The sequence below is a fragment of the Asparagus officinalis genome, chromosome 10 (genome assembly GCF_001876935.1).
Source record: "Asparagus officinalis chromosome 10, Aspof.V1, whole genome shotgun sequence".
Lineage (NCBI taxonomy): Eukaryota > Viridiplantae > Streptophyta > Magnoliopsida > Asparagales > Asparagaceae > Asparagus > Asparagus officinalis.
In genome coordinates, this window is record NC_033803.1 from 12,128,076 (window position 1) to 12,191,774 (window position 63,699).

Consider the following 63,699-nt stretch of genomic DNA (forward strand, 5'->3'; position numbering starts at 1 on the left):
TCTGATTTGTTGATCTGAATCCTGATTTGGCAGTAAACCCGCTTCGTTGTTGATCCCGACTCTGATTTGACAGTCTGAATCCCAATATGGCAGTAAATCTGCCTCGGTGTTTGAGTTCAAATCCGTTCTATGGTTGGATGACTCGTTGAGTCATCGAACTGTTAGCTTGGTTCGTTAGCCTCGTCGCCTCGTTAATCCGCTTCGTTGCGTGTCACTTGGCTTTGGCGTTGTGGACTGACGCTCGTGTTTGGATACGTCGCCCGATAGTTCGTCGGTTTGTGCCGAGCTGTGCTAAGGGACCTATAAGCAATTTTATACGCCTACAATACCTACGGGGTACTCCATTGCACTGAGACAATTACTTGATGATATGATTGTCCCAACCTTCAGTCGGTGTAACGGGACCTTGGAATGGCTTCTGTTCTTGATTCCTTCAATCCTTCAGGCTATTTGGTGCTTTGTCGAATATCTGTAAGGGTTTCGGTGCTGCATTTATTGTTTGACCGTTGTCGGATTTTTGAACTTGAAGTCGATTCTTGATTTTCTGATCTTTAGCTCGTGTTTGTTGGTTCAACATAGAACTGACCATCGATTGTTGGCGCTGAGTCTTTATTTGCGACGCGTTGTCCGGCATTAAGTTATCCTTATTGGAGTAATGTTCATGTCCGAATGAGCTGAACCGGCCTGGTCTGGTCTGATTCAGCTTGGTCTGATCCGGTTCAGTCTGGTCTGGTCTGGTGTCATTGAGTTGACTGACTATCTCCATCACATCGTGCTGACTCAGGGTTCCAGATCACTGTTCATTAACTTTTGGTTGCAACGCGTTGACTGGCGTTGACCTAGGGGTACGCGTTAACCGGCGTTGACCCTAGGGTTTCGAATGTCGTACGTTGACTGTTTGATCGCAACGCGTTGACTGGCGTTGACCTAGGGTTACACATTGACCGGTGTTGACCCTAGGGTTTTGAACGTCGTACGTTGACTTTTATTGCCACGCGTTAACCTTGGGTCTACACAGTTTAAGCTCTTAAGGTGTTGGAGCGTGGCGGTCCCAAATGCTGGGGGTGCAGGACCAACTATAAAAGCTGATTCATGTGCAGATACAGATCTTATCCCGAAGTCGTTGGATGCTCAAATCACGAGACCAACTAATGAAGCTGATGCGTCAGTGACTCTCGTATTTATAGGATTTTTGGCAAATCCCCAGCCATCAACGGGTTTGATGCGCCTTTACCGACTACCGTTTGAGTCGTGCGTCAGTGACCCTCGCATTTATAGGATTTTTAGCAAACCCTCATCCATCAACAGGTTTGATGAGCCTTTACCGACTACCGTTTGAGTCGGGCTAGCATGCGGATTATCTAAATCCGTTCCGCATGTGACGTTGTGCTAAGAGAGTTAACGCTCTTAGTGCTACGATATTGAATACGTAGACTTCGTCTTTCTCACGGGAATAGACTACCCGGCAACGTGTGTTAGACGCTGACTCATCCCTACTTAGGCTTCGGGATAAAATACCCCAGAATCGAACTCTGGTGTCTTTTTCTACGGAGAAAGACTAAACCGGCGACGCGTGTTAGGCGTCGGCATATCCTTTCTTAGGATTCGGGATGAAATTCCCCATGCATGTAAGGCATGGATTTTGGTGTTATTAATAACAACCTGTCACAATGTCGAATATGTGAACGGGTGTTCTTTTTAACGGTTAAGAACTAACCGGCAGCGCAGGTTAAGCGCAGACTTATCCCTACTTAGGTTTCAGGATAGAATACCCCAGAATCGAACTCTGGTGTCTTTTTCAATCGGTAAAAGACTAAACCGGCGACACGTGTTAGGTGTCGACATATCCTTTCTTAGGATTCAGGATGAAATTCCCCATGCGTGTAAGGCATGGATTCTGGTGTTATTAATAACAACCTGTCACAATGTTGAATATATGAACGGGTGTTCTTTTTAAACGGTTAAGAACTGACCGGCAGCGCGTGTCAGGCGCAGACTTATCCTTGCTTAGGTTTCAGGATAGAATACCCCAGAATCGAACTCTGGTGTCTTTTTGTGCAGAAAAAAGACTAAACCGGCAGCGCGTGTTAGGCGAATCGAAAAAATTCGGATAACCCTAACTGTCGGAAGGTTTGATTACTGAACTAAAGATGGATTTCTCGTTTATCGAGAGTGAATTTTGGTTGTGGTCCTAACTGTAGGAAGGTTTGACCAAGTAGGAGGTTTGAGGTGACCCTAACTGTAGGAAGGTTTGATCACTCGATTTGAAAGTGGACCTCTCGTTCATTGGAGGAATCGAGAGGGGATTTTGACTGTGGTCCTAACTGTAAGAAGGTTTGACCAATCGGGAACTTTACGTCCAGACTCTAACAGAGAGAGTGTTGAGTGCACAGACACAGTGAGAACTTGAATGGGAGTCCTTATTCATTACATTGCTGTGGTTTTGGGAACTTCCCGTTACATAAATCGTCCACCCCCAGTTTCCTCTGCGGAACTGGTTCGGACATTATTATCAGTTAACTAACCGGGTTATCCTTAAGAATATTAGCTTAATATTCTCCAGGAACTTCCCGTCAAAAGTGGGGAAACAGTTTAGACTCATATACCTATTGGAGTATTAAGAAGCAGTTTATACTCGTATACTTTTCGGAGTGTTGAGAAACAGTTTATACTCGTATACTCTTTGGAGTGTCAGGAAGCAGTTTATACTCTTATACCGGTCGGAGTTTTGCCGTTTTTATTTGGCTTACCTTAGCGTTATAACGCCGGCTTCGACCAAGGTCTGAATGCTATTCCTGAGAGCAAAGCAATCCTTGGTGGGATGAACAACCCTTCTGTGGTATGCACAGTACTTTGGGTCCGTAGTGTTATCAGCTTCCTCCTGATTCGTGATAGGTGGTAGCTTGATCTTGTTGCCTTCGAGGAGCGATTCGAAGATGGTTGGAACGTCTTCGTCCTTGAAGGAATACTCTCTCTGGAGTCTCGGACCCGAAGTCTTCTGCTGCCTTCGGGATTGCTGTTGTGACGCTTGATTAGCACCACCAGCAGCTGCAGGTGCTTTGCCCTTACCACGGGAAGCGAAGTTTGAGTCCAGCAGATTAACCGTCGGTTGGTTCCTTTCGGCCTTCTTCCTTTTAAGGAAGCGTTCGGCTTGTTCACCGCGCACCTTCAGATCCTTCCAAGTGTCAGACGGTGCTGTCCCCATTGCCTCCAATACGTCCAATGCGAGGTTGTTGTGGCAAGTCTGGAGAATGAATTCCTCGGTGATCGGGTCCCGGCAATTCATCGCCTTGTTCCGGAACCTTTTGACGAAGGTGTCGACTAACTCCCCGTCTTTTTGTTTCTCGTCGAGCAACGATCCGATAGAGATCTCGGTGTCGTCGTCGAAGAAATTTGCAAGGAACTTCGTCTCCATGTCATCCCAGCTGTTCACGCTTCCTGGCTTGAGGCGACGATACCAATCGAAGGCAGCTCCGCGAAGAGTGCCGACGAATGACCGCACCATCAGAGGCTCGTTCCCAGAGATAGCACCCAGGTGCGATTTGAAATAAATCAAATGCTGGGTGGGGGAACCCCTTCCATCGAACGGCGTGAAGTTGATTAGACTAAACTTCGCCGGATAGGGGATTGATTCCCATTCCCTCGGGTATGGACAAGGAATGCCCGTTTTCTTTACCTCTTGAGCAGACAGCAACGTATTGATTTTACTCTCGAGGCTTTTGATCTTCAAGTCTTCACTTGTATCCCCGTTGGCATCCTCACTACCACCCCCTGCATTGATGGGAGGGTTATTGGCATTGTGAGCTTCATCCCCATCCGCGTGCTCCTTTTCCTGAGCAACCTGGTTACGGTGGCTTGGTTCACCTTGTTGGTTCCTGAATGCTTGGATTTGCTGTTCATGCATCTCTCTCATCTGCTGCATGGCCGTCTCCATCTCGAATTTAAAACTTTCTTTCTGCTTAGCCAAAGCGGTATGGACAAGGAATGCCCGTCTTCTTCATCTCTTGAGCGGAAATCAACGTATTGATTTTGCTCTCGAGATTTTTAATCTTCAGGTTTTCACCTGAGTCTTCATCAGCATTCTCGTTACCACCCCCTGCATTGACGGGAGGATTATTGGCATTATGAGCTTCCTCATCTTCCAGATCAATCTGGTTACGACGATTTGGCTCACCTTGCTATGCATTTCTCTCATACTCTGTATGGCCATCTGCATTTCGAGCTTGAAGCTCTCTTGCTGTTTAGCCATGGCTTCTTCGAGCATCTTGGCCACCTGTTCCGCGCTTATCATAAACGCCTCGCGGGGTTGTCCCTCGCTGGATACTGTATTATCCGATGCGACCGCAGAGCAGGCATCCGATTCTTCATCTTCTGACAGTAATCTTGTCCGAACCCTCCCATAAGTTCCTCGTATGATGGCTCCACTCGCGGGGTTGTCCCTCGCTGGATACTGTATTATCCGATGCGACCGCAGAGCAGGCATCCGATTCTTCATCTTCTGACAGTAATCTTGTCCGAACCCTACCATAAGTTCCTCGTATGATGGCTCCGGATTGCAGACGGGTCATCCGCCGGGGTCCTTCCGGAATCGACTCGGGATTCTCCGGAATCGACTCGGGATTCTCATGTGTTGACGTCCATTTGCTGGTCATATTCGTGGTGACCCTCGGAAATTCTCCATCTTCGACTACTCTTCTTCTTCGTCGGAAATGCCTAGGCCTTGGTTTTGGCGTTTCGGCACTGAGCCTTTCGAAAACCGAAACTCTTTCGGGGACCGTCTTGATGCAGTTGCACTCAGACAATACTGTCCGAATGAGTTTGGAACAGGAGCATTGAGTTTCTAGTCCTCGAGGACTCCTCTTCCTGTTTTTTCTCGTACTCCTATCACGATAGTATAACTCGTCGGCTTGACGGTCGGAGGAACCTATCGTGTGTTGGCACGACTTCTCAGGTATAACGTCATCATTATCAGACGACAATGTTTCCTTCTGAGGGCGAACTGCCTTCCTTGGGCTTCTTTTTGGGCGTGAATTCTCAGCGGGCTCCTGGACTTCAATGCGTAAATTGGCGCGCGCAGCTGCCTTGAACTCGTTGTCATGTTGGAGGTGACGGCGACCCCCAGCATGTTGAGTCGTTCGGGGCTTCTTCATCAGGCCCAAATGTTCTTGAACTAGAGCTTTGCTTCTTCCATCGGGAATTGGACTGAGGCGCTCTAAAACTGACCTTCTTTTTCGGGATGATTCCGCGGGATCTCCCGGAGAAGCTATTGGAATTACCGGCGACTTTGGTCGGCTCGCCGGAGGTTGAACCTGCTTCGAAGGCTGCAATGATTGTGCCTTAGCCTGAATCACCGCTTCAGACTTCGGCTTCCATACTTGGCACGGAGGAATTGGTTGGAACCAGCTTGATCTGGTTGGAGGTTGGTGGAGCCTCACCCGACGCAGCTTTGACGTCAATAGGGGTGAGATCATCGTTGGTAGCTTCAACTTCTTCGTACCAACGTACCTTTCTCCTGGAGGAGAACTTCTTGGACTTGCGAGGGGAGGTCGATCCGGACGAGGATGACAGATACTCCTCGAACTTCTGTTGATCGAATTCATATTCGACCTCCTCTTCGACCGGGATTGAGATTCGCGGCTGCGACGCGACGATCTCGGCAGCGCTGTTCGCGGGAAAAATTGTGTTCTTCATTGATGTCATTGCACACTCTCTTGTAATAGTTTATCGATTACAAAGATCCGGTCTTTTTATAAGATCCGGTTACAACGAGATCAAAAAATAAATAAAAAAAGATTACAACTTTCCTTGTTTGTCGAACGAATCGCGAGCTCCTGTTTTGCGGTCACTCGTTTTTGTGGGTTCTTCGCCTGCACCGGGGTTAATCCGTGGACCACCGCGCGATCTAGATCCGGTCGGATCTACACGGTATGACGGGTGCTATTTCACGAAGGAAATAACAGCCGATGGGTACTATTTCACCAAGGAAATAATAGCCTTTAGTTCGAGACTCTTCTCGGGATCAAAAACCAAGTTTTGATCCAGAGGATAACCGTGTAGATCTCAGATCTGATCTCTCTCGAACTCCTACCTTATTTGGCGTGGATGATCGCCAAGAACCAGATCTGATATGTCCAAGTCTTCAAAGTTCCAAAGCTTCAATCTTTTTAAGTTCTGAGCCTTGAATCCAGCAGAACTTCGCCTCCAATTTTTCCAACCTCTAACAAATGAGCAAAGGGGGTCTATTTATAGGCTCTCAGATCTGTGCCTTGGCACAGATCTGGGCTGGCCACCTATAGGTGGCTCGGCCACCGAGCCACCTATAGGTGGCTCGGTTTTGGCCGAGTCCTCTTGGTGTTTGGGTTTTGCCGTTTTTTTTGCTCTCGTGGTTGATTTGGACTCTGATTTGTTGATCTGAATCCTGATTTGGCAGTAAACCCGCTTCGTTGTTGATCCGGACTCTGATTTGACAGTCTGAATCCCAATATGGCAGTAAATCCGCCTCGGTGTTTGAGTTCAAATCCGTTCTATGGTTGGATGACTCGTTGACTCACCGAACTGTTAGCTTGGTTCGTTAGCCTCGTCGCATCGTTAATCTGCTTCGTTGCGTGTCACTTGGCTTTGGCGTTGTGGACTGACGCTCGTGTTTGGATACGTCGCCCGATGGTTCGTCGGTTTGTGCCGAACTGTGCTAAGGGACCTATAAGCAATTTTATACGTCTACAATCACATTTATACAATAACATGTTAAGTCTTATTATGGATAGGATAAATCCTTAATTATAAATTCAAAGAATATAGAAAAATTAGAATAAAGTAAGATAACAATATAATATTTTAAAAAAATTTAAGAGTAATATTAACCATGAAAAGATTTTCCCCAACTCGTATATTTAAATAGAGTATGATTATTTTTTGGTTCACTTCCATCCTAGTGCAAGTCGATTCTACGTGGGTTTTGATAATTTAGGCTCTTAAAAGCAATTATTCTTTTTGCTAGATTATTTTTTCTCTTATACTAACAAGATCGTTTATTCTTATGTTCCCATAAGAGCAAATATACGAGTAAAATCACTAATGTTACTTCAAACTTATTTCTCTTCGATGATATCACCCTCCATGGTTCCATAACGGGAGCATCTAAAACGTTATTACAATATTAGATTAGTATGTAGCAATGTAGCATGGGAAAATATCACATGCTTGTGAAACTAAGGCTTTTAATCTAAGACATCGATATTTGACCACATCACAGCGCGTTATTAATAATCACTCAACCGTGTGGGTCCGGCCTGCTAGCAAAGAATGTAGCCCATTTGTACTTACCTAGTGCCTTAGGCGCTCGACCATTATTTTCTTTCTTTCTTTTTTTTTTTGTTTTATTATTCTTTAATTGTTTGGGTCAGATCCAAGCGGTAGCAAGTGTGAGTGTGCCTACTAATTGAGAAAATGCGGGAGGGATCTTGTCGGCGCCCGCTACTCCAAAAAGACCGCACCGACGCTCCCACTCCCTAATCTACCCTTGACAACTTCACTGATATTACGGATTTACCCTTCTCATTTGGGAGAGAAAAAAAGGATCAGTTTCAACATCTCCCGGTGTTTGGTGGGTTTCGGACATAATCCTTTGGATATTTTTTTTATCTCATGTAAACTTTCCTAAGCTTTGAGGTATCTTACAAGAGCCCATTGAACTTTTAAAATTTTTTTAGCGGATCCGTACCCGTAATTTTTACAAAACTAAAATATCATTGAGGGGGGAAAAAATCCTCATATCTAATGATTTGTCAATTTCTGAAAACATAACTCTTTTCCCTCAATTGAAGATTTTTTCTCTCTCAATGTAATTATAGTTATTCGCAAATGACATGTAAAAATTTTTAGGTTATAAAAATGTAAATTCGTGCGTGTGTGTGTTAGGGGGTGGTTCACGGGACACGTCAAAGCTCAAGGAGTTCTGTGAGATTTAAAAAGTTTTGCAAGGTTATGTGCAAAAACATCTAAGGAGATTTTGTGAGATTGACCTGAAATTTTCCCCCAACGATATTGGTCCATTCAAACGAAAACCTTACAAAACAAATATTTTGAGAGGATAATTAGGTTAGAAGGATCCTCAAATTAAAGCGATGGTTAACTATAGAGGGGATAGTTTCTAATAAAAATAGGCTTTGAGGGATTAAATAGCAATTCTAATGGTTTGAGTGAGTTGTTTCACAATACTAAAAACTAATAAGTGGCTAAAATTGAAAATTCCCAAATAAAAGTTCCGGATACGATGTCATAAATGTAATTTGGCGTGGTCGGCCCATCATGCCGACCTGTAATTATGTCTGCTTCACGCAAAAACCTATTGTCAACCGTGTCAACCGCCGTAAACGGAAACTTTAAATATGCCTTCAACGCTTATTAATTTAACCGATGCCCGTCATAAATAGAAACAAATTACTTCATCCAGTCGCTGACGTCAGCGGAAAGTTTAGTCTATTAAACTACTCCGACGGGACAACAGAAGCGAACACCGTCACTTAACCCCGTTTCCCGTTCCCGCCCCTTTATAAAAACAAGTAATTCATTCCATTGGGAAGAACCATTAAAAAAGGGAAAGTTTTTTATTTTTTATTTTAAGTTTTAGGTTTTAGATCGAGCTCAGTTTTCTTTATAAACTCCCCCTCTCTCGATACACTCTCCTCTCTCACTAGTGGGTTAGGAGAGCAAACCCTTATCGTCTCTGGATCTAATCTCGTTTTCAGCTCAAATAAGGTACAGATCTGATCCATTTCCTTCTAAATCTTTGATCTTTTCTAGCTTTTTTTAGTTAATTTTTTGGGATCTAATGCTGCTCTTAGTGATTTAGAGTTCTTAATACGTGTTCTTGATTTCGCTGGGGTTTCTGGATTAGCTATACATCTGATTGCTGCTCTTAGTAGGAATCTTATTATTAATTCTTTATTGATTGCAAAAGATGTGTGTTTTTTGGTTATTAGCAGAATGTATTGCATAGAATTCAGTAGTTCACTTGAGTTAGGATTTCAAGTGAAGTTGATTGATTAATGTTCACAGTAACTTTATTTCATTTATAGGATTTCAGTGAGATCTGTAGCATTCTAGTTTATAGCTATTTCTCGACAAATTAAAGAAGTGCGCTTCATGCTTTTTTTTTTTGGAAAATTTCACTCGAATACATTCCTTCAGCTTGAAAAAGTGCTTTTTTGGGGTCTGAGTGACAATTTAGTAGCGATGGAGATAGCACACTAGTTGAAGTTAGGGAGAATATTTGGTAATCTAGGCTCAAATTTCTTTTGGTGCATCTACATCCTTTCATAGTTCAATTAGATTGCAGATATAAGGTACATAGATCTAGGAAGTGTTGTCTTCAAGGGAGAAGAGTACCCGGGAGTAAACTATCTGTTTCTATTTTTAAAGGTACTAGTGGAGTTTTTTTGTGTACATGAGAGATGCCATTTAGCAAAGGCCCGAGGATGGACAAGAAGTCGTCATCCTACTGCTCGACGACGACCATTGTCGTACTTGTCGCTCTCTGCTTAGTGGGAGTATGGATGATGACGTCATCTACCGTAGCTCCTGTAGATATAACTCCGTCAGAAGATAATAAGTCGGAAACAACCGAACAAGTTACTGTTGATTTTTCTAGGACATCTGAGGATTCTGGAGATACTACTGTTGATAATACATCAGGAGATAGCAATAGCAATTCTGAAGAGACTGAAAAGTCTGAAGAGACGACCCAAGAGGAGAGTCCTGCTACAGACTCTAACGATAACAAAAATGATTCAGATGAATCGCAGACGAGTAATAATGAAGGTGGAGACACAAACACAGAGAGCGGTGAGACGAATGGACCAGACAATAATTCAGAACAGAATTCTGAAGGAAATGTGAATGGTGAAGAATCAGTGAAGACAGATGAGAATCAAGACAAGGGGGAGGAACAGAAGTCGGAAGAGAACCAAACTGGGAATCAAGCAAAGGAAGAGGTATTTCCTGACGGTGCCCAGTCAGAAATCTTGAAAGAGACCGATACCTCAAATGGAGCATGGAAAACTCAAGCTGCTGAGTCAAAAAACGAGAATGAAGTTCAGCAGTCTTCATCAAAAGTTCAAAATGCTGAATACAATTGGAAACTTTGTAACACAGAAGCTGGAGCAGATTATATTCCTTGTCTTGACAATGTAGAAGCTATTAAAAAACTTCATCTTACTGGGCATTATGAACACCGAGAAAGACATTGCCCTGAAGAGGGACCCACATGCCTTGTACCGCTTCCGGAGGGATATAAAAAGCCAATTCAGTGGCCCAATAGCAGGGACAAGGTAACATAGTTAGAACTTTGTGTGTCTGCGGGATGATCTAAGATTGTTCTTCTGAGCTCTAAATTTTCCGCTTGTGTTGATGACATATTTAATGCAGATCTGGTACCATAATGTGCCGCATACCAAGCTCGCTGAGGTAAAGGGGCACCAGAATTGGGTGAAAGTTACTGGAGAGTATCTAACATTTCCTGGAGGTGGAACTCAATTCATCAATGGTGCACTCCACTACATTGATAAAATTCAAGAGGTCTGTGAAATTATCCTTTTACGGATGTTTACTGTTCTTGTGTATTTATCTAGGATAGTTAGCACAATTCTGCATAAAGTGTTTATGTTGCTGATGATTATCTTATTTTTGCAGTCATTCCCTGATATAGCATGGGGAAAACGAACCCGAGTTGTCTTGGATGTTGGCTGTGGAGTTGCTAGTTTTGGTGGGTATCTCTTTGATAGGGATGTGTTAACCATGTCATTTGCTCCTAAAGATGAGCATGAAGCTCAAGTACAGTTTGCTCTTGAAAGAGGAATTCCAGCTATATCAGCAGTCATGGGAACCAAAAGGCTTCCTTTCCCTGGGAGGGTCTACGATGTTATTCATTGTGCCCGCTGTAGAGTCCCATGGCACATAGAAGGTACTTTGTGCTAGGAACAGGATTTGTTTCTTCTTTTAGACATTGTGTGCTGAGATGTTAACTTGCAGGTGGTATGCTTTTGTTGGAGCTTAACCGGTTATTACGTCCTGGTGGTTATTTTGTGTGGTCTGCAACACCAGTTTATAGGAGTGATCAAGAAAATGTCGAGATATGGAAAGGTAAGACTACCATGCTTAATGTTGTATGTATGTTTAACCTTTAGATAGATGCATACACTAACTTTGTTCATCTGTTGAAATAACCTGTATAGAGATAACATATATAGAGGAAATGATGACAAAGCAAGATAATAAAACTGAGAACTCAAGCCATATTTTTCATTCACACGATTTACTATCAAAATCAAAGATTAAACAAAGCTCACTTCCAAGGTATCTTCTAAGAATTATTATGAAAATCAGACATTTCAATATAAGACATCTAACCTCAAATGAAAAGACTAGAAGTAGAGTGGTCTTGTATGTGATGTACGACCAGCCTTCAGAATGACATATATTTACTGCATAATGGAGTTGCAATCATCTTGCAAAAGCACCTATTTTGCTTTTCTTCTGAGGTGGGATCCTTTACTTTGAGTAACCTGACTAATGCACTGCTCCATGGAGAATTAGTTTAGAAGTCATACTAACAAACACTTTAAAGCTCTTCCTATGTTCTTATTCAAGTTAGCAACAAGTTTTGACACCTGGACACAAATTCTCTCTTTGTTGCCTTCATGGGTTACTTGAATTAATTAATGATAGTTTAAAATAGTAATTTCTTATTTTCAATAATTTTATCCCTTTCTTTGAATTTAGCACAGAACCATTGCCTCGCTGCAGCAGCCATATCTCAAAGTTCTTATTGCACAATCCCTCTACGTCTCTAGTATATGATGACTTAGTTATCGTTAATCTTAGAACATATGTTCATTAAGCGACCTCTAAGCACTTGCTTAGCTAATCCATCTAGATCTGGTGTCTAGAGCTATTTAAATGCAGTTCCGAGCATTCTAGACTTTATCAGAATGGTACTGAGCTTATATGCTCGACTTCAGTAAAAGCACTCGTTCAAAAAGCATTTTAGTCAAAGTTTTAACTTCTATTTGTTTGGAAATGGATGCCAGCAATGACAGCGCTGACAAAACAAATGTGTTGGGAAATGGTGAAGAAAACAAAGGATTCCCTGAACCAAGTGGGTCTAGCAATCTACAGAAAACCTACAGACAACAAATGCTATGAAGCAAGATCGAAAAACAGTCCTCCACTTTGCCAAGAATCTGATGATCCCAGTGCTGCCTGGTATATTTTCCTGTCAACAAGTAGCCTTAATTCTACTTTTATTTCAACAATTCTGCAGTAAATTATTGTTTCATATTGTTTTCCTTTTTGATTAGGAATGTTTCCCTTCAAGCATGCATTCACAAAGTGCCTGAAGATCCTTCTGTTCGTGGGTCTCAATGGCCAGAGCAATGGCCGGAAAGGCTGGGAAAGGCACCTTATTGGCTAAGCACTTCTCAGACAGGGGTTTATGGTAAACCTGCCATTGAAGACTTTGAAGCAGATTATGAACACTGGAAACATGTTGTGAGCAAATCGTATCTGAATGGAATGGGAATCGATTGGTCTACTGTGAGAAATGTCATGGACATGAGAGCCATTTATGGAGGGTAAGCAAACATATTATATACTTTTGTCAACGTTGAAGAAAATTTTGGTTATGATTTATGATGCTTTTAGGTTGTTCTATAGTATACTTTGTACAAATCCCATAGAATAATAACACAGCTTTTCTCAATTTTGGTTACCATTCTTTCATGCAATTGCCATGTAATTTGTAACCATAACACACAAGGGACACAAAGAGGAAATTTATAGCATGTTGCGCTGAATTCATTATGACTAAACATGTTTTCTTAGTTTAATTATCTTGACTAATCATGTTAGGCATCACGGTTTGAGATTTTTCTGATCAATATTATCCATTTATATCCCATTACCATTCTTTTATTGTCATCAAACTTGGATGTTTGTTTGATCAAGGCTTACCTATTCCAGGGGTAGTTGCCTACTCATTACTGCTGACATTTAAACAGTTAATATTAAGTAGGATGTTCATTGATTCATTAGATATATATACTTCACAAATCATGGCTGATCACTGAATATAAGTTTTTGTCTGTTTTGCAGTTTTGCTGCAGCTTTGAGGGACATGCAAGTGTGGGTTATGAATGTTGTTTCAATTGATGCCCCTGATACCCTTCCTGTTATTTTTGAGCGGGGTTTGTTTGGCATATATCATGATTGGTGTGAATCATTCAGCACATACCCGAGAACATATGACCTTCTCCATGCTGACCATTTATTTTCCAAGCTCAAAACAAGGTAAGATTTATGATGTCGCATAATTACAATTTGGTCCTTGTTTGATCAAGTTCCATTCCCTGATAATAGTTTTCCCAAGCTAAAAAATCCATGATTGTTCCAATATGGAAAAATGTTGACATTCAAGTTTGTTTTTCGAGAAGCTAATTTTTCAAGGTTCAGCAAATCTTGCGGATGAGGGATAAAGAGGCTCTTTAGTAATTTAAATACAAAGTGTGAATTTTCTTTTTAAGATGGGAGAAAAAGAAACAAGTAGCATGCAGGTTTTACTTTCTTCAGTTCCTTTTGCCATGCTTGTGCTAGTGCTCACCGATAGTCAGGCAAACATCTTTTCTCTGTAGACTATTATTGCTGTTGCCACTGCTGTTGTCTATAAGGCCTCCTCTGTCTCTAAGTGGAAAATAACCTATTTCCCTATCAGCACACAGTTTTCTTTGGGTTAATTGCGGATAGACCCCTGTAGTATCACTTGGGTTAATTGTGGATAGACCCCTGTTGTATCACTGTTTTGAAGCTACTAGCCCTCTAGTTTACTTGTACAGGTAGATCCCCTGAGTGAACTTTTTGACTCATTTACCCTCAAAGAAAGACGAATTTGTGTTTTTGACAAATAGACACCCCTGAAGGTAAGAGTCAAAAAATACACTCAGGAGGTCTCTCTGCAAAAATGAAATTAGAGAGGCAGTAAGTTTGAAACAACGATGATACAGGGGGTTTCTGAATATGACTGCTTATGTAGACTCACTGTCTACATCAATTACTTATGTCTTAAGTTTTTTTCTCTAAATATATTACTGTAATTTCGTTTTCTTCAGGTGCAAACTACTATCCGTAATTGCTGAGGTCGATAGAGTATTGAGACCGGAAGGGAAGCTAATTATAAGAGATGACGTAGAAACCATAAACGATGTTGAGAACATGGCAAAATCTTTGCACTGGGAGATTCGAATGACCTATGCCAAGGATAACGAGGGGTTGCTTTGCATTGAGAAGAAAATGTGGCGGCCTCAAGAAATCGAAGGAAGCAAGTAAATCCTTTCATGATTGTTTGGTTCATTCTTTTCGACAATTTGTTGTATGATTATACCAATGGGTGTATGACTTTGATGCCTTTTTGCTCCAAATGGGGTAGGAGGAGGCAACCGGTTTTACTACAGACAAGTTCAATTTGTAGAATTATATAGATTCTCGAACCAATGGAAAGTTGTTATGTTGTTAGAGATGTAAGGTTAACTATTTTTTGAACCGATGGTTATGATTTTTGCCATTCTCCTAAATACTATCTTGAGAGAAGAGAAAGCCTCTTTTGCAGCCCAAGAGCTTTTAGGTTATAGGAAAATTACATTTTATTTACAATTTATACACAAATCACCTTTAAAGTTTGGTTTTATTTCAATCAACTTCCTTTTAGGTTATACGAAAATTACATTTTATTTACAATTTATACACAAATCACCTTTAAAGTTTGGTTTTATTTCAATCAACTTCTTTCCAATCAAAATTTCACTAAAAATAAAGATAAAAAATAAGCTTAAAGACTAGTATCCTATCAAGATCTAAACACTAAAACAACGTGTCTTATATATGAGTTTTTTTAATGATAATTTTGGATTTTTAGAGAAAAGTCTAGTATCCTATCAAGATCTAAACACTAAAACAACGTGTCTTATATATGAGTTTTTTTAATGATAATTTTGGATTTTTAGAGAAAAGTTTGACTTGGAGGTGATTGATAGCAACAAAAATCAATTTTAAAGCTTGTTTATATATAAATTGAAAATTAAAGTTTGTTTTCGTATAATTACCCAATTTTAAGGTGGTTTTTAGAAAGAAAAGAAAAAAACTATTTTATAATATAAATGTTGGATAGTTTTCCTTCGAATACTATTGAACTAAGTAGACATTAAGCTCAAGAGTTTTCAATCTCATTTCACTTTCATAAAGTGTTTGTTAACACTTGCATACAATGAAGTTTAATCCCATTTTGCTTAACCTGTTTAGGTCCTTAGATTTTCTATTAAATTCTACCCGCATTCTAAGGGAGTTAAATAAATTTGAAAGGAAAGCTAACTGATCTTAATGGGGGTATCAGAGTGAAGTATGATTAAAACTTTGAGGTGTCACAGTGTTAAATAACTAATGTCGGGTGTCAAAGTATAATGGGTTTGAAACTTTGGAGCATTATGTGTTAAAAAAAATATAGGGTTAATTCACAAGACCCTCCTAAACTTTGGGGGGGAATCACACATAAGGCCCTAAACTTTGTTTATCCCACTAACCCCCTAAACTATGGGGTGCCTCACAAAGCACCCCACATCCCCCAAACTTTACCTTATCTCACAGAGCCCCATTGTTTATAATTTTACAAATAACTAAAATTTACTTGAAAGAAAAAACTCAAAATTTTGGGGGAGGGAGTATGTTACGTGTAAATGACAAGTGACAAAGATTGAGATTTTTTTCCACTCTAAAACATTTTAGTTATTGGCAAATTACGTGAGGGGGGTGTTGCGCGCAGCGGAAATTTCGGCAGCACTTCGGCAGCACAACAAGAGAGTCAGATCGCAATAAGAATTCTCGTCTCACCAAGGAGACAAGAATCTGAAGCGGATATCTCAACCAAGTGAGATATCGGCTCTTCCTCTCATCAGTTCTAGGACTGACCTATCGAGGGATCCTAAAAGCTATTACAAACCACACAAAAGCAGTACAACCAATTTTTACGTGGTTCGGCAAATTGCCTACGTCCACGGGGCAAGGAGGGGGGGGGATCTACTAATAGAGGGAGAGATTACAACTAGGGTTTACAAAAGAATCTCACAAATAAAACCCTCACACAAACTCTCAAATCCCTCATACAAAACTCTCTCAAAAGCAACAAACAAAAGCTCTGTGCTCCAATTGCTTTTTCCAGCCGAAAATAAACCAAGCCTTGCTCTGCTTTTTCTCCAGCCGCACAAAAGCACCCACAGCCGCAAAGAAATCAAATCGTTGCACACCTCCTTCGCTCACAAACCTAGGTCATTAACCAGGTCTATATATATGCACAAGGGACAAACGGGTGGGCCGGTTATTGTCTAGTAAACAAAACAAAAAAACCTCAAGCACTCATGCACTCACGTGGGACATGTTCACGTGCTCTTCACAATTCTCCACCTCGGTGAAGATTTCCCAAAACTGAGCCGACACCAAAGCAACCAAATGTCCCACTCATTCGACAACAAGTCGGGAACCCGAACGAGAGCTCAAACAATCTCACCCCCATCAAAATCAACTAATCCAAATCGGCTGTATCTGAAAGACTGCCTACGTATCCTCTTGCCCAAGGAATCAAGCCGAACGTAGTTCACCCAAATGGCCGCTAACGGCCTCAACAATCACGAATATGCAACAAGTTTCGACAATGATCAAACTTGTTGCTCGGAACCACCTTAGTGAGCATATCCGCCGGATTATCCTTCGTATGGACTTTCATAATTTCCACATCGCCATCTTCAAGAACATCCCGAACGAAGTGATAACGAACGTCAATGTGCTTCGTTTGCGCATGAAAAATCTGATTCTTCGCCAAATAGATAGCACTCATGCTATCACAATAAATAGTGACGGACCTCTGCGATATACCAAGTTCCTCCAAAAGTCCTCGAAGCCAAATAGCCTCCTTTACAGCCTCCGTAACTGCCATATACTCTGCCTCCGTCGTAGACAAAGCCAATGTATCTCGATACCATGCTTACCGCCTGTGACAAATCTGGCCTCGTACATACCATCGCGTACATCAAGCTCCCAACCGCGCTCGCATATGGAGTCTTCGACATCAACTCACGATCTTCAACTGACTTCGGTGAAAGACCAGCTGAAAGCTTCAAATGGGCTCCCAATGGTACACTAACTGGCTTCGTATCCATGCTAACATGGAATCGCTGTAGAACCTTCTTCAAATAAGCCACCTGTGTCAAACAAATTCTGCCCTTCTTCTTGTCTCTGCCGATCTCCATCCCTAAAATGTGCTTTGCCTCGCCCAAGTCCTTCATCTCAAACTCATTCGAAAGCTGAACTTTCAACTCATCTATAGCTGACCTGGAAGTAGAGGCAACCAACATGTCATCGACATAAAGTAACAAATAGATGTACGCACCTCCTTTCAACTTGCGAAAATATACGCAAGGATCAAACTGGCTCCGAGTGTACGAATGACCAAGCATAAAACCATCGAATCGCCTATACCACTGTCGAGGAGACTGCTTCAAACCGTATAGCGATTTCTTCAGTTTGCAAACTAATTTTTCTTTCCCTGCAGCTCGGAATCCCAATGGCTGAGTCATATATATTTCTTCATCAAGATCACCATGAAGAAATGCCGTTTTCACATCCAACTGATCTAATTCCAAACCATACTGTGCCACCAAAGCTAGCAAAATCCGAATCGAAGAATGCTTCACCACCGGAGAGAAAACCTCATTATAGTCAATACCTTCCTCCTGTGCATAGCCCTTCGCAACCAACCTAGCCTTGAATCTCAACGGAGTGCCTTCAATGCCCTCCTTCTTCGTGTATACCCACTTGCAACCAATTGCCTTCCGCCCCTTTGGAAGCTCAACAAGCTCCCATGTATCGTTCTTATGAAGAGATTCCATCTCCTCCTGCATAGCCACCTGCCACGAATCAGCCTCCGAACTCTGCTCGGCCTTTCTGAATGTAGTAGGCACTAACTCATTGATACTCTCCACCGGAAGTGCATACGCAACTGTGTCGGCATACCGTGCTGGCATCTGTATGTTTCTCCTCTGTCTCCTAGCCGCAATAGAATCCTGAACCTGAGTCGTCGGTTCCTGATCCTGCACATTTGTACTCGTATCCTCCGTATCATTGTCGTGCTCGCCTGGCGTCACCTCAGTCAGTACCTGCATGGATACTGTACCATCTGGACAATGTGGAGCCGCATCGATCTCCACCACCTGCGATATCTCCTCCGTCGGATCGCTCTCCACCTGATGAGAGCTGGAAAGCTTCAAGATAGAAGCTTCATCAAACGTGACGTCCCTACTCAGCACAATCTTCTTATCCACTGGATCCCAAAGCTTGTATCCCTTGACACCACGCTTGAATCCTAAAAATATGGCCTTCCTAGCCCGAGGTTCCAATTTATCAGTTCTAACATGATAATATGCAGGGCACCCAAATACCTTGAGCTGGTCATAATCGTGTGCTGGCTTTCCCGACCACATCTCCATAGGGGTTTTCCCCTCAATCGCAGATGAAAGCAGCCTATTAATGAGGTGGCTCGCATATGTAAGTGCCTCAGCCCAAAAGATCTTCTCCAAACCACTCTGCGACAATAAGCATCGGATCTTCTCCAGTAAAGACCGATTCAACCTCTCTGCCACCCCATTTTGCTGCGGTGTATGACTAACTGTGAAGTGTCTCTCTATGCCCTCGTCTCGACATAGCTGCTGAAAGGGGTCAGAAGTATACTCACCACCGTTGTCGGATCGCAACGTCTTGATCTTTCTCCCAGTCTGCAGTTCCAATCTCTTCTTCCACTCCACAAACAAATCTAGGACTTCACTCTTCTTCGTCATGGTGTACACCCAACAACGCCTAGAATAGTCATCTACAAAAGTGACGAACCAATGTCTACCACCAAGTGATGCAGTCTTGGTGGGACCCCAAACGTCTGTGTGCACGTAGTCCAGGATGCCCCTCGTCTGATGAATGGCAGTCCCGAACTTCACCTTCGTCTTCTTGCCAAGAACACAGTGCTCACAGAACTCAATCTTCCCACTCTTGGCTCCCTTCAATAGCCCCTGCTTGCACAATGCCTGCAGTGACTTTTCACCTGTGTGCCCCAATCTATAGTGCCAAAGTCTGCTCATGTCCGCTTCTGAAATAGCCGAAGCAACCTGGCCAATCTCGGTGCTTCCCTTCAGATAATACAAATTCCGATTGCGGACTCCCCTCATCACCACCAATGATCCCTTAGTAACCTTCGCTACAGCGTTTTCGAAAGTCACCTTGAATCCCTTCGCCTCCAAAGCTCCAACTGAGATAAGATTTTTCTTCAGTTGAGGAACAAATCTCACCTCCTTCAACTCACGGACTACTCCATCGTGCATCCTAATCCGTACGGTACCTATCCCACAAACGCCACAGGATTGATCATTTCCCATGACAACAACGCCCCCGTCGACTTTCTCACGCCACAGGATTGATCATTTCCCATAACAACAACGCCCCCGTCGACTTTCTCAAAAGATGCAAACCAGTCTCGCCTAGGGGTCACATGAAAAGTAGCGCCGGAATCAAGCATCCAATCTGATGCATCCACATGGTTCACCTCCGGAGTAATCAATAGAAAAAAGCACGAATCATCGGAATCATCGCCTTTCGTAATATTCACCTCATTGGCCTTCGGACCCTTTTTTTTGCCATTCTCTTTCTCCTTGAGCTTCGGATAGTCTCTCTTCCAATGTCCCTGCTCCTTGCAGAATGCATATTGGTTCTTTGCTAATTGGTGACGGCCTCTAGACTTTGACCTTCATCTATTACCACCTTTCGGATATGGGCTTCTACCTCTCGTCGACAAGGTCTCGCCTGAAGTGCTAGCACGGGAAGTCTCCTTGTCCTTCCTCCTCAAATCGTAATTTGTCAAAGCGTTAGTCACTTCACTATAGCTGATAGAAGATCTCCCGTTCAACAAAGTGAGCACGAAGGTATCATACTCCTCATCCGGTAAGGAGCCCAACAAAATAATCGCATTGTACTCATCCGATATCTTCTCATCAACATTCGCCAAGTCCGACAACAACTTAGTGTAGTTGTTCACATGAGCCGCTAGCGAGGTGCCTCTGGACATATGGAATCTGAATAACCTACGCAGCAAGTGCAACCGGTTCTCAACACTCTTCGTAAGGTACTTATTGTTGAGAATTTCCCACATCTTCATCGCAGACGTTACCCCAATCACATCATATTTTAGCTCCTATTTCAAACAGGACCTAATCACCCCACAAGCGTTCCTATTCATCTTATCCCATACCGCCTCTTCATATTTAGGTGGCCTCTCGTGGACCATAATGGTCTCTTCCAAATTCTGAGCATTGAGCGCATCCTGTACGTCGCTCATCCACAAACCAAAGTTGATTTTGCCGTCATACTTTACCACACTAATTTTAGTGTTCTGAAAACCAACTTGTATTGTACCCGCCATCGATTTGCTGCTTTCACCTTCTTCTCCCATTGCAAACTAACTCCAAATTGTAGAGAAAGAACAAATTTGATAGAATTAGGAACCACCCAACTGAACCCTAGATCGGATTCCAAATAGATCTCCTATCCACACGAGGAAAGCGAAATCTCCAACGGCAACTCCTAATGCTATCTCCACCGAAGCCGAGAACTCCAAGAACCAAGCTTCACACAAAAAATCTTCCTCCACCAAACTCCAAAACCCTAGATCTAAAATCTGGGCTCTGAGCAGCGGAAATTTCGGCAGCACTTCGGCAGTACAACAAGAGAGTCAGATCGCAATAAGAATTCTCGTCTCACCAAGGAGACAAGAATCTGAAACGGATATCTCAACCAAGTGAGATATCGGCTCTTCCTCTCATCAGTTCTAGGACTGACCTATCGAGGGATCCTAAAAGCTATTACAAATCACACAAAAGCAGTACAACCAATTTTTACGTGGTTCGGCAAATTGCCTACGTCCATGGGGCAAGGAGGGGGGAGATCTACTAATAGAGGGAGAGATTACAACTAGGGTTTACAAAAGAATCTCACAAATAAAACCCTCACACAAACTCTCAAATCCCTCATACAAAACTCTCTCAAAAGCAACAAACAAAAGCTCTGTGCTCCAATTGCTTTTTCCAGCCGAAAATAAACCAAGCCTTGCTCTGCTTTTTCTCCAGCCGCACAAAAGCACCCACAGCCGCAAAGAAATCAAATCGTTGCACACCTCCTTCGCTCACAAACCTAGGTCATTAACCAGGTCTATATATATGCACAAAGGACAAACGGGTGGGTCGGTTATTGTCCAGTAAACAAAACGAAAAAAACCTCAAGCACTCATGCACTCACGTGGGACCTGTTCACGTGCTCTTCAGGGGGGGGTGTCTACGTGAGATAAGATAAAGTTAGGAGGTTTTGCGAGACACCTTGTAGTTTAAGGGGGTTAAGTGAGATACGCAAACTTCAGGGGGGTTATGTGCAATAACCCACAACGTTCAGGGTTTTTTTGATGAGATGAGTCGGCTTCGGAGCGCCAAGGTGGAAATGATGTCTTTGTAGACGACACGATAGATTTGGGTCAGGATCAGGAACCCAATCCGAAAACATATAAAAATCCATCAAAAAAGACCCACGCCCAAACCGGCAGACCCAAGCCCAAGCCCCTGACGACGAGCTGGACCAGGACGAATGCCGCATTAGGCGGGCTCTCTCCCTTGCTCTCTCATCCGCCGTTCTCTTCTCTCCTCCCCCAAAACCCTAAATCCCTTCTTCCTCAACCTCCACCACCGCCACAACCGCCGCCGGCCATGCTTCGTCCCTCTCCTTCCCTCTTCAAATCCTCTCTAAAACCCGGCCGTCCAACACCACCGCCGCCGCCCGCATGACCACATCAAAGCCTAACCTAACCCTAGCTCCCGCTCCTTCCAAGAAATCCCGCCGCCAGACGACCCCGACGCCGTCCTCCGCCACAAAATCGGCATCTGCAGCCGCAACCAAGGACCTCGCCGAGGCCCTCCGCCTCTTCGACACCCTGCCCGAAGAGACTCCATCCCCTCTTCCTCCCCATATACAACTCCCTCCTCTACCTCTGCTCCCTCTCCCCCTCCCCAAATCCTCTCGAGGCTACGAAATCTACGATCAGTTGTTGGCTTGACAAGAATTGAGCCGCAATGAAGGCCACTTTCACTTCGCTCGCCGCCGATTGGCGGCCAATGATAAGAACCCGGGGAGGGCTTTTGAGTTTGTTAAGCAGATGATGGCGGCGGCGATCCCGCCGAAGCTGAAGGTCTTCAACAGCCCCTGACGACGAGCTGGACCAGGACGAATGCCGCATTAGGCGGGCTCTCTCCCTTGCTCTCTCATCCGCCGTTCTCTTCTCTCCTCCCCCAAAACCCTAAATCCCTTCTTCCTCAACCTCCACCACCGCCACAACCGCCGCCGGCCATGCTTCGTCCCTCTCCTTCCCTCTTCAAATCCTCTCTAAAACCCGGCCGTCCAACACCACCGCCGCCGCCCGCATGACCACATCAAAGCCTAACCTAACCCTAGCTCCCGCTCCTTCCAAGAAATCCCGCCGCCAGACGACCCCGACGCCGTCCTCCGCCACAAAATCGGCATCTGCAGCCGCAACCAAGGACCTCGCCGAGGCCCTCCGCCTCTTCGACACCCTGCCCGAAGAGACTCCATCCCCTCTTCCTCCCCATATACAACTCCCTCCTCTACCTCTGCTCCCTCTCCCCCTCCCCAAATCCTCTCGAGGCTACGAAATCTACGATCAGTTGTTGGCTTGACAAGAATTGAGCCGCAATGAAGGCCACTTTCACTTCGCTCGCCGCCGATTGGCGGCCAATGATAAGAACCCGGGGAGGGCTTTTGAGTTTGTTAAGCAGATGATGGCGGCGGCGATCCCGCCGAAGCTGAAGGTCTTACGGGCCGGCGTTGCTTGGCTTTTGTGAAATTGGGATTTTGAGAGTGCGCGGAGTTGAGTTGGCATATGATGAGAATGGGTTTTGCCGGAGGAGGATGAGGCTTAGGGGATTGCTGGAAGTTAGTGCTGGGACGAAGAGGGGAGATGAGGTGTATAGATCTTGCATAGGTTGCGGAACTTTGGTCAGGAGAGTTGGGGAGGAGACGGTGGAGGCGGTGGAGGAGTGGTTTATGTCGAGACGCGCGGAGGGGGCGGAATAAGGAGAAGTGGGATGAAGGGGAAGTTGAAGGAGGGGGCGGTCAAGGGAGGGGAGGGTGGCATGGGATTGGTGGTGGGGAAGGGGAGGTGGAGCGTGGGAGGAAGCGTAGAATGAACGGGGATGGGGTTTGCCGGCGGTGCGGGGAGAGATTGGTATGTATTGATATCGATCCGGTGGAGACCGAGGAGTTTGGGAGAAAGTTGGCGAATTTGGCTTGTGAGAGGGAGGCGAAGGCTGACTTCACTGGATTTCAGGTTTGTTTGCATGAGTTGCTTATGTTTGTGTTTGTAATTTTAAATACTTGTTTGCTTAGAGATAGGAAGTGCTTTCGTCCCTAAATCTTTTACATACTGAGCCTGGGTCTGCATTGGTTATCTTAAACACTTGTGAAACATCTTGAATGGATTTAAAACTTGTTTTCTCAGAGAATTGAAGTGCTTTTGTTCTTAAATCTTTAACATATCGGCTCTGGCTCTGCATTAGATACCTTAAATTTTTTGAAACATCTTGAATGAATTTATACTTTTTGCTTAGACAATCTGAGTGCTTTTGTTCCTAAATCTCTGACATATTGGCTCTTGCTCTGCATTGGTTATCTTGAACACTTGCGAACCATTGAATACATTTATTTCATAATTACAGCAGCCTAACCTTTATTAGCTCATTCTGGTCCTTGGTGTTGATGCTTCTGGTCCTTGGTGTTGATGCTGAAGGAGATGACACTAATCAGTGCCATTTGAAGGATATTGTCAACCCCTGGATTGACAATATGATAAATGATTTCCTTATTTTTCTGTTTGTTTCTTATGGTAGATTTGTTTAGTTGCAGTTTTTGAAGACTTGTTTACTTAGAGCATAGGAGTGTGCTTTTGTCCTCCACACTTTGAAGCATTTAGAAGGGTTTTATTCAAAAATTTCCACTGGCTAACATTTATTAGCCCATTCTGGTCCTTAGTGCCATGCAGAAGGATGTGACATATAGTCAATGTACATGTACTGGATAATCTATATTTTTAGCAAGGGATACTACGAGCATGTTTGGCAATTTACTTATAAATAACTTATTCTACTTATAAGTACTTTTTTCCTTATATAAGGTACCGATCTTATATTTGGTGAGAGTTAACTTTTTTCACTTATTTCTTACTTATACCCAACTTATTTTTTACCTACTTATAAGGAGTTTTTTTATTTTTGGCCAAAAGACCAAAATAACCTCGATCCCCCTTTATCAATCTACAGCAGATCTCAAAAATAAGAATTTATTAAGTAGTGCCACTATTAAGTAATTGTTAAATAATAAATTTAATTAATTAATCAATAGTTTTATTAACTTATTATTTAATTAATAAGAAATTAATTAATTAAATAGTGTCATTATTTATTTAATTACTTATTTATGAAATAGTAATTTAATTAATTAATTAATAATTATATTATATTATTTAAGTTAAAGATTTTACCAAATACTTTGCTTTTTTAAACCTCCTTATAAGGAGTTTTAAAAATAAATAATAAGTAACTTATAAGGTTTCAAAAAGTAAGTAGTAGCCAAACATGCTCTACATTGGTTGCGCAGTTCATGAGTGATCACTTTCTATTATAGCCATCAAAACCTACATGTTTCTGATGCAGTATCATTTTAAATACATAGTGCACATAGTATTATTCCATTTACATGCAGCGATTTGAGGTTTTGGATGGATTATAGATGGGCTGCAAATAGGGCGGCTTGAGGTTCTGTGTCCAACCCAACCCCGCTAAGTGAGCGGGATGGCTAGTTTGGGTTATGGTTGTACCTGAGACAATTGGTAGCCTTAGTTACTGGTTGTATTTGTCCTTGGTAAAACTTTCATTGGGGGGATTGGTATGTACCTCATGCAAAGACTTGTCTTAGGAAGGTATATTATCTTTATCTTCTTTTATAATTTCCTTTTGTTAAGGCCTTGTTTAATCGCTTCTAATTTGAGGGGAAAAGTTGGAACATGTTGGAATTGTTGAGTCCACATCAACTTTCTATACTTTGCATTGTTTGGTTGAGAAGATAAACGGGGTTGATCAGCCACCCAAAAAGCCGATTTCTCTCCTCAATACCAAACCCTTCAAAATTGGAGGGATTTTGGTTGAGATTTAATGAACTGTCAGCCCTGTGTGGATGTACCTTCTCTTAGCTACAGTAACTCCCCCCACCCCCCCCCCCCCCAAAAAAAAAAAAAAAAAACAACAAATCAACACACGAAAACATAAGAATATAGTTATATTCAAAGAAATACGCCACTTAGCACACATCTCAAGCCTCGTGACCTGCTGTACTTCTTATAATCAACTCTAGTCATTTATGAATTCTCAATTTTCGACATGTCATGCATTTTAATATGACAAATGAATGAATTGCATGGAAAGATGTGTCCATGCTTTTTTTACTGTTAATCTAATTCCGTTTTCAAAGAATATTCTGTTTTTTTTTTAATGTTTTTTGTTTCTGGAAAGAAGTTTTTGGTGACATATAATACTAATTTCAGGAGTGGCTTGAGCATCACGGGCCATTTGATGCTGTTGTTGATGGGGCGAACATAGGGCTGTATAATCAAAAAAACTTCAGCTTTATCCAGGTAAACATCTGCGTATACATTATGATTCACGATGTGGTTCTTATTGTGGCAGATGTAATGTCCCATGAATTCTAGTTAAAGTAGACACGTTTTTTTTACATGTATGGCAGCTAAATTCTGTTGTAAATGGATTACGCCAACTAAGTCCAACAAAAAAACTGCCACTTATTGTGTTACATAGCCGGAGGGTAAAAGGAGGGCTTGCTGATAATCCAAGCAATAAGAAGCTGCTGGAAGGTTGGCGGAGGGCTGGTGCACTTTATGCTACTCCGTATGGATCAAATGATGACTGGTTAGTGCATCTTTACTTATGCCTGACTAAACTATGTTTGAGAAGATGTGTCATTTATAATAAATGCTTCATGATGAAATGTAAGATGCCTGGAGCTAAGTTATCTTGGCACCTCATCTGGGTTTCTGTATATGTGTTGGACTTCGACAATCCTTGGGCACTTCTTGAATATGCTTACGTATGATTTTATTCAGACATGTAATAAATTATTTAATACTCGCCATTCAGTTCTTAGACCATTACACTTACTGTCCACTTCCTGCACTTGTTGAAGACATGTAAAGCTTGTTTCGACCAATACCCAATCTAGAAGTATGATTTTAAAGAGTCATCTGTATATTTAATTCATAAATGGTTACTTTTTCTATCTTTAATCTATTTAATAAATAAAAAATAAAAATGTTATAAGATTTATAGTTTTCATAACATGTGAATGAAAACCAAAATTGATCTCATGTACATTATTAATTTCAATATGTATATATGGTCGTGTCTTCGTATTCTGCCATTTACAAATTTTCTGTATCATGTACCCCTATATGCACTCGCACCCGCACCCGTGTAACATCTACTTGCAGCCACTCTAGCTTTTGTTAACAGGAAGGTGTTTCTCGCACTGTTTAGTTAATAAGATTTCTGGTTCATTGAGTGATAAGACATAGCTTGCACACTAAGGATGTGCATCCCTAATAGAAGCCTAGTAGGTAGAGAATGTCAGTAAATATGTGGAGGAAGATATGAAAAATGTTCCCAGGTATTCCCCTTCTCCTTGCACCACAATAAACCATGTTTTGCACATCTTGTCTCCATAGAGTGAGGTCTTTTTTATCTGTTTTTCATAAGAACTTATCAACCCTAATTTGGTAGTATGTTTCTGTTTTGTCTTCATGTATTTTGTGCCTTAGATATGAACATGATTTTGTGGAATCACTAAACGAGTCAAATTAAATGAGCTTCAAGCTGTTGTATTTGTGTTTGCTCAGTCACGATAACTACTTTAAGGCTTTCTTCAAGTTCAGGGTCCTTAGATTACCAATCACACCCTAACTGAGTCTTAAGGTTCTCTAACCCATTTATTGTCCTAGGAAGCTAGTTGCAAATGAATGTATGTGAAAACTTTATAATTTATAAACATCAAATGTTAAAGATTTTCAAGGAGAAATCTGGCTACCATACTATGTTACCCCGACACAGCAAAATGGGTGCCGTAGCCGTGTCGGGTGCGGTTTGGGTACGGTTCCGCACCCAAACGGCAGGGACACGGCGATTTCACGAGTGAGGGGAAAAAAGTTGCGAACCTGGAGGGAAGACCGTTGAGGACGATCTTCAAGGGACGACGAGCTTTAAGGGATGACGAACTTCGAGGGAGGAGCCGACGACGAGCTTCGAGGGATGAGTCGGCGACGAGCTTCGAGCGAGGAGTGAACGACCAGCTTTGAGGGAGATTTGTGAAAACCCTAGCCCGTAACCCATTCTTTGACGGAGACGAGCTTCGACAGAGACAAGCTTCGGAGGAGGCGACGGAGACGAGCTTCGGAGGAGGCGACAGAGACGAGCTTCGCGGAAATTGGAGGCGACGGAGACGAGCTTCGCGGAAATTGGAGGCGACGAAGACTGGGGAAACCTAGGGGGAGGTTGCGGTTTTATAAGGGGGGAGGTTGCGGTTTGGGTTTGGGTTTTATATGGGGAGGGTTTAGGTTTGGGTTTATATAAGTAATAATATTAGTTCTAAACTTTTAAATAAAATAAAAATACTTTTCTATTTCTTAGAAATGTTAAATAAAATAAAAATAGCTTGTCATATTTTGGGGTATATTTGCAAATGTAATAGGTATTCAATTCAACACTGATCTAAAGTGAATTATTTTATATATATACAGCCGTGTCCCCGTACGCTACTTTTTACAAATTTGCCGTGTCCCGTACCCGTACCCGTACCCGTACCTAGGCAACATTGCTACCATATAAAGCATTGGATTGTATTATTAAATTATGTGCTTGTTTTGGATAATTATTGCATCCTAACAACAATAATAGTCATTTCAGTCAAAATGCAACAGTTTATTATGCTCTTGAGATATGAACTTGTTAATCATAACATGGTTATTTTTCCATTTCTCACCTACTTCAAATTATATTCTTTATTTATCTGAAGAGACTATCATTCCAAGGCTTGGGATTATAGAATAGGTTCCAAGTTACTAGTTATATGTCCTGGATTTTTTTTTCATGTTTTTGGGGTATTTATAATTTATTGTACTAGACACGAAACCAAATGAATATACTTAGAAGATATTTGAAATGTAGTTGAATTGTGTTAAATTAAGTTATCGACCTTTTGATAAGTCAAGCTAGACCTTGAGTCAAGTTGAACAAATATGAGCTAACAAGAAGTCGAGCACCTATGTAGGGTAGGTACTTCTTCATGAAGCCCTACCTGTGTCGTAACACGAATAGGGCACCAAAACTTCATTGGACACTCCACGGGCGTGCTCATACACTTATACAAACGTGTATTTAATTATGTAAGGCATTTGTTAATTTTAAAACATGTGATATGCTTCTTGAACGTATATTGTACACTTTACATGCCCTTCTTGACACTCGTTGGACAGTTGTCGGGTTTGTTTCAGTCCCTATCAGTTTAAAACTATGATTTTTTAAGGGTCTTTGGGTATAGGGTTAAAAACAAGCAATTTGCTAATTTTTAATCTACATAGTAAAAGAACCATATAAGAAACATAAAAATATTGCATGAGTTTTAAATCTCATAAACTGTGAGTGTAAAAAGAAATATTAATCTATTGTGGATTGTTATATATAGTTGTGTCCCCGTACCCTACCTTTTATGAATTATCCTTGTCCCGTACTCATCCACACCCGTATCCGCACCCATACCCATGTCTATGTTAGCATAGCTTGAGCACGAATATGATCTAAACTGAGTATAGTTACGTTCATGTTCATTCAACGTTTTGTGAGCTTAAAGTTTCAGGCTTAGGTCATTTCTGTGGAGTTTGAACAACCTTTGATAATAGGTTTTCTACTATCGCAGGTACTGGTTGTATGCGGCTGTTAAGTCTAGATCTTTGCTTGTTACAAATGATGAGATGAGGGACCACTTGTTTGAACTGCTAGGAACCAGTTTCTTTCCAAGATGGAAGGAGAAGCATCAGGTTTGTTCTTTTACTCCTAAATTCCTAATAAGATGAATCATTGCAATTGCAAACATTTTCACATGTTGCATCATTCATAAAATATTTAATACACGACTTTCTTTTTGCTTGGAATCAGTACAAGATTTAATTCGATATTGGTACCTCCTGATGACATTCTTACAGTTTTAATTGTTGAGAAAGTTTCTCCAAGCATGCTGCCCTGACCTGAAGTTTTAACTTCATCATAACCAGGGCTGGTCCATTATAATGAATTGCTTTGTCAACATCGCATTTTCCTCTCTTTAAATTGCAAATAATTGTTTGAATCATGCACAATTGATTCACTACCCTTGCGTGTTTAGCCTTGTGTGTTTAGCAACGTCAGTTCCCGAACTTGCGTAGTAGCGGTGAGAAATGTGTTCTAGTATAGCTGTCATTATCTTTGGTCTGTTATTGTCCACATGATTTATTATATACAGTTTGAATAAGTTCATCCTTTGCCCATGCGGACGATTTCAGATTTTAAATTTCTCATGGTTCTATGTGGTATCTTGATATTCTGCAATTCATACTTCCAATCTGTGCATAATCATAAGTGGCAGTAACATCAGTTTGACTCAGGATTGTAGGGAGGCATTCTCATGGTTCGTATTAGGTGTCTAAAAATGCCTTTCTTTTCGAGAAACAACAGGTTTAATTACTTAATATCTAATGTCAAACTTAAGTCAGCGTTGTTTGTTGCGTTTTGGTTTGGTTCTCGGGACCTCCTTGGTGTCTGAATCTTGCCACTTTTCATGACTAAATGATAACATACGATTGCAAATAGGGATATAAATGCGTGCTCGATGATTGTAGCCAATGTTATTTGGCAATATACGCTGTTCTGAGAAAAAAAAGGAAAAAAAGGGATATGAACACGTGCAATACGTTATTTGAGAAGATTAATTAATTACATAATTCCAATAACATATGGGGTTTGGATCAGCAAAATTTCAATTAAAGAACTCGACATCAACTGGCAGTTTTGAAGGCTAATTTCATCGGTAACCTTTGTTTTTTCACACTTGTCTAGATCTGAGGGTACATAACTGTTTATTGTCAAATCATTAATAAAGTTTTATTCTGCAGTAATGGTTTCATCTTCATTTTCTTTTGAAGACTCTTGCAAAATGCTAGATATATTCTCATGCCAGTTGGAATTTGTTACTATTTAAGAACATGTAATTAGATCTTTTGAAGGTGTATACCTCCTTAGAATTTCCATAGGATGTAAATTAGATAATAATTTGTTACAAATCATCCCTATTATAGTTGTGACAGATTAGAAGTATAAATCCCGGTTACATTCTACTTGTTTCATAGGAGCTATTTATAGTCTTCATCTCTAACTTGCATATTGGTATTGGCAGGTGAGATTAACATTTAAACGAGGTCCAAATTTCCACATGCCACCTCCCTATTCGATTGTTATACAGGTAATGGATCTAATTTGCACCTGCATTCCCTATTGTGTTAGTGTAGACAGGTTTTAGATTAAACGAAATGATTATAAATTCTTCATAATGCAAACAAAGGACTGCGTATTTGCTTGACTGCAATTTTGCTCCAAGACCTGTAGTTTAGCTTGGGCCTATCAGTTATATTTAGCAGTGGAAAATATATATTATTTAAGTGTTTTTCATCTTTTGACTTGCTCTTTTCATTTCCTAAAATCCGTGATAAGTTGCTTTTATCAGTTTCTGTTTTCGGCTGTTCATTTGCTTTAGTCGTTACTTTTCCTCACTTTACGCAGGAATCTGAAAGAGGCAGCTGGCATATACCAACAATTTCGGGCGATGACATCGAAACACTTAGGCAGTGGGTTTGTGCAACTAGGGATATTGATGCAGTCTCTTTTCGTTCTGCTCCTCAGTTAGCCCAGATGAAACTGTAATTTATACCAAGTTAACACCCAGTTCATCGGGAGTTTTGGTTCCTTCTTCCCTGAGAAGAGTTGGATTTATTCATCCACCTGTTGTAATATAACAGTTCCCATTTATTGGAATAATTTTTCTGATGCAATTTATTCTTCCTTGAATGAATAATTTAATTATGTTCTCTCTCGCGGAAATGCCTGTGTACAAATATTTTCCTTTCTTTCGGGCACCGGGATTGCAATACTTGATGTCAATTTATGTCACTTATCTTACAGATGCCTGGGTGGGAATGTCTTCTGCTTTGCTCTTGGCTTTATGTGTGTCATGGAGCTAAATGTAGAATTCCCTATAGTAACTTTTTTTTTTAAATTGTTATTTATCTACGTGAATTTGAAGGATACCAGATGATCTTAAATGTGAGCTTCTTTGTCTATAGTTTTCTAATATAAATCAGGCTATTCGGTAACGCCGATCTTATTTTGAAGGGGAAAGGCTTGGATGAGGATGAAGATAGCCGATAATCTTACAATTACCTGTTCTCTCTTGTGTGCGGTAGTATTTAAAGAAAGTGCAGCAGATTTTTTTTCCCGACTTTTTCAAATCTTGAGCTTGCCATAGGTGATGCTCCTACAAGAGAGAGAAGTTAATTTCAAACCCAGCTTATCTTCCAAGAGCCGTTCTAATCATTCCACATGGCCATCTCATTATCCCTTCGTTCAGAAGCACCACCAATGAGATAAGGCCACGTGGCACAATGTGGGCATCTCTCTCTCTCTCTCTCTCTCTCTCTCTCTCTCTCGTGGTGAATGAGCAGGCTACTTGAGTGTGATTGAATCCAGACCACAAGAAGGCTGAAGGGAGAAGACCAACCTCACAAAAGAATCCAAATCACAGTACCAAAGAATTCCTCAATCAAACCAATGGAGGGTTGGGCTGAAGACCGTGGAGATGGTGAAGGCCAAGAGAGATAGATGAAGGGAAAGACACAGTACTGTCTGTTAGCAGCTCACCATCATCTTCATCTTCTTGCTTGATGCTTTCATGGCTTGCTTCTCAACAAGGAATGCATTCATTAACAACTCATTTACTGCTACCAGCTCGCATTCTGCAGGAAAAAGAGCTATGTCTAGTTTGGGCTCCGCCAAGCCTCTCCTTGCATTGTCTTGTGATAGGAGGGACTCTTATGGATCTGTTGTGCTACAGGTACTAAACACCTCTCTCTTCTTTTGTTTGTTTTACTTCTTGTAGATTGTAGACAATGCCCATAGTTTTCTTATGTTTATCAGATTGTGATGTTGCTATTGTTGCATGGATGGATTTGTCTGTAAAACTTTGCAGATATTGTCATGTGCATCGATCATGACTTCATTGACTTGTTGTGTGTACTTTGGGGGGGAGAAAATCATGCCCGATGATTATACTTTTTCCGTTGAGGAATTCTTTTTTTGCCTCCAATTTATTCAGTTCATCAAACATTTAGCATGTTTCGTCTAGGATCATATCCTTCATCAGCTGTCTAGTTTTTATCACCACTTTTTCATCAAGTTAACAACATTGTCGTGACAAAGAACATCACAATTGGACACCAATTTGGAGAGCTACCTTGGCAATAGAAAGTGAAGGACAAGCACGATCAAGGTTAATTGCGGATAGATCCCCTGTACTATCGCAGTTCCTACTGTAGCACATAGATCCCTGAGTGAATTTTTTGACCCTTTTCAGGCCTGCGACCATATATTTACTTAGGAGGTCTACCTACAACAGCAGAACTCTTTCAGGGAGTCTATCTACACAATAAAAATGCGACATCAGTAAGTTTAATCTGGCGATAATACTGGGGGTCTATCTGCAATTAACCCGACAATCAATGTCAACTAATTCATTTTGTTAGGTGAGCGAAAAACAGATAAGAGCGTGCTGGTAGACTGATAGCACAATAATCAGTAGTGGAGCCTTCTAATGGAGTCCAGCTTGATTAAAATGCACAATAATCAGTTCTCATATATTATGAGCCTGAAACTAATGTATGTGTTTCTATGATCAGGCTGTAAGTCTTTTGGGACATCCGGCAAGATTTGAAGCTTCCAAGCTAAAGGTAGTTTTCATGGGAGAGGAAATTGAAAAACAGCCTTTGTTAACCATTCCAAGAGCCTACACTCTCACACATTGCGACTTTACAGCCAATTTGACCTTAGCCGTCTCCAACAATATCACCAATGATATGGTATGATCTACATCTTCTATGAGCCATCTTGATGAATTTACTTTGTCATTACTTGCCTCGTGAAGTGATGAAGATTTAACATTTTTGGTTAACGAATCTACCCTCTTCTGGCAAATAGTTCACTCTGATGATCTCTCTCTAGCTGAAGCAAATAGTTTGAGTGCATGTATGATGGTTTCATTCATAGAAATTTTCATGTTCATAACAAAAACTAATAGGTCGTTCATTCTGAAATTTCTTCTGCCATACTCTGCTTAGTCCTTATATATATTGTTAATCATTTATTCCTTCCTAAGAAAAATGCTTGATTCTTGAGTTACATGGCAACTAGTATATACCAGATATTTTGTTTGTTTGCATATGGTATGGAAAATACATTCATTTGAGGGTGTGGCATACTCATTTAAGGATTTGATGACCTCACCATGCTAACACTTCACCAATAATCTACAGATTCAAAGCTCTCTGCTCGCCAACTCAGCTCTGTGTAGACCTTTTTTTTATAAATAAATAAAGATAAGCTCTGTGTAGACTTGGGAACTTAATTCTAGTTTATGTTAGATTCTTGGAGTTCATATAAACTGTATACTAGGTTGAAGTCCCAATCCTAGAAATACTACTTACAGTTAATTCTTGGAGTTCATATAAACTGTATGCTAGGTTGAAGTTGTAGCACTTACGAAACTATCGTGTCATATGCTATTATATTGTAGGAATGAGAGTACTGGCATTTGGATGGATGAGCATACTCTCTCTCTCTCTCTCTCTCACGTAATATACTCTCGTTTCTCTTTAAGTGTGCATTTATGTTTGTCAAGTATCCAGGTCCCCAGGTCCTACTTATATGGATTTTTTGCATCGTTATTTTCGTGTCATGTCCAACAACCGAATGATTTAGTATTTCTAACTAAAGTGTCAGATATTCCTCTGAAACAAGAAAAATAATGAACAATTAGACATCTTGTCAAATTATCAAATGACAGTTTCTCATGTTGATGACAGCTGAGGGAGTGGCAAACGACATTACAGAGGGACGACGTTGTAGCCGAGTGGAAAAAAGTGAAAGATGAGATGTCTTTGCATGTTCACTGCTATGTAAGTGGCGCCAATCCCGTCCAAGAGCTTGCTGCTGGGTTTAGATACTATGTCTTCTCTAAGGAGCTTCCGTTGGTAAGTATTTTGCTTAAGCATTAATTATATTCTCATTTTAAATATCATCACCATAAATTTCTTCCTCCTGTTTTCCCATTAATAAGGACGGCTTATTTTCTCTTTGGTACCTCAAAATTTTCCTGGTTTTTCACTTTGATACTCCAAAGTATTTAACACTTTGCCAAAGTTTCAATTCCATTTGATACCCTCCCAGATGTCATTAGATTTTCTGTTAAAATTTGTACATTTTAGGTCAATTTTCCTAGTTGATAGGATAGGGTTCCAAACAACCAAATGTTCCCATAGTAGCGGACGGGGATAGCACCTGGGATAAATTTAGTATAAAACCTAATGCAATTTGGATGGGGGTATCAAAGTGAAATGAGATGGAAACTTTGGGGTATCAAAAGGTTAAAAAATAATTTGAAGTAGCAAAGCTAAAACTGGGTAAACTTTGGGGCACCAACGTGAAAATAAACAGATAATATACCCAGGAGGTGAGATAGCCATGAAACCCCTATCATCGTGAAGTTTAAATCCAGCTGCCATCGGCAACCCTCCATACTTGAATAATTCTTGGATTAAGAGAACTGCGTTTATCTGCAGCTATATAGAAGCCAGGTTATTTAAATGGAAACATCTCCATGTTGATGAAGTTGTTATGATAATTTATTCATCGAACATATGATTTGACTTTCGAGCATTAAAAGTTAATGAAGACACCACGATAATAGCTGTAGTTTTGATTATTATTAGGTTCTTGAAGCTGTTGTTTATGGAGACTCTGCCCTGTTCAGCAAGCATCCCGAGCTGATGGAGGCTGTGGTGTTTGTGTATTTTCATTCCAATTCAAAGAAGTACAACAAAGTTGAATGCTGGGGTCCTCTTAAAGAAGCAACACAGGTAAGGAAATCCTTGCCCTGCACTTAGGACTCATAAGGTAAGTTTCAGAATCCCCCAATAAGTTTGGGTGTTGTTCACTTAACCCCCAAAGTTTGAAAATTTCACTCGACCCTCAATAAGTTTGTCCCAAAACCTCCAGAACTAACCCTGTTAGCTTTGGTCTGTCGTGTGCTGTCAAAAGACCAACATACCCAGCATCTTTTATATGTTTCATCCTAAAATCACTTCTCCCTCTTCTTTCTCCTCTGTGGTCGCGTATGCTCCCAGATCGGAGCTCCCAATCCCCTAAAATTGTTTTCGGTAGTTTCATCCTTCAAGCCTCTAAATTGATGATAGTTTATGTAGCGTCGTCATGGGTGTTAAGTGAAAGAATATCTTTTGGTGGTTTTCTAGATTTCCCAACTTATTTGGGGTTATAATAAATTTTCAAACTAATTGGGGGGCTTTGAAATTACCCAAACCTATATGTAATGGACTGTTACGCTTACATGTTGCTTTGATCTCCAGAGAACACTCAACTTGAAATTAGATGGCTCACAAAGTGCATTCCTTGAAAGAATTGGGAAATGGGTGAACCCCGGAACATTATTACACGCCTTTTTTGCCTTACTTCTCTGACATTATAATCGAAAGCAATATATGAGTAAACTGGCAATGAAGAAAGATGCATGACATTGCCCGCAATCCATTCTTTCGTTCCGATTCTTTCTACTATAAGTAGATCTGATCATCGAAATTGTATGAACGCATGAAACGATTGATTGGCTACTCCAGGGGGGGAAGGCCTTGTTTCTGTTAAGTTTCAGAATGAAACAAGTGTTTATATTTTGTTTTCCATAAATTCATGGAGCATGAATGGAGTTCGTTCAACTTGTACAAAACAAATGGTACACACTTTTTATTTTGTTGTGTTATCTGAACTTTGTTTTTTTCTCTCAGTCTGGGGTCATTGTTATTTAGAAGCATCTCTCTTATACAATTTTACTGGTGGTGTCAAGTATGGATCACTTGCTAAAGTTACATATTTCACTGTTCGTGAAGCTTACTGTTTTCTGATAAAATGTTCTCTACGTCCTCTTGATAGCCTATGTATATGATCATAAACGGCGCATATCGAAGTTTTGAGTGAAGCAGAAAAGTTCGATGACAGATAACACATTTGACAGTCCCTTTGGTAAAAAACCATGTTACTCGTGATAAAAATGTCAAACAAGTTCAAGGAATGCCACAGCTTTTACCCTCTCAACCTCACTTATGTTAAGAGTTTTTGGTTAACCTCTTTATCTTTGTTTTAATTGGTATTAGGGTCTAAAAAACAAGAAAACCGTCTTCTGTAAGTTTGTAATTTAAGTTGCAGTTACAATTTTGAGGGAAGCTACCCAGCGAGTGATTTCAATCAGCCTGCATTGTTCTTTATCCACTGAATACTTGATGCATCAAACGAACAATAATAATCTTCGAACTAGTGCATTATTTCCTAAGCTCTCTCGCAATGCGCTAACGAAAAACATAAACCGAGAGATATTTTGGTCGTAAAGGGACCAATAATCGCAAGGCATCTTGGGCAGCGATTGCGAAGATTTGAGGGACTAGTGTGAAACTATTAAAGATGCGAGGGACTAATATCTAAATAACCCTATCTTGTTTACGGGTGCTACCCACCTTGAAGTTGCAAACTTTATTGTCCCCCAAACTTAAAAAAGCCTCACACTGCCTTTAATCACGCCACGCAAACGAGCTGCTCCTGTTAAAAGTCACCGCCCATCATTATCACAAAATCCCATGTATCCGTTGCCCAACGGTTTCCAACCCCGCCGATACAATTTAAACTTCTCTCAGACTCCTTAAAATCTACCTCCTCACTCTATTTTTATTTCTCAAATCCATAAAAAATGGGCACTTGCATTAGCAAATGCTGCATCAATTCCTCTCCTCCTCAAACAAATACAAACTGTCCTCAAGACAAGCTTGTCATCTCTCAATCTCAACTCCCCCCTGAACAAATTCAACCCCCTTCATTATCATCATCTTCTTCATTGTCTTCCTCTTCGAATTCTCTGTCTTCGGTATCTAGCACTAGTATTAGTTCTTCTTCTTGTCCTTCGGTTTCGAGCAAAAGCGTAACCATGAAAAGCCCAGACATAATCATTCTTGACCCTCATAGGTACTGCCCCCCAAAGCCGAAGATGTTGCCATCGAAAAGAGAGAGATCGTGCTCGCCTCAAAGGCCGATTGCTAGGCACAAGAGCTTGAGGAGTGAGAATAAGCCAGTAGTTTCTAACCCGAGTAGGACGCTGAGCTCTAGGAATAATGGGGTCAAGGATTCACACAGGCTAGTGAAGAGAAATGAGAAGGTTAAGCCTTTGAATCTTTGTAGCTCACAGAAGAGATTAGGTTTGAAAGTTGTGGAGGATTTGGACAATCCTCTAATATCGATGGAGTGCTTCATCTTCTTGTGATGAGAGAAGGGTTTTGATCGGAGTCAAGCTAGTTTGATTGTGTATGACATAAGTACTTGTTGATTTCAATGGTCAACCAGATTATATTGGCTTGTATTGATTGATTGTACATTATATATATATTTTTTTTTTCGTTTTTAGAAGTATAGTTTGTTGGATTGAGCGTGTGATTTTTTTTTTCCGGAGAATTTTCAGTGTTCTGTTGCGGTGTGGATGTATTCTTGAAAATAAAAGAATGATATTCGTTTAGTATACAAATGCAGTTGAAAAATACATTTACTTTTAGTATACCTTTACTAAATTAACTCAAGTTGCCTGTATCTGAGAACTTTCACAGACCAAAATACATAAGCAAGTGGGTTTAGCATTGATGAGACTATCCTAGTTACATTAGAACTGATCACGGTTAAGATTGGAACTTCTACAAATAAAAAAGATTAAATTAGATGAAAGACAGCTGTACTTACTGTCTTTTATAAAGGGTAAATTGCACTAAACCCCCATGGAATTTCAGTGCTTTGTAGTAAACCCCCATGAAACTTTCAAAATCACACCGAAACCCCGGTGAACTTTTTGGAGCTGCAGAAAAGCCCTTGAACTTTCAAAATTCCTTTTTTTTTTTGTTGTTTTTTGGTTCTAGTTTATGTTAGTTCATGGGGATTTTTGACAAAAGCTGTGTGATTATGAAAGTTTATATGGGAGTTCGCTACGATTGAAGCTGCGTTTGACATACAAGAATGAGTGGGAATGGAATAAAATTCCAAATTGTCATTCATACCCATACTAAACATGATGTGTTTTGAAATACTAAAAATAACATTCCCATTTCTTATCAATTTTATTAGAAAATTTCTATAGAGTTACCGAATAAGCCACACTGCGACTTCTACGGGCCAAATGCGTAACACTAAAGTTAGCATTCCTAAACCAGGCCTATAAAGTCCATAAAAGGCCTATAAGGCCCGTTACGAAAATTTGGTAGTTAAGCTTTGGGCGGGGGCCGCGCGTGCGCGTTCCCCCTCGGCAACAAATAATGACGTCCACTCTCCCACTTGGGGAGATGGTAGCCCAGCGCACCCACTGTATGTGCAATGTGGGCCGCTGGACTAGGCCTGGGCCTCCATGATCACCCAAGGACCCCGTCCAGGTAAGTATCTTACATAGTCGCACCCCCTCCTTATTTTATACCCATCTCCCCCTCTTTGATTTCTACTGCACCCGATGTGGGATTAAGCTCCCAACTTTGTTCAACTTTGAAAGTGCATGATCAAATACACGTATCCAGAAAATCCCATCCATACCCCCCTTCAAGTTTCTAAAAAGTTCGGTGTTCCTTCACATCCGACAAGAAATCCAGCCACATTTTGAAGCTTAGCGCCCAAAAAAATTGATGTTACACGGAACAAGTTTAATTATCGAGGAAATTTATTAAAACTAAGTCAATAAAATGGCTTTAAGCTTTGATAATCTCATAAGTGCACAAAGAATCATCGAGGACAGATTAAACATAGCTAGTACGGAGTTTTTACCTCACAGAAGCTCTGCGATAATCACCAATTTCATCAACTGTTCTTCTCGCAACAGTTAATAAAAGCATTCTTATCTTATCAGAAGAAAATAAAAGCATTCTTCACTAGTAGTTTATTTCATCCTGCTAGAGAAGCTTACAAATGCAAAATCATCATAATGCCTTCAAGAAGATATTGGATTTCTACTGAAACATCAAAAATTTGTAAACCACCCCTTGTATTTTTTTTTGCCAAAATCGCCTACAGAAAAAGATGCATTTGTCACATTTTCTGGAAAGTACAGGTACTATGCCAATGCTCCATCCATGGGACCAAAAATACAATTAAGCTACCGAAAAGTAGACACAAGGGCAAGGATGCACCCAACTGTCAAAAATCAAAATCCTCACTGAGCAGGGATTTAGATGGACATGCAAATAGTTTTCTTGTTCTACTTTTTTCTTCTAGCCGCAGATTTCTCTTCTGAGTTCAACTCATCAACAACTTTGAGTATCATATCCACATGCCTATTTTCTTCATTAGCTTGTCTGCCGTTCTTTTTTCCATGCTGTTGCAAGACCCACTGCTCATACCTCTTCATCCCTTCTTTCGCCTTTGCTATATTACACTTTAGACAATACCACTGACCATTAGGTATCGAAGCCCTCGGAGGTTTCATACAATATATATGATAAGCCTCATCGCAATTATCACACAAGACTATCTTATCATCATCCTTGTTATGAAAGCAAGCCCTACAGAGGCAAGAAGGGCAGTACCAACAATCTTGGCCTTTCTGTTGAAGACTCGCCATTTGCGTAGTTGTCAAGCACCGGATATGATAAAACTTATACGGACATTGACTATGCCCACATATTAAGAATCTTTTATCGTCATCTTCACAAGTTCCACATTGCTTGCATAAGCGCGATAAAGCAGTCCTAGATGGTTCTGGTGGCTCATCAGACTCCAGACTAGAGTCCGAGCTCTCCCCGATGCTTTCATTGAGGTTCTCTTTCGGCTCGGGGATTTCAAGCCTCTCACATACCGCACAGTTACTATTATGCAAGCCATTTTCTTGGGTATTTTCTGAAGAAGATTGTTTTGTTTTCTGAGAACAGAAAGTGCAATACCAGCTCTTAGTGGGGATTTCTTGGACAGTAGGCTTGACACAAGAGAAATGATAGACAGCTTCACATTCATCACAGATAAGACTGTGCTTAGCATCGGCTTCATTGCCACATTGCTTGCAAGTGCAAGCTTTGTAAAGAACAGAAACCTCGGTTTGATTTGGTTTAGTGGAGGGAACAGATTCACAGGATGGGAGTTGTATCATGGTATTTGAGCCGTTGGAATTCTTTGTTATAGCTTCGACCTGACAGTTCTCCTGCAAAGAGAAGGTAAAATAAAAGGTTAAAAGCTATATCACAATTTTAGGATTGAGTTCACATTGGCACCTTGTATTGCTGTTTTCAACTTACTAACCCTGTAATTCATTGTTGCAGGTAGACCACCAGTGTTATTTTCACAGTTTTACACTGGGTGAAATTTTGGAACTGGTGAAATTATTGAGTTTGAGGGTAAAAGAGTTAAAAGATATTTAAATCTAGGGGGTCTATTTGCAAGAATGAAACTACAAGGTAGTGAGTTTTGAACAGTGATACTACAGGGGTCAATCTGAAATTAAGCCTAAATTTTATGGTTTATTGGCTGATGTTGAAGAACACTGCATCACGGTCATCCCAAATCAAATAAACAAACAAAAGCTTGAGTTAAAGAGCATCACTTGCCTCACATTTCAGCGGACAGCTTTCCCCTACCAGGTCTTCTGCAACCTATGCAAATATTACACGAGTTCTTATGCAGATAAGTTACAATGAGGAGCATGGCAAGCATCACTATCATGGAAAAAACTTGGAACCTTGGCGGGGGCTCATTAAGTAGACTACAAGAATTGTGGGTCATGATTTAGGATTGGTGTCTATACCGTATCTAATATCCGATGCCGGGAAATATCTGTTAACCGTCATCCGATAGATACGGACCATGACTCTACTCAAATCTGATTAAGCCGGATAGATATGGCTTCGGATAATGTCTTTTATATTGAAGAAAATATTCCGGATCACTGTTAATTCCCCTATATCTACTTATTCTCGATTTCTAATCGTATATATAATAATTTTATATATATATATATATATATATATATACTTTATATACTATATATATATATAATAGGAGACGAGAGAAGAGAGAGAGAGAGAAATATGTTGTTTTCGGTACAAAGCTAATAGTTTTTGTGCTTGGTAGTTGGATGATATATTCCCACCATCATTGAAATCGGGAGCCCACACATTCAGCAGATGGGTTAGGTGAGGGTTGGGAATTGGAGATGAGTTGAATGGGGAATAAGACATCACTACCAACACAAATATTTATTATTGGTAGTAGCACTATCCCAGATTACTTAATATATATATATATATACTTATATTATATAGTATCACGTCGTGCAATAGTTTTAACCCGTAGATTAATGGATTTGGGGTTAATTTTGATGATCAAGATGTCTAATCTTAGCTTTTCAAATATAATGAACATATTAATGAACTCTTTTCTATCACATGAACTATATTTTTTCTAATATTATCTAAGTTTCTCATATCCATTTTTTATCTGTATGTATATCTGCTTATATATCCACATGTATATCCATATTCGTATCCGATTTTTTGCGGATATGAATATGAATTTTCCTTACCGAGATATATCTGTATCCATATCCATGATGGGTAAGTGGATATGGATATAATTAGTGTCATATCTGAGCCGTATTTGGACAGAATGCAGCCCCTAGTTGGGATATTTGTACTTTCAGGCTACAAAAACAAGCGGAACAAAAATGATGTCGGGATCCAAGCAGATTCTATAGGTCTGCAGTACCACGTACAATTTAAAACTAGAAAATAGAGGAGAAAAATGAACATGCAACACAAGGAAAAACAATGGTCGGAAAAGAATAAAGTCGAACCATCTCAAAATAGAAATAAGAGAAATATTTTTGCTTAAAAGGTGATAAAATGGATATTCATGTTTTCACTTTACTCGAAATATTTCTTTTCTTTGAAAAGTAAGTGGTGCGTCAACTGTAAGCCAAACTTCTGTATATATATTTAAATTAGTATTGAACACTATCTTTAGTTTGCACTATGGAAGGCCACCAAGATAACATAGGGGCTGCCAAAACCTCCAGACACAATGGAGGCCATCTCGGGAATAGAATACAATTTAAGGTGGAATTATTGTGAAAGATGAATCCTAGAATACTGATGTCCTCTATTTATTTGATGTTTCGTGATTATTGCTTTAATCTAATTCCCCCTTTATTTAAAAGATGCACTGCAATGGCTATAACAGTAAATTAATTGGCCTAAAAACAAGGATATATAGATCAATAGCACCAGCTTTGCATCTCAGACCTGCAGCTTGGGTGTGTGCACTATCAGTTTTCTTAAGATAATATGATGAAGTATCTACAGCTATGAAATAGACAGTGAAAAGGAAGAAATAGCCCGTTCTTCTTACCTGCTTCTGATGAACCCCTTGGGACATATTTGAAAGACAACTCGCAAGAAGGACCATTTCTTCACCAATTTTTCTGAACTTTCTCCACAGCTGCAGAATGAATTAGGGAAATTAATACCTAACATCAGACGGGAAAAAAAAATAATGGGCACTAAAAATCAAGAATCAATCAGAAATTACTCGACTATCTAGATACTTAAAAAACAGAGAGTCAAGAATAAAACATAGCAACTAATAAGCCTTATTCCAAAATGACAAGCAGCATAAATCAGTGCTGGAAACCCTGAACGATTACTTTAGGATAGTAAAAGCATCATGACTATCAAACTTATAGATAATATTTACCAAAACCTTTGCTACACAATCCTCAGGCATACTAAATGTCGAATTAACCATTTGGAAAAAAGGAACACAAAGACACTGTGGAAGTGTAACCAACACTATCAAAACCTACTAACAAGTTCTATTCAACAAGGAGAACAAGTGACAATGGTACTATTAGAAAAAGATACAACAGGCATATCAAGTGAAAAGGGGTGTGTGCGCGCGCGCATGTTTCATAAAATACTGCCCCAATTAAAAGAGAGAAAAAGGGCATTGGAAACCATGGAGGAATTGTGATAACTGTTACGATGATATTCAATACTTGAGGATTATGCAAATTAGAGAGAGATCTCCACAAGTGCCAAGCAATGTGAAACAAGCAAATCCCAAATTCTGTATTTCAAATAAATCAATCAGCAGCAAGTAAACAACTCCAGGACATTGTTTGACATACAACCAGAGCTCCAACAGATGGGCAAATTAAACTAGTTTAATGGTGTTTGCTAATGCAATACAATAAACACGATTGATATGTCTTAGTGTCACCAAGTAAAACTGCTGTCACATAACTTAAAGAACTAACATTAAGACAATATTCAGACATATTACTGCAAGATAAAATGATAAATGGCTAAGCTAAGGTACCTGCTGCAGATCTTCACTAAATAATCCCGGAGACTGGTCATACACTCCATTTTTCATATTGGAGTTGATCTGGCTAATGTCAAATAACTTGTCAACTTTTATGACTTGGAAGCTTTCACAAAGTAAATTGCATAAGGAAGCAAATTTCTCCGAGCATAAAATATTAAAGAAAGCATCCTGGCACTTTTGCTTGTCAGCAATTGCATTGGTCGGATCATAGGTTCCCGTTTCTGACACATTCACTAAGGTATATTCCGAAACATCCATCCTTATAGACTGACATGTCACGCCAAAGTGGCTTTTATGTCTGTCCTGTAATAATAAATAAAACCTACTTACTTACCAACACAAGTAAGAATGTCAATCGCAATTGAGAATTGTCTGAAAGACCAATTTACCATAATACCTTACTATCAGTAATGTCTGCACGAACATCAGCCATATTAGACTCTCTATTATCCGCAGGCGGGCCATGGGTTAGTGCATCACTGATACTGCTTTCAATACCACCACCTTCACAGACATCTGGCAATTGCAGCATGTGTTCCAACACGTTTCTCCAGTGGCTATTTCTTCTTGAAATATCACCTTGCCCACAATTGGTAGTACATAACATTATATGACGAAGTTCCTTCATAGCCTGTTGCACACAAACAATATATCTGAAAGGAAACAGAATCCATATAGCTACAATGTACAGATCTATGAAGTTTGAGGGATGATGACATGTCCTTCATAGTCTGTTGCACACACAAACAATATCTCTGAAAGGGAAACAGAAGAATAATGTACAGATCTATGAAGTTTGAGAGATGATGACATGATAGTTGTCGTAACAAGAAACAGGACAATTCAACAACCAAGACATGTAAGTCAGCATCAAGGCTGTATGTAATGACAGGCAACGTATTGGGGAACTTGAAGTGTATAGAATATAGATTGAAATGAGGCAATAATCATTATGCTGACAAAACATAAGAGTCATTCATGTAATAGGAAATAAGATTATACAGGTTTCCAGAGCTTTTCACCTTACTCATCAAAGAACTTAATTTTTTTACAGAAAGAAACACCAATAATTAAACAACTACTTCGATGACAGTTCCAAATATTGACGATGACATTTTTTGTTAAATTGTTTTTGTGATTTCTTCCAAGATTCATTATTTAATCACAAATTTAAAGTTCGTAGATCTTATGCTCGTACTTAAAACCTGATTGGGTGAGCTTTCAAAAACTTGACCGGTGGAACATAATCTCTCTATAAGACATCCCACCAACACGCCTCATAAATATTTGTTTTCAAAACTATAGGCGTGCCAAAATACAACTTAAACTCTTTCTCACAAGTCTGAGATAGTAAACAGTCATTACTGTTGCATCAGCAACATTAGAATTTCATACATACGCAAGGGCACCGCTACTTAGTCACCTTCCTATAACATGAGAAGTTCTGCTAAATAAGAGGACATAGAGAATATGCTTTGAAAGAGAGGATTCAGTGTTGGACCAAGTGTTAAAAGAATTAGCAAAGTGGCATTGCTTAAAGTTTTCTCTAAATGATGCATGATGTCAAACGGCTAATTCTTAAATCCCCCTAGGGCGCAGCAGGGAAGGGAAGGGTATATCGGTATCACTTGCGTAGCGTTTAGGAATGGACCATTGTTATAGAGTTTAAGGCTAGGGTGGTATTTGAGAACGAGCGTGAGTACCCTAAGAAGAAACCTCTGTTTGAGAATTAAATGTTTGCATTGAGATTGAGCATGAGTCAACTATGGACTGTGAATACTTAAGTTGAGTAAATCCCTGTCTTCATCCTAGTTTCCAAATCTATGTATCCTTTGAGGTTATCCAAATGAAAGCATTTTAGTTACCCTCTTCACAAGGACAATTAAACAACTCAATCCACTGAAGTGTCAAAAGGAATACACTTTCATGTAAAACCGTGTAGAATGTCATTCATTGTATCATCTTTATCAAAATTGAAATATTCAACAAATTTTATCACAACGTACATGTCAAATTTGCCTTACGTGAGTGTATAATTATTCGCTCCAGCCGATTGGCAATATAATAATGTATTAACAGTTTACCCTAGAATATGTCTTCCTCCCGTGCCAGTGCAGATCGTCCTGAGATTCTACCTAGAAAAATCAATGTTATGTGTGCATGTGTTGTTCTACATTCCAGCCTATGAATTAGCAGCAAGGAGAACAAAGGTGGTGAATTTTCTACCACTACATCACAATCCAAATCCAGATCAAACTTTATCATAGTGAAACAATAGACAATTGTTTCAAAACTACTAGGAACTAGAAAGGGACAACTGTACACATTGAAAGATACCAAGAAAGAAATCACATACGAAAGAATTAACGGTTAAATTAGACAACTTCCCAAACAAAAACTTGACCTTGCTCAAATGAACAAAGATGCAAATTCGTAAATGAATAGGCATACGGATGAAGAAACTTTGCAAACATTTATCAATGTGCCACGCCACAAGTATCAGCGTCGATAATTAAGACAAATACTTGCAAGAACAGGACTCAGAGTCTTCCTTCACTTTATAAACCTAAAGAATTTCAGGTCTAATGATAAAAAAAAACGTTGTAGTACGTCTGTTGGGGATTGCAAATCTTGTACTGCCAGATCCAATGCTGTGCTCCAGAATCAAGAAAGGTAAACAGAGGTTTCATGTTTTCAGCTCAACGAAAGCAAGAAGTGAAGAAATTGTTGCAACGTGCAAGAACGAAAAGAATTTTTTGCAAAATTGGTTCGAAAGAAGCCCCATTCCTCAACATTAGAATGTAAAAGATTCAGATATATCGTACCATTGCCACTATCAAACAATAAATACTCCACCTAGCTCAAGAAAGACTCAATCTTTTCGTAAAATATTTGCAATTTTCGTAAATTATTTGCAATAAAGATCAAAATGAAGAACTTTTCACCTCCTCGTCCGCTGAAAACCCATTTCTCGCACGTTTCCTTCTCCTGTACGTTAACAACCTCTCATTAGATGACAGAACCTCCTGCTTCAACTCCACATTGCATCTGCTCTCTTCAATTGACATCTCCAAACCCTAATTTTTTTCCCCTTTCACCAAGAACTAGGGTTTGGGACAGCACAAACACATAGCGGGACGAAGAAGGGGAATGGGAGAAGAGAGCAGAGTGAGGAATATTAGAAACCCTAAATTTCTAAAAAAAGGGGAAATAGGGATTTCGATTTTTCTTTTTTCTCCTTTTCTTGGTTCTTTTCGCGGCTATTTGAGAGATTTTGAAATGTGGGTCAAAGAGACTGGGAGAAGCGTGAATAGTTAATGACACCGCTTTAGCAACAAAACCCAATTTATAACCTCGAGGATATCGTGTGGGACCATAATTATAATGGTGGGTGAACTTTGGGGTGTCGACCAGAAATAATACTCCGACACTGTGCCGCTACTGTTTCGGTCCGTCTTCTAGAGGAATAAAATCTATTGCTCTTTGACTGCGATGCGTGGCACTTTCAGTTTCTTTTTAGGATTTTTTTTTAAGAAACCGCTTTTAAAATAATATCGTCATATGGGAATTCCCTTTTATTTTTTTAATTTAAAAATAAACTATTTTTAAAGTGTTTTTTTGTTACAAGTAACTGTCTGTGTTTACTTTTTAGTTAAGTTTTTTCTGTAATTGACCTTATCTAACCTCATTTGAGGACCGTCTGTCTAATATATTTGGTTTTTAATAACTAAATTATTACAGCAAAACCGAAAAAGGTGGCCTAAAACTGGGCTTACGTGGTTGATTGCAATAAAAAATATTTTAAAGGTAGCTTATGTATAAATTAAAAATAAAATATGATTTCTATAGAATAAGCATCTTTGAATGTGATTTCTACTAAAAACCTTTATTTTTGGCGTTTTATTTGTATAAGTACCTTATATTTTTAATATTTTGTATTAGTCCCATGAACCACTGAAACTTGAATTAATACCCAAAATAATATAATTGGTCTAAATTGCCATATTGGTATTTTTCCTGACCTATGTTATCGTATTGGTATTTTTTTTCCTTGCTTCAGTATTATTTTAGTTTTTTTGGCCCGATGGTCAAATAGCCTAAAAGTTGGTCACTGATCAGAAATGTTTAAAACTAGTTCCTCATATCTTTACTATTTTGATATTAGTCCCCCTAATCATTAAGGCTTCATATGAATACCATTGTGTTTTTCTTATTGTGTTTTTGTAAAAAAAAACACCATGGTGTTGTGTTTTTTCCTTAAAATATTTTTAAAATACTATGTTAAGTATTTTTGGTTAACACTAGTTTGACCCATTATAACATTAGTATTAAACATATTATTAACATAATATATATTAATTATAATAAAATATATTATAAATAAAATATTATAATATTTAGTTTACATTATTATTGTATTGTTAGTATTAAATGTAATACAATATAATATTATATAATGTATTATAATATTATATATATTAGTCTTTATGATATAAATAAATATTATTATAGTATGAATATATTATTTTTACATTAACATTTGTTAGCAATAAATTATTTTATTATTAAAAATTATTTTACTTCATAATAAATTATAATTATTTATTACGTAATATATTAATATTTAATATTATATTACATTTACTATACAATATGTTATTATAATAATATTATTATATTGTTATGCTATTATTAAATATGTTACTATTATATAATATTTTATAATTATTAATTTATTATAAAATTATTTTTTAAAGGTAAATGTCTGTGTTTACTTTTTTAAAGGTAACTGTCTATGTATTATAATATTTTAAAATAATATAGTTGTATGGGAATTCCCTTTTATTTTTTAAATTTAAAAATAAACTATTTTTAAAGTGTTTTTTTGTTACAAGTAACTGTCTGTGTTTACTTTTTAGTTAAGTTTTTTTGGTAATTGACCTTATCTAACCTCATTTGAGGACCGTCTGTCTAATATATTTGGTTTTTAATAACTAAATTATTACAGCAAAACCGAAAAAGATGGCCTAAAAGTGGGCTTATGTGGTTAATTGCGATAAAAATATTTTAAAGATAGCTTATGTATAAATTGAAAATAAAATATGATTTCTATAGAATAAGCATCCTTTGAATGTGGTTTCTACTAAAAAACCCTTCTTTTGGCGTTTTATTTGTATTAGTACCTCATATTTTTAATATTTTGTATTAGTCCCATGAACCACTAAAACTTGAATTAATACCCAAAATAACATAATTGGTCTAAATTATCATATTGGTATTTTCCCTGACCTCTCTTATCATATTGGTATTTTTTTTCTTGCTTCGGTATTATTTTGGTTTTTTTTGACCCAATGGTCAAATAGCCTAAAAGTTGGTCGCTAATTAGAAATGTTTAAAACTAGTTCCTCATATCTTTACTATTTTGATATTAGTCCCCTAATCATTAAAATTTGAGATTAGTTTACCTATTTTACTCAATTACAAACTCAAATTCATTTTAAACTTTCATCTTCTCCATTTCATCCCCTTACAAACCCCTTACCCATTTAACTCAAGTACAAACCTAAACTCATTTTCATACTCGCATCTTCACCATTTCATTCACTTACAAACTCCTTACCAATTTAATTCAAGTATGAATCCAAATTCATTTCATGCTTTCATCTTCTCCACAAATCCAAACTCATTTCATACTCTTATCATCTTCATTTCATCCCTTTATAAACTTCTTACTCATTTAACTCAATTGCAAATACAAATCCATTTCAAGATCTCATCTTCTCCAATTTGATTCCTTCACAAAACTCCTTACCTTTTTAACTCAATTACAAACCCGAACTCATTTTAAACTCTCATTTCTCTATTTTATCCCCTTACAAGCCTCTTACCCATTTCATCTCCTTACAAATTTCCTATCCATTTAAGTCAATTATAAATCCAAACCTATTTCAAATACTCATTTTCTGCATTTCACCACCTTACAAACCACTTATCCATTTAACTCAATTAAGTTAAATTGGTAGACTAATTTTAAATATTAATGATTTTGGGAACTAATTTCAAAAGAGTGAAAATTTGAGGGATTCAACATTTTCTTACAACGACCAACTTTTAGGCCTATTTGACCATTTTGTCAAGAAAAAACACGAAATAACGGCAAAGCAAAAAAACCAACAAAATGGTTAAAAGGGGGTCAAGAAAAAAAATACTATTCTAGTAATTTAGCCAATATAATTCTGTTGAAATTAGTCATCGTAGTATGTTTGATTTGGAATGGAATGTTCCTTTCAAGTTTTAGGAGAGACTGGTCACTATACATATTTGATTATTGAATCAATAGGAGGGAAGGTGAGCTAGAATGAGGGACAAAACTAAATTCTCTCTTGTAAATGATTTTTAGAGGGTGTTGTATCATAGAAATAACCAAGTGTTAATCTCAATACTGGATATGACACGTGTCCAAATTAACTATATACCAACCAGATCTGACCTCATAGAGACCGAGTCAAAGGACGCCATCACTCGGCCCTTCCAAGAGGGCCGAGTTGAAAGGCGTCCTTACTCGGGCCCTTCTGCTAAAACCAACTTAATGTGTTATCACTCAGTTGACCAAGTCGAGAAGCATTCTCATTCACAACAGCAGAATTGAAAGGCGTCTTTTCTCGCCCACCCTCGAAAAGCCAAGACGAAAAGCGGTCTTTCTCGAACCCCTCAACGACAACAAGTCGTCATAACATTAAATGTATAGTCAAAGCTATAATTACATTTGGATTTATAATGACTCATTGGAGCACGCTGGCACTGTAGCCCTTTTGTCGCCACCATAATAAATTTGGGGATGACTCGGATCACCCGCTGTCGACACCTATAAAGTATCAGCTGATCAAGCTAACTGCTTGGACTAGGCCGAAGTTATGCAAATACCGTCCAGAATCTACTATAAATATACGCATTACCTGCTGCATGGAGGTAGGCAACTTTTACACTACAACCCATAGTACACATATTTTCTTTGCCTGAGATCAATACTGACTTGATCAGAGGAACTACCAGAGAACCCAACTCCGATCCTCTTATATATTATTTGTGTGTAGGATCGAACTTTTCTACTCAATAATCATCCATCAAAGAAGACTGAGGGACCCTAAATACCCTATAACTCACACAAAACCCTACTGTTAAACATCTCACATCAACAGTTTAATGCCCACCGTGGGCCTCTTTTTCTTCTTTACACAAGATGGTTAGTTCTAACCATTGAGATCGATCATCATTTCCTCCTACTATAGAAGATCTAATGCAGACTACGTCACTCAGGCTCAACTAGAAGAATCTGTGTGAAGAATTTCTAAATCTCTTTAGCAACAGTTCGCTTCTTTCACAAACAAACTTCTCAGCCGGATTCCTCCCCCACAACCTCCTCCATCATCCGTCGCTCCTCCCTCTAGGGACCAATATGAACAATAAATGTGGGAGGAACAAATTAAATATACCTCTCCTATGCCTTGCCATCAGACTCGTTTGTTGCTCATCCTTGGCAACCACCACAGCACACGGAGGCAATTGGCGAGAGTCCCAGTTTCGACCACAAGCACGCCACATAGATGACGTCGCGCGGTGACATATATCCTCATGTTGCTTCAGGCCCCTCCACCACTAGTTTTTCATATGTTTATGATTGGATGTTTAACACCATTGCAGACGTCATCAGAGGGAACCCTCATCTTGCCGACTGGATCATGAACACTTCATGCACCAAGTTTAATATACCTCACATTAAAAATTACAAAAGCAAAGGATATCTGTCAGAGAAGACATAAAACTTCTATGATCTGATATGCATACAACAAGTGAGCGATCTGATCATCTGTAGAGATTTCTCGATCACCTTAACAGAAAGCGCCAAAATGTGATGGAACTCATTGGATAAAAAGTCCATTCACTATTTTGAACAACTCAGCCAAAAGTTTGTACATCATTTTTAGTTAACACTAAGCAGAAGACACCCTCCTCCGCCCTACTGCAGATAAAAAAACCAGGGGAGAGCCTTAGGGGCTACTTTAAAAGATTTTAAGCCAAAAGGCTAAAAGTCAAAGGTCCTAGCAACATGGTCGTCATGGCTGTGATCTCTGTAGGATTGAAAGATGAGAAGTTGTCTGAGTCACTCATCATAGACCGTGTGACTAACTTTGACCGGCTAATGGTCAGAGTTCGAGAACATATGGATGCGGAAGATAGTCAAGCCCACAAGAAGGTGGCCCGACATGAAGTAGCCATAGCGGAGACCTCTCAAGAAAAGAAGATAGAGAAAGATTTCTCTAAAACTGGCTCTACGCCTAATCAGACCGACAGGAGGGATCAAAGGAGAGAAGCGGCCAAGAAGCTTGGCCCTTACTCCTCTCAATATTCTCTCTCATAAGTTCTTTACTTGATTTAGAAAGAAGGACACATCAGTACTATTCTCCCCTCATGAAGTCAAACCCTTGGTCCAGAGACCTCAAGCAATATTGTTGGTATCATAGAGATCATGGTCATCACACCGATGATTATAGAGCTCTCCAGATAGGCATTGAGACTTGATACAAAAGGGGTTGCTAAAAAAGCTCATCTCTCGACGAGATAGAGGGGAATCAACCCCATAGAAGTCGAAGAGAAGAAGATCAAGGTTGAGATCGCCCCATCACCAACATTAACAAGATGATCAGTCTAGAGAGACAAGCAGTTGAGGTATCATCAATGCCATCAGCAAAAGTCCAGTGGCAGGAGTGATGTCCAACAATGCTCGCAAGAAGTATGTTCAACGGGCATTAGAAATAAATCTCCGCGAGAAAAAGCCAAGGATAGATCAACCTATTTTCTTTGGCAACGATGATCTAAAAGGTGTAGAGAGCCCCAAGATGACCCTATTATTATATCAGCTAAGATTAATGGCGTTCAAGTCAAAAAAAAATTAGTGGATACTAGAAGCTTCGCCGACATCCTATTTATAGACGCCTTCAACCAAAGAGGGGTTAACAAATCAGACTTACAGCTCTAACCAAGTCTCCTCATTGAGTTCTCAGGGCATTTAGTCTAACTAGAGGGATTAATTACACTTCCACTAATAGTTAGTGAATATCCTTGCCAGTCTACAATCCAAACCTATTTCATTGTAATAAACGTGAAGTTCATCTATAATGTTATTCTCAAAAGAACTTTCTTTAACAACCTATAGGTGGTCCTATCCACTTATTATCAGATAATGAAGTTCCTAACCCTAGAAGGATTCTGCTCTGTAAGAAGCAATCAACGGGAGGAAAAATCATGCTATCTACTCTCGATGAAAGGAAAAGGAGTCTCAGAAACTTTGCCAATCAAGAAGACCCAACTTCAAGTGCAAAGAGACCAAGAACAGGATCGGATGACTCTCGTAGAAGATCTGCAAGAAGTACATATTGCCCTCGATGAGTCAAAGACAAAATTGGATCATGGTTTGTTGAGCTACAATGAGGAGCTATAGTCACATTCCTACATGACAACACAGATGTTTTTTTGGGACCCGAGGACATGCTAGGAATTCCCCTAGGAGTGATAAGCCATGAGCTCTCGGTTGACTGACACAGCAAGCCATTACGATAGAAGAAAAGACATCTTGGCCATGAGACACAGAAGGCGGCCGTAGAAGAAGTCGATCGACTACTCTGGAATGGCTTCATCCAATAAGTCCAATATCCGGAGTGGTTATCTAATGTGGTGCTGGTCAAAAAATCTACTGACAAGTGGAGAATGTTTGTGGACTTCATAAACTTAAACAAAGCTTACCTAAAGGATAGCTATCTCCTCCCGAGGATCGATCAATTGATTGATAAGAGCACTGTGTAGGCGTTAAAAATTGCCTATAGGTCCCCGAATACAGCTCAAGACAAAGAGAAGACGATGAACGTTATTATCCAAGTCGAAGAGGATTATCCGACGCCGACAAGCGCATGAAGCGAATCGGCGAACCGTTAATGACACGACAATGAACCACCACAACGGCAAACGTCAAGTGGCCCGCACGCGTCAATCAACTCAAAGCGTCCAAACGCGCCCAACAGTCAGTTAGCACGCGCGCATCATTCAGCTCGCGCGCGTCAATCAGCTCACGTGCGTCAAATCAATATGCTCGCACATGTCAATCAGCTCGCGCGCATCAATCAAACACGCGCCCAACAATCAACTCGCGCGTGTCGGTCAAATCGCGCGCGTCGGTCAACTCGCGCGGAGCGTACGAATCAACAAGACGATCAAATATGCAAAACGGTGGAAAATACAAGTTCTGGAAGAACCAGAAAACATAAGAAATTAGCGAAACCAAAAATCCCAGCGCGTCGCGCGGGACGGACCAAACCTACTCGCGCAAGCGCGGGTCGGATCCATCCGACCTGCGCAAGCACGGGTCGGATCCGCCCCGCGTGTTGTTTCGATCCCTGTTCGGTTTTTGACGGTTTTTCTCAGGATTTGTTTGTTCCTGAGCATCCAAACCAATCTGATATCATCCCCAAATGTTGTTAATTAGTTATTAACTGAATATAAGGAGGAATCATTCATTCTCATCCGAAAACCTGCATCCGGAGCCCTATAAATACAAGCATAGTGCCTCCTTTCAGCAGAGGCAAATTAATTATCAAGATGAGGAGGTGCTGCCGGATTGAGAAGTCAAAGGAGCACAAATTTCAGCGAGGGTTGACAGATCTTGGTGAGTTCTTTGGCATAAAGAAGGAGAGTTCGAGAGATCCAACGCCTGTTTTCCCTATTTCCTTGAGATCAGGCTTGGTCTTGATCTCAAGAAGAGCTACTAATTTCGCTTGGTCGATCTCAGCGCTTCAAATCAAATACTTCCTCGGCGAAAGCGAAGGTCTGCCAAATTTTTAACAACCGGATCTGATCAACGATCATCCACGGAAAAACCCCGGCACAGTAAAGATCCCACGCAAAGCAGGAGACGATAAACGATCTCCCTACGTTTGTTTTGACGAGAGTTGTAACATTTGTTTTCATTGTGTAAAAGTCTTATAAAAAGACTATCTTTTTGTTTTTATTGTAACGACTAAAGTTGTAATGAATATCGTAATGAATACATCAATTTTCGACGAAAACAAACTGGCGACCACAGTAAGTTTTCGTCGAAAATTATTTTCTTCATTGTATAACTCATTACAACTTTGATCATTACAATAAGTTTAAAAAGATCGGTCTTTTTATAAGACCTTTACACAATAAAAATAAAAGATACAATTCTCTTGAAAATAAACGCAAGATCCGTTTATCGTCTCCTGCTTGCGTGGGTGTCTTCACCTGTGCCGGGGTTTATCCGTGGACCACCTTTGATCATATCTCGTTGCTGAAAATTCGGCAGAGCTCCTACCTCACCAAGGAGGTATTTGCTTAAAGCGCTGAAATCGACCAAGCGAAATCAGTAGCTCTTCTTGAGATTAAGACCAAGCCTAATCTCGAGGAACGGACGGGAACGGGCTTCAGATCCTTCGAGTTGCTCCTTCTTTATGCCGGGATCTCGCTAGGCCTTGCTGAAATTCATGCTCTCCAACTCGGTAGCACCTCCTCGTCTTGATAATTAATCAGCCCCCGTTGAAAGGAGGCCCTAGGCTTGTATTTATAGGGCTCCGGATGTAGGTTTTCGGATAAGAATGAATGATTCCTCCTTATATTCAGTTAATAACTGATTAATAATGTTTGAGGATGATATCAGATCAGTTTGGATGCTCAGGAACGAACAAATCCTGAGAAAAACCGTCAAAAACCGAACAGGGGTCGAAACAGCGCGCGGGGGCGGATCCGACCCGTGCTTGCGCGGGTCGGATCATTCCGACCCGCGCGGGTGCGGGTCGGTTTGGTCCGTCCCGCGCGGCGCGCTGGGATTTCTGGTTTCGCTGATTTCTTATGTTTTTCGGTTCTTCCGGGACTTGTATTTTCCACCGTTTTGCGTATTTGATCGTCTTGTTGATTCGTACACTCCGCGCGAGTTGACTGACGCGCACGATTTGACCGACACACGCTAGTTGATTGTTGGGTGCGCGTTTGATTAATGCGCGCGAGCTGATTACGCGTGCGAGCGGATTGATTTGACGAACGTGAGCCGATTGACGCGCGCGAGCTGAATGATGCGCGCATGCTAACTGACTGTTGGGTGCGTTTGGACGCTTTGAGTTGATTGACGCGTGCGGGCCACTTGACGTTTGCTGTTGTGGTAGTTCGTTGTCGTGTCATCAACGGTTCGCCGATTCGCTTCATGCGCTTGTCGGCGTCGGATAATCCTCTTCGACTCGGATAATGACGTTCATCGCCTTCTCTTTGTCTTTAGCTGTATTCAGGGACCTATAGGTAATTTTTAACGCCTACAGATACCCTCTCCAAAGAATTTCAGACTCGTTCTTTTATAGGGGAGTCTAGAATGCTTTGGATAAGATAGGCACTTTCCTCAATCTCGTAGAGGGACCTGTGAACTGCTTCAATTCTTGACTCGTTCAGCCTTCAGTCTATTTAGTGTTCTGTCGAATAAATAAAGTTCTTCCGGTACTGCGTTTATCATCTGACCATTGTCGAAATCTTGGATTAAAGTTGATGTGTGCGTTTCCAAATTTAGCTCTTATCGTTGAGTTGATTTTGAACTGATCATCTTCGTCAGAAATTCATAACTGAATGTGATTGAACTCCCTGGAATCATCCTTTGTCTTATTTTGGTGAAATTGTCTATGTGTCGACCAGCATCGACCTTTACTGTAATGCGTTGTCCGACGTTGACTTTAGTTGTAACGCATTGACCGGCGTTAACACAGTTTATACTCGTACGTCTGCTGGAGTTTACACAGTTTAAGCTCTTAAGGTGTTGGAGCATGACGGTCCCAAATGTTGGGACTACAGGACCAACTGTTAAAGCTGATTCATCTATAAATATAGATTTTATCCTGAAGTCGTTGGATGATCAAGTCATAAGACCAACTAATGAAGCTGATTCATCTATAAGTATAGAATTTTTGGTAAATTTTCAGCCATCAACGGGTTTGATGAGCCTTTACCGACTACCGTTTGCGTCGGGCTAGCATGCAGATTGTTTAAATCCGTTCTGCATATAACGTTGTGTTAAGAGAGTTAACCCTCTTAGTGCTACGATATTGAATACGTAGACTTCGTCTTTCTTACGGGAATAGATTACCCGGCAACGCGTGTTAGGCACTGACTTATCCCTACTTAGGCTTCGGGATAAAATTCCTCGTGCGTGTGAAGCACGGATTTTGGCATTATGAATAACAACCTACCACAATGTCGAATATACAGGCTTTTGTTCTTTTTACGGTTAAGAACTAACCGGTAACGCGTGTTAGGCGTTGACTTATCCCTACTTAGGCTTCGGGATAAAATTCCCCGTACGTGTGAAGCACGGATTTTGGCGTTATGAATAACAACCTGCCACAATATCGAATATGTGGGCTTTTGTTCTTTTTACGGTTAAGAACTAACCGGCAATACGTGTTAGACATTGACTTATCTCTGCTCAGGATTCGGGATAAAATTCCCCGTGCGTGTGAAGCACGGATTTTGGCGTTATGAATAACAACCTGCCATAATGTCGAATATGTGGGCTTTTGTTCTTTTTATGGTTAAGAACTAACCGGCAATGCGTGTTAGGTACTGACTTATCCCTGCTCAGGATTCGGGATAAAATTCCCCATGCATAAAAGGCATGGATTTTTGTTGCTATGATAGTGAATACGTAGACTCGATCATTTTTACGGGAACGAACCACCCAGCAACACGGGTTAAGGGCTGACTTATCCCTACTTAGGCTTCGGGATAAAATGCCCTAGATTGGTATTCTGGTGTCTTTTCCAATCGGTGAAAGACTAAACTGGCAACGCGTGTTAGGCGTTGACTTATACATACTTAGGCTTCGGGATAAAATTCTCCGTGCGCGAAAGGCACAGATTATGGAGTTGAAGGATGGTGTCTTCTCTTGGGGCAAAGACGAACCCAAAATGAGAGAGGAAGAATTTTATATTCTATATTTCAAAACCGAAGAGGAAGAATTTTATATTCTATCTCCAGTTGCCAAGGGAAACTCAAAGTGGGGTCTCCACTTCCAGAATCCAGGAAGGCGAAACTAAGAGTGGGATCTCTACTCTGAGTATCGAAAAGATTCGGATAATCCTAACTTTCAGAAGGTTTAATTACCGAACTAAAGGTGAATTTCTCATTTATCGAGAGTGAATTGTGGTTTTGGTCCTTACTGTATGAAGGTTTGACCAAACGGGAGTTTAAGGTGATCCTAACTGTAGGAAGGTTTGATCACTCGATTTAAAAGTGGATCTATCGTTCATTGAAGGAATTGAGAGGAGATTTTGACTGTGGTCCTAACTGTAGGAAGGTTTGACCAAGTGAGAGTGGGAGTGTGAGATGACCCTAACTTTTATAGGTTTGATCACTCGATTTGTGGACCTCACGTTCATTGAAGGAATCGAGAGGGGATTTTGACTGTGGTCCTAACTGTAGGAAGGTTTGACCAAGTGAACAGTGAGAGTGGGAGTACAAATCACAGTGGGAGTGTTGACTCGTACCGATTACTCAATGGGGATTCTTAGTGTTGAGTGATAAGAACTTAACACGAAGGGGTTTGATAATTGTCAATGATCAGGATAATAAAATTCCAAGTACTATGTTCGGAATTTAATAATGGGAATGTTGAGTGCACAAACACATAGAAGTTTGAGTGGATTCAACCGAAAGGAATTTTGGTGGTCCCACCGTCAATTAGTCTGATCGGTGGGGGATTTTGTGATGGAAGACTGTGAGTCGTCAAACACCAATGAGAGTTTTGTGAGGGAAGATTGATCCCACAAAGTGATCGAATCTCATCTCTTGTGAGGGAAGATTGATCCCACAAAGTGATCGAATCTCATCTCAGCAATAGAGTGTTCAGAAATCACAATGGGGGTTTAGTGTTTATCACTTTGTTTGTAATGATCGGATTATCCCTAAGAAAATTACATGTAACATTCTTCCGGGAACTTCCCATTACATGAATCATCCACCCCCAGCTTCCTTCGCGAAACTAGGTCTAACATTATACCGAGTTATATGACCGGGTTATCCTTAAGAATATTACATGTAAAAATTCTTCAGGAACTTCCCGTGAAAGAAAGGAAACAGTTTAGACTCCAATACCGGTTGGAGTTTCAGGGAGCAGTTTAACCTCGTATACCGGTTGGAGGATTGAGAAGCAGTTTATACTCGTATACTCTTCGGAGTGTTGATTCGACTTAATTGAGCGATATAACGCCGGCTTCAACCAATGTTTGGATGCTATTCTTGAGATCAAAGCAATCCTTGGTGGGATGAAGGACCCTCCTGTGGTACACACAGTACTTTGGATCTGTAGTATTGTCAGCTTCCTCCTGATTTGCGATAGGTGGTAGCTTGATCTTATTGTTTTCAAGGAGGGATTCGAAGATGGCTGAAACATCTTCGTCCTTGAAGGGATACTCTTTTTGGAGCCTCGGGTCCGAAGTCTTTTGCTGCCTTCGGGATTGCTGTTGTGACGTTTGATTAACGTCAGCAACTGCTGCAGGTACCTTTTCCTTACCATGGGAAGCGAAGTTTGAGTTCGGAGGATTAGCCGTCGGTTGGCTCCTCTCGGCCTTCTTCCTTCGGAGGAAGCGTTCGGCCCGCTCTCCACGCATCTTCAATTCTTTCCAGGTATTAGACGGTGCTACTCCCATAACTTCCAACACGTCCAAGGAGAGGTTGTTGTGATAGGTTTGGAGGATGAAGTCCTCCGTGATCGGATCTCGACAGTTCATCGCCTTATTCCGGAAGCGTTTGACGAAGTCGTCGACCGTCTCGTCGTCTTCTTGCTTCTTATCGAAGAGTGTGCTGATTGACACCTCGACATCATCGTCAAAGAAGTGAGCGAGGAACAGGTTCTCCAGGTCATCCCAGCTATTAATAATTTCGGACTTAATACGGCGGTACCAATCGAAGGCGGGCCCGCAAAGGGTGCCAACGAATGACCGAACCATTAAGGCTTTATTGCCGGAGATCATACCTAAGTGGGACTTGAAGTAGATCAGATGTTGTGTGGGCGAATCCTTCCCGTCAAACGGCGTGAAGTTAATCAGGTTGAACTTCGCCGAGTATGCTATTGAATCCCACTCTCTTGGGTAGGGATATGGAATGCCGGTCCTCTTTACCATGGAATGCCGGTCCTTTTCTCTTGAGATCTTTTATTTTTTCGTCCTCGTCTGTATCATGCTTCGGACGATTTGTGAGTGGAACAACGGGGCCACCCCCAGTGTTATCATCATTAACGGGACCACCCTCGGTGTTATTATTTTCAGCGGGGCCACCCCCAGTGTTCTGGTCAACGAGAGGGTTCTTAGCATTGAGACGTTCATCCACATATGAGTCGCTGCCCGCTTGATCAGTACGGTTGCGACGGATGGATTCACCGAACTGATTGGACAGAGCCCGAATTTGTTGGTCATGCTCTTCCTTCATCCGTAGCATAGTCATTTTCATTTCAATCTTGAATGCCTCTTTCTGCTTGGTTAGAGCATCCTCAATAATTTTGGCGATTTGCTTGGTGTTGATCATGAACACTTCGCGGGATTGTCGCGGACTGGATACCGTATTATCAGAAGCGATTACCGAGTTAGCATCCGATGCTTCATCATCCGAGGATAATCCCCTCTGCATTCTCTGATAATCTCTTTGTCTAATAGTTCCTGATCGTAATCGGGTTAGACGATGAGATATAAGCGGGTCAGAGCTAGAAGGTCGAATCGACTTTCCATTATCAGCCATATTTATTGTGACTTCCGGGAGTTCGTCACCTTGAACAGCCGATTGCTTTTTACGGAGAAGCTTTGGTCTGGACTTGGCCATTTCGTTAGAGATCCTCTCGAATACCGAGACCCCCTACAGAGCGGTCTTGGGATAGCTACACGCTGATAATACTGTCTTGATAAGTTCGGCGCACGGGCAGTGAGATTTTGTTTCTCGGGTACTTCTCTTCCGAGACTTGTTCGTACCCCCAGCCCGATAGTACAACTCATCGGTCAGATGACCGGAGCAACCTATCATGTGTTGACACGACTCCCCTGGTATAACGTTGTCATCGTCATATGAATACGTTTCTTTCAAGGGATTTGCTGCTTTATTAGCATTCTCAAAGAGTCATGTGTTTAGAACTACGCTTTTGGGAGCGTAGGATCTCAACAGGCTCTTGGTTTTGGATACACACCCCCAGGCGGGTGAAAACCGGAGTTTTCCCTTTATGAGAAGGCTTGAAATTGTTGAGAGGGCATGTGCGACCCCCAGCTCGACGAGTCGTTCGGGGTTCAGTCACCGGACCTAAGCATTCTTCGATCAGAATTTTGCCTCGATCCTCATGCAAAGGACCCAGGCGATCGACAATCCTCACCTTGAATCGGGACAAATCCACGCTATCACGGTGCTCTGCCAGAGCTGTGGAACTCAAAGGGATCGACGAAACATGTGCATAACGTCTTCTGTCTTTACCCTGGCGCGGGTCAGACTTGAGTGACCCGCGGGTTGGAGGGTCGGATCCAGGTGACCCGCAAAGTGGAGGGTCAGATCCAAGTGACCTGTGATTTGGAGGGTCGGATCCAAGTGACCCGTGATTTGGAGGGTCGGATCCAAGTGACCCGCGATTTGGAGGGTCGGATCCAAGTGACCCGCGAAGTGGAGGGTCGGATCCAAGTGACCCACGATTTGGAGGGTCGGATTTGAGTGACCCACTTTTCTCGATTTTTACGGCCATCGTCTTGGACTTTGGTCTCCAAATTTAATGCAGTCTTAGTGGCTTCTTTTCCACTTCTTTCCTCTACAACCTTTTGGCCTCTTGCGCAAGAATTCACGCGTGCGCAAGCAGTGCGCGGTGCTTTTTGATCCGCTCTTCAAGAGTTGAACGAGTCTTTTTGACTTATACCCATTAACTTGTTGGTGATTTGGAGGAGGGGCATTTGTCCGCTGTTGGGGTACTTGACGTTGCCTAATTTTCAGATTCGTCTCGTAACAGATCCCGTCAATTGACTCCAAAGCCTTAACGAGTTGGCGCGCAATGCATTGGCGCTACCTTTGGCGAGCTCTCTTCGATAAAGTGGGCGCACCTTCTGTACTCAACTCCTTGATTGAGGAGGAGTTTAGATCTGCAGATCTGGACTCGTTGGAGGCCAAAAGGGCGTTGCAAGGTTCAGCTAGCATAGCAACGGGGGCGTTGGTCTTCCTGCGCTTGCTAGAAGCGGAGGATCTGGAGGAGGAGGACGAGAAGTATTCTTCGTACTTCTGTTGGTCGAACTCGTATTTGACCACCTCTTCAACCGGGATCTTAATCATCGGTTGCGACACGACGGCCTCGGCCGCGAGACCGTTGGCTCCCACTGTGGTCGTCAGCTTGTTTTCGTTGAAAATTATTTTCTTTATTGTATAACTCATTACAACTTTGATCGTTACAATAAGTTTAAAAAGATTGGTCTTTTTATAAGACCTTTACACAATAAAAATAAAAGATATAATTCTCTTGAAAATAAACGCAAGATCCATTTATCGTCTCCTGCTTGTGTGGGTATCTTCGCCTGTGCCGGGGTTTATCTGTGGACCACCTTTGATCATATCTCGTTGCTAAAAATTCGGCAGAGCTCCTACCTCACCAAGGAGGTATTTGCTTAAAGCGCCGAAATCGACCAAGTGAAATCAGTCGCTCTTCTTGAGATTAAGACCAAGCCTAATCTTGAGGAACGGACGGGAACAGGCTTCAAATCCTTCGAATTGCTCCTTCTTTATGCCGAGATCTCGCTAGGCCTTACTGAAATTCATTCTCCCTTGCTCTCCAACTCAGCAGCACCTCCTCGTCTTGATAATTAATCCGCCCCCGCTGAAAGGAGGCCCTAGGCTTGTATTTATAGGGCTTCGGATGCAGGTTTTCGGATGAGAATGAATGATTCCTCCTTATATTCAGTTAATAACTGATTAACAACGTTTGGGGATGATATCAGATCAGTTTGGATGCTCAGGAACAAACAAATCCTGAGAAAAACCGTCAAAAACCGAACAGGGGTCGAAACAGCGCGCGGGGGCGGATCTGACCCGCGCTTGCGTGGGTATCTTCGCCTGTGTCGGTTTCGTCCATCCCGCGCGACGCGCTGGGATTTCTGGTTTCGGTGATTTCTTGTGTTTTCCGGTTCTTCCAGGACTTGTATTTTCCACCGTTTTACATATTTGATCGTCTTGTTGATTCGTACGCTCCCCGTGAGTTAACCGACGTGCGCGATTTGACCGACACGCGCGAGTTGATTGTTGGGCGCGCGTTTGATTGATGCGCGCGAGCTGATTGACGCGTGCGAGCGGATTGATTTGACGCACATGAGTTGATTGACGCACGCGAGCTGAATGATGCCCGCATGCTAACTGACTGTTGGACGCGTTTGGACGCTTTGAGTTGATTGACGCGTGCGGGCCACTTAACGTTTGCCGTTGTGGTGGTTCGTTGTCGTGTCATCAACGGTTCGCCGATTCACTTCATGCGCTTGTCGGCGTCGAATAATCCTCTTCGACTCGGATAATGACGTTCATCACCTTCTCTTTGTCTTGA

General features: G+C 40.7%; 3 protein-coding genes across 4 annotated transcripts; 2 read left to right on the top strand and 1 right to left on the bottom strand.

The window, feature by feature from the left end:
- Positions 8,578-14,611, top strand: LOC109826964 (probable methyltransferase PMT26). The gene is made up of 9 exons (XM_020393978.1): positions 8,578-8,757; positions 9,421-10,328; positions 10,426-10,575; positions 10,690-10,960; positions 11,029-11,139; positions 12,087-12,261; positions 12,357-12,629; positions 13,150-13,344; positions 14,160-14,611. Exons 2-9 carry the CDS (start codon positions 9,453-9,455, stop codon positions 14,374-14,376), a joined length of 2,268 nt encoding a protein of 755 aa, XP_020249567.1. The 5' UTR covers positions 8,578-8,757; positions 9,421-9,452; the 3' UTR covers positions 14,377-14,611.
- LOC109826463 (proteinaceous RNase P 1, chloroplastic/mitochondrial-like) lies at positions 22,379-36,459 on the top strand. The gene is given in 12 exon segments (XM_020393494.1): positions 22,379-23,241; positions 23,243-23,518; positions 25,787-25,876; positions 25,987-26,168; positions 29,224-29,344; positions 30,736-30,801; positions 31,119-31,256; positions 32,248-32,445; positions 33,287-33,466; positions 34,469-34,636; positions 35,375-35,521; positions 36,029-36,459. Coding segments are annotated over 12 exon segments (1,818 nt in total). The 5' UTR covers positions 22,379-23,100; the 3' UTR covers positions 36,140-36,459.
- On the bottom strand, positions 39,599-47,322 carry LOC109825176 (PHD finger protein EHD3-like). Of its 2 annotated transcripts, XM_020391945.1 has the most exons (6): positions 47,000-47,321; positions 44,452-44,685; positions 44,046-44,357; positions 43,077-43,166; positions 41,279-41,323; positions 39,599-40,875 (listed from the first exon to the last, which is right to left on the bottom strand). In XM_020391945.1, the coding sequence occupies exons 1-6, from the start codon at positions 47,120-47,122 to the stop codon at positions 39,940-39,942; spliced, it is 1,740 nt and encodes a 579-aa protein (XP_020247534.1). In that variant the 5' UTR covers positions 47,123-47,321; the 3' UTR covers positions 39,599-39,939. The 2 variants fall into 2 exon arrangements, with proteins under 2 accessions (XP_020247534.1, XP_020247535.1); XM_020391946.1 differs by lacking the exon at positions 41,279-41,323 and having other exon boundaries at positions 47,000-47,322.

What these genes read in the sequence shown, in the direction of transcription:
- LOC109826964 (XM_020393978.1), top strand. Translation starts at nt 9,453, where the DNA reads ATGCCATTTAGCAAAGGCCCGAGGATGGACAAGAAGTCGTCATCCTAC. An exon ending in AGTCCCATGGCACATAGAAG is followed by an intron (nt 10,961 to 11,028) that starts GTACTTTGTGCT and finishes GTTAACTTGCAG; the next exon opens with GTGGTATGCTTTTGTTGGAG. An exon ending in TTTTCCAAGCTCAAAACAAG is followed by an intron (nt 13,345 to 14,159) that starts GTAAGATTTATG and finishes CGTTTTCTTCAG; the next exon opens with GTGCAAACTACTATCCGTAA.
- LOC109825176 (XM_020391945.1), bottom strand. Translation starts at nt 47,122, where the DNA reads ATGTCAATTGAAGAGAGCAGATGCAATGTGGAGTTGAAGCAGGAGGTT. An exon ending in CAGACATTACTGATAGTAAG is followed by an intron (nt 44,358 to 44,451) that starts GTATTATGGTAA and finishes TTATTATTACAG; the next exon opens with GACAGACATAAAAGCCACTT. An exon ending in AAGGGGTTCATCAGAAGCAG is followed by an intron (nt 41,324 to 43,076) that starts GTAAGAAGAACG and finishes ATATTTGCATAG; the next exon opens with GTTGCAGAAGACCTGGTAGG.